The sequence below is a fragment of the Gossypium hirsutum genome, chromosome A06 (assembly GCF_007990345.1).
Source record: "Gossypium hirsutum isolate 1008001.06 chromosome A06, Gossypium_hirsutum_v2.1, whole genome shotgun sequence".
Classification (NCBI taxonomy): Eukaryota; Viridiplantae; Streptophyta; class Magnoliopsida; order Malvales; family Malvaceae; genus Gossypium; species Gossypium hirsutum.
In genome coordinates this window covers 2682899-2744044 of record NC_053429.1, presented here as the reverse complement: position 1 = coordinate 2744044, position 61146 = coordinate 2682899, and the positions used below count along the sequence as shown (strand labels likewise).

The window sequence follows — 61146 nt, the reverse complement described above, 5'->3', positions numbered from 1 at the left end:
GAATTAGAAAAAAAACATAAATACCAAAATGAATTTAATCATCAACTTTAAGTGTCAAAAATTATATTATTCTAAATTAAAACATAATCTGTATCTTACACTTACACTCGAGTTGGAGTAATATATAGGGAATATAAGCCTTCTAATCCTATCATCTTCAAGGGTTTTGTTTTTGTTTCATTTTGCCTTTTGTCTTTTTTTAATCCCTCTCAGAATAGTTTTTTTGTTTTTGGTATTTAATTTGGTCCCATAAGGACTTTGTTTCTTTTTGACTTAGCCAAAGGCAAGTTGAATGCTAGAACCTGGTCTGAAATTGGCTCTGTACTCTATTTGTTTTTACTTATAAAACTAGTCTCACATCATATATATATATATAAACATACATACCTTCTTATGTATGGACCTCCATTTCCTATTAACTCAAGGGTGTGCACTCAGGCAGTCCATATCATAAGGTTTCATTGTTCATGACATTACAATCAGCATTTATTAGCTTAATTTCTTTCATTTTGCCTTTGGTTGTTCTATCAGTCACACATGATTTTATAGTAGAAACGGATGAAATTTTTTATAGAAGAAACACTTTGCTTTTTGATTTAATGCGTAAGAAATAATTTACTTAATCTTTGAGCAAAGTGAGCAAAATGCAATTCGACTCTTAATACAAAGACTTCCATGACATTTTTACCCAAAGGCATGCATTTAGGTGGTCCACGTCGTATGGTTCATTGTTTGTAACATTACAATATGCATTTGTGAGTTTCATGGCTTTCATTTTGTCCCCTGGCTGTTCTGTCAATCATGTCTTGATTTAATAGTAGAAATGGATAGAATTTTTAATGAAATAACCACTTTACTTTTTTATTTAACATATTGGGATTAATGTGTTCATTTTTTAAGTAGAGGGAGCAAAATGCAATTCAACTATTAGTACAAGAGTTTCCATGATATTTTACCCAAAGGCATGCATTCAAGTTCATTATTTATAACATTTACAATCTGCATTTGTTAGCTTAATGGCTTTCATTTTGCCCCTTAATTTCTCTATCAGTCACATTATCATTTAATAATAAAAATGAATGAAATTTTTAATAAAAGATTCAGGTTGCTCTTTAAATTAACACACATGAATTGATTTATCTATTTATTTAATAGAAAAAACAAAATAAATTTTAACTTTTAATACAAATACCTCCACAATAATTTTAGCCAAAGTACGTGCAGTCAAACAGTCCATGTAATATGGTTCATTGTTCATAGCATTTACAATATTCATTTGAGAACATTGTGACTTTCATTTTCATTCTTTTCGTTGTCTTTTTATGAAATGATTTGAGGGAGGCCCCAGTAATAACATGATTTCTGTTTATAAAGTAAAAAAAAAGTAAATTAAATCCAAGGTCACTAAACTATTAGTACGTTTATATTTTGGTTACTCAACTTAAAAAAGTTACAAAATAGTCATTACACTAATACACTTAAATGAAATTTTTCAATAGTTTAATGATTATTTTGTAATTTTTTAAAAATGAGTGACCAAAACATAAACCTACAAATAGTTTAGTGACCTTAGAAATAATTTACCCAAAAAAGTGGGAGCATCTTTTACTTGGGGATTTGGTTTATCAGAAAATCAGAAAGGTATGGATTCAGCGTTTCCGGAAAGGAGAATCTATGTTATTTATACTGTTATGGAATTACTTGGATAACAATTTAACCCCCTTTTTTACTCTTTGTTTTGTATTGTTATGTTATGGTTTTGGGGATTGGGGTTTTTCAGATTTTAAACTTTTGTTAGATGGATTGATTTGATAAAATAATAGAATTAAGCTAATTGGGAAAAAAAAATTGAAACCCATTCCATAGATATTTCAATTAGGTGAGTAGGGTTGGCTTTAGATTACATCCATTTGAATTAGTTGAATTTGAATTTTAAAATTTTCAAGTAAGTTTAGTTAGTATCGTTTTAATTTCGAGTCATTTAGATTTGAGGCTTATGTTAGCTGAGTCAAATTTGAATTATTTTGAGTTCAAATTATTTCGATAAGGACGAAGCCCATATTATTTTTTTGGAAAAGCGAGATTGAGTTTAAATTTTATCTTTCTATAATTAATAATACTAATTTTCTTTCCCAAGCGGAATGATTGTATATATTAATAAAAGTAAACAAAGCTTAATATATAATGATTTAAAATATTCATATTTAAATATAATTAAAGGAAAATTGACAACGAAAATTAAATTTTATTTGGAATTTTTATAATATAATTGCAAATAAACTTCAATTTAACAAATAAAAATAAATGTTTGATACATAAAAATTAATTATCAATAATTTTATAAAATACACAAATAGAAATAAAAAATTACAGAGAAATTTTAACTCAAAATTAAATTTAAAAAATTAAAAAAACTATTTCAATTTTTTTTAATTAATATATTTTTTACCTTTTTGAATTTTATTAAAAAAAACAATTTGTAAACCGTATTAAGTAGAACTATTTTAAATTGTAAAAAAATTGTTTTAAACATATTTTTTAAAGTAAATATTAAACATGATTTTAATTTTATTTAAAATAAAAGTGTATTAAATTATCTTAAAAAAAGTGTATAAAAAAATAGTTTTCACAATACACGTGACAAACATGTTTTCTTTTAAATAAATATTAAACATGATTTTATTTTTAATTAAAATTAAATTAATAAAAGTGTATTAAATGCATTGATTTAGAGTGTTAAATTTTCTCATTTTAAACTATCTACATTATCATCTTAGACATTTTAATATAATATATATAATATGTAATATATATATTTATTTGATGGGCTACTTTTTCTTTTATTCCTCAAATAATTTTTAAAAATTAGTAAATATTTTTTTTTCTTTTAACATTTTATTATGTCTCTATAGGACATTTATCAATTTCTCGACCTACTTACGAATTTTAAAAAACTTAACTAACAGTGCAATAAATATTTTCTCATTTATGATTATATCTTAGTTTAAATCATTAATTCACTTAAAAAATTATTTTTCAATTTAAAAAAAAATCTAGGTTGAGCTGTATTTTTTAAAAAAAAAGAAAAATTACCGAAAAATAATTATTTTAATAACCACAATTTCACTTTTTAAATAGGTTAAAATATATCATTAATCCCTTTTTTTAATAATTATTTTTTTAACAATTTCATTATAAATAAATTTTAATCATATTGTTTTTAAAAAAAAAAAACAAATGATTAGAACTAGCCATAGCCCCTTCTCAAGTTATAAGTAGGAAGTTAATACACTTCAACGAACTCAATTAAATCCACGTCCTCTTATATTAATAGTAATACCCATACCAATCGAACTAATAATTAACCTGCGCTAAACTTATATATATATTAAAAGACATCGAATTTTAATAGTATTCGGAGAATAAATTGAATTTAAACAAATTGTCCAATGGAATGTATATAATAATTGTACATCATAATTTGGTCTCCCCACCCGTTATTGATTGTTCTTGTAAGACCCAAATTTTGCCCGGGCCCAGACCATAAAACCCAAATAGACCGAGACCAATAAAGAATTAACAGACCATTACAACAAAATTAACCCAAAAACAGACCCAATCCAAATGTCCAATAATGATAAAAACCTTAGAGGCCCGAATGGCCCAAAACTATACTAGTTTTCAGCCAAACAAAAAAAACCCTAGCCTCATGCTTTGTAGCTGCCGCCGCTTCACCTCCCCTCACGCATGCACGCCTCTGACCGGTCGCCACTCGCACGCCTCAGCCTTGGCCACCACGCCCCACGCGTCTGACACTCCCACCTACTCCATTGTGCCCACCACCTGCAACAAGTAGACGCAACAACAAAGAAAAAATAATGTAAAAAAACAAAATAGAGATAAAAGCATTGGTAATCGGGTTATAAAAACCCCAAGCACTGCTCATGTATGGGAAAAAGAATCGAATGTAATGGGGGACTTTTGAAAGAGAGAAAAATAAAAAAGAAAGGGTTATGAACACAGAGATTAATCAAAGAAACGTTTTCAAAAGGTTTCATTTTTTTCATTTCCTATATTTATCATTTATTTTATGTATTTATTTCGAATCTATATACAAATATATAAAAGGAAAGATTTTTACCCGTATTTGGCGTTGGTACCCTGGGCATACGCTTCTCTAGTCCGAAAGCCGGCGGATCTCTAGAGATTCGGTTAAAACTTCGACGGAGGAAGCCAAAGGTTGAAGAATCTTTGTGGTTTTAAGAAGTTTGGAGTTTAGTTTTTGGTTTTTCAAGTCCTAAATCTTGTCTACGTGAAATGGGGGTTCAACGGGGGAAGTTTTGAACTCTCCGACCACAGCGTACGGTGGCGCCGTCGCCGGTGGTCGGCGGTCAGCATGACGGCCGGTAACCGGAGCCCATGGCCGGACATGGGCTGAAAGAGAAGGGAAGGGTGATTTTTGTTTTTTTTGGAAGGAGGGGTTTTGTAAACTAAGTGATGAACCTACAGATTGAAAAGGAAGGAAATTTTTTTTTTTGTTTTAAATCATTCCAAATGACGTCGTTTGGGAGGGTGGGGTCTGTGCACTTTCCCTAAAAGGGAAATTTATGCGTTTAGTCCTCCTCTTTCGCAACCTCGTTCAATTAACCCCCATTTTCTATCTTCTTTTGTTTTTTTTAATTTGGCCCTCAGATCTTGTTTGGTTTTCGTTTTGATCCCTAATTAACTATCCAATATTTATACTTTTATACCCCGAATTGTAATTTGTTTTTGGAAATATCCTAAATCTATTTAATTCATTTATTACCCTTTTTAATGTTTCATTTATATGTTATGTCAAACATTTTATATGTTGTTTATTTACATCTATTCTAACTTATTTTAATGTACTATTTATTCAAATTCTTATTATTTATTTTAACTAACTTTATGTATATATGTCACTTTAATCTATTTTATATGTATTATTTATTTCTTTATTCCTTACCTATTATATATATGTATACATATAGTTTATTTCAAGCTCTTTTATATATTTATAATTCTTTAAAAATTGCTATATATTTATTTCAAATTATTTTATATTTTAAGTTATTGTATATTATGTATTTCGAATAACTCTCTTTATATTACCTTTGAATTATTAACATTATAAAATATATTTATATTGTCTATTTTTAATTCTTTTATGTATTATATATTTTAAACTTCTTATTTATTACTTTTAAATTAAATTGTATATTATTTATTTTAAAATTATTTTATATACCTTATTTTAGACCCATTCTACTTATTCCATATTTTACACTTTTATTCGTATATATATTATCTATTTTAAAATTATTCATATAAATTTTTTTATTTGCTTTGTATAATATAGATTTTAAAATTCTTCTACATTATTTATTTTAAACTCGCTTTATGTATTATTCATTTGAAATTGTTTATCTATTTACTTTAAAATTTATATATATATATATTATCAAATTTTAAATTATTATATCCATTTTAAATTGTTTATTTACTTGTTATTGTATATAATTGATTTTTTATATATTTACTTTTGTTATTTTCGCTCGTATTATTTTTACTCGCATTATCGTAATTGTTATTCCGTCACATCAATTTTTACCCGAATTCGTAAAAAAGGGAAAATTTTGGAAATAAAAGCAATACTCGATACTTGGGATCTTCGAGAGAATTGGGCCCTAACGTGCTGGGTTCTAATTTTCTGTTGAATCTAAATGCTCGAGAATGCTCTTTAATAAAAAACATAAATAAAAACTCATTATCGGGATTTCAATATGTTGTGTCCTAACGCGTTGGATATGACACGTGGTTTTCTCGATATGAGGATTTTTCGAAAGTAAAGGCAATATTCCGTATTTAGAGAATTCGAGAAAATCGTGCCCTAACTTACTGAGCTTAGATTTTTCTCGTTGATTCTAAGTAATCGAATATCCTTTTAAAATTAAAATAAATGAGGTTTAAATAAAGAAATGAAAGGCAAGCTTACTCTCAAAAATACGAGGTGTCGTGTCCTAACTTACTGGATGTAATATCTTGTTACTTCGAGATAAGGAGGCATTTTCCATTTTGGTTTATTTGAGTATTTTTAAAATAACACGATATAAGGAGGGATCATATTTTTAAAATTCTTTTCGAGTTTTTAATTTTCGACACTAAGACACTGATTAATCAACTAGGTACCAATTTTGGGCGTATCGAGGGTGCTAATCCTTCCTCGTGCGTACCGACTCCCGAACCCATTTTTCTAAATTTCGTAGACCAAACTCATTGTTTTAATAAAATTAAATTGTTTATTAAAAACAGCTGCTTTTAAAGGTGACCCGATCACACCTCATCAAAAAAGATTGGTGGTGATTCCCGTTTTCATTCTTTTTTTCAAAATCCAAGTCGACCCCGTTTTCATCCAAAAAATGGTGTCAACAGTTCTAATTTTGTGATTGTATTTTGTTGCATCTAACACCACACATATATTGCGTTAATTTCATTTTTTATCCTTGAATTTAGTAATTATGTTTATTTTGATATTTATATTTTTAGTCCACTTTTATATTTGTACTTAACAGCTTTTTTCTTTTTCATTTTAATCTCTAAATTTGGAATCTGAAGACTTGCATTTGTTAGATTTTTAGATTTATATAATTTTTTAATTTTTAGGTGATAATATGACACTCTAAGATGTTGTCATGTCATAAAAATATACGAAATCTAAGTTCAATTATTAAAGTAAATTAATTACTAAATTTAAATACTAAAATTAAAAAAATATTTATTAAATTAATAAAATATTAATATGTCAAATCATCATATTTTAATAGAAATCAAATTTAAAGACCAAATTAAAAACATATCAAATTTTATGACTAATATAAAATTCAGAAAGTAAAAAATTACTTTTTATCCCTCTTATTTAACTAATGCACTTTTTTTTTTTTGAATTGATGGATTTAATTATAGGAACATAATAACAAGTAGGTGTCCAATAATCATGGTGATGAGGAAAAACCATATATCATGGATGGGATAGGACATGGGGCCTCGTCTCCTTCCATCACAATCTTATTAACCCAATCAACAAGGCATTAGTTTAATTACTCTTCTTCTTTCTTTCCATGAAAAAAATGTTAATCATACCAAATTCTTAACTTAAAATATTTAAATAATTAATATTGAATTTTAGGATTCAATCAATTTCTGGGAATATAATCAGCTTTGGAGGCTGAGTTATAGGGTATCTTTGAGGGATTTCCCTTCTGTTGAAGTAAAAATTGAATAGAGTGTTGATAGCATGAAAGCAATTCAGATTATTCAAAACAATATCTCGATGGACTCAAATCTAGCTTTAGTTAGGCATATACATCAACTATTGGAAAAGATAATACAATGGCATATATAACATGTGCTTGAGGAAGAAAATAAAATTGTGAATTTTCTTGCAAAAATAGATCGCAATTTGAGAACAACCTCCTTTTAAGTGTTTTAGCTTAAAAAAATATTATTCCAACAAAAAAAATATTTAAATATGATAAAGTTAGAATTTTCAACTGTATATTACTACCAATTGAATATATATTTTTTTAATTTTAAAATGTTACCAATTAATTTAGAAAATAATTTTTCAACGGTGAAAATAATCATTATAAAAATTTTAAATTCAAGAATACTAAATTTATGAAAATAAAAAGAAATTAATTCCAAATGTAGAAATAATCATACATATATATATAAAACATATGTTCGGGTGACAACTACAGTATCTCCAATAATACCAACATCATTAAGGTTTAAACAAGTTGTAAATTTAAAGACAAACAGTTTGAATAAATTGAAAGAAGAATGGCAAGCACTCATGCCAATACCCAAGGAGATAAATGAAATCAATTTATTTATTTTAATACCGTACTAGATTTTCAGCTCTCAGTTTCTCAATTTTAGATTTAAACTCACCGTGAATCGACGCCAGTGATCTCTGCCGTGAAGCAAAAGCAACACTGAATTGTTTAATCTCTACTTCCAGATCTTTCCTTCTTTGTACTTCACAGTTCAAGTCCTTCAAAATGTTTTCCTTTTGATCGGTTAGGAACGTTATGTTCTTCGATGATTCGGAGACTGTTTGCAGCAACGAATCTCGTTCTTCTTTTAACTTTTGAAATTCTGTTTCCAAGTTGCCGTATCTTTGTTTTGAGGACTCTGAAGAGTTGTTACTGAGATCTAGTTCTTGTTTAAGTTCACATATTTCTCCCATTAATCTGCTGTTTATTTGTACTTCTTCTTCATGTTTTCTCTGCGAATGTCAAGCTTGGAACTGTTAGAACATAGAAAAGTACCATCAAGAAAATTAAGCAGTAAAAAAATGTCAGATTCGGTACGGTGAGACCTGGAATGTAAACCAATCATTTTAGGTTTTGGGTCAATCAACCTAGATTGGGATTATTTCAAGTTTTAACATTTTACTCATTTTAGGTTGGAATGATTTTGAATTTGGGTTCAGTTACAAACTATTTCAGGCCAAGTCATTTTGAGTTTCAGTCACTTCAAATTATTTTGGTTTACTTGTTCGGTCGTTTCTGGACTGATACTTTTTGGATTTTAAGTTAAATTAGGTTCAGGTTAATTTGGGTTTGGATTAGTGACTTGTGATCAAATCGGGTCATGTTAGATTTGGGTTCGGGTTGGTCAGGCTAGATTTTCGGGTTTTGCACAAAATTATGTTTTAGCAAAGAGGTTCATCGTGCAGAAATATCCAATGCTACCTACCAATCAATAGGAGTTGGAATTTGAAAAATGAAAACAATATTCTTTCTGGAATGATAACTTCATGCAGTTAACTACCCTTTCTAACTTACCTTCTACGCCAATTAATGCATTTGAAAGATTGACAGTTAATCAAGAAAAATAACTGGAATGTAAGCTACATACCAACCTGGAGTTCAACTTTCTCTTTGATGACAAGTTCTAGCTGTGTCTTGAGATTTTGGAGTTCTAGTTTGTAGTTATCATTTGAGCAATCCTGACAATGCAACTCATAAAGTAAGTTAAATTTATGCAGCTGTTCTTATGACCAAATACCATTTATCACATTTAAAGGTATTAATAGAAAACCAAAATTGCAAGAAAAAAATGACTAGGAATGTCAACTCACAGGAGTTATATCTTGGGGTGGAAATGATTGAACTTTTCTTGCGGGTGTCGTTTGGAGTGAATCAAGGTCTGCAATGTAGCCTTTATTCATTTTGAACCAAGTGTCTTCATCAGCTACATTGCTAAAAGAATCTGGAAGAGGACTGAAATCCGGTAACTCTGAATAATTTGATCGCTTGGCAACAAAGGCGTTGTTGCTAGTCTCTTTAAAACAAGGGGTTTTAAAGTCATTGCATTCGTCTTTCGGGCTTTCTTTCATGGAATCCTGCCCTCACCAAACCAAATTCGTTAAATTGCCTTGGTTTCCAAGTAATGTTGCTAGAGTACGCAGATAAGATGCTTGATCTTGTAGGAACCACAAACGGACAGAGTGTACCTGACTAGAACTTCTATCACCATCTGAAACTAGACTACTTAGATTTTCGATCTTCAGCTGTTGGTCTCTAATACGCTGTTCGCGCTCCTTGTGTGATCTTCTTTCCTCTTCCAGTTCCATCTCAAGTTTCTCACGTTCTAGTTCATACTGCAAATTGGAATATAAGTAGACAAAAAATATATTATCTGTATATGCTAATAATTTGTGACACAAGAAGCTAATGCAGGTTGAACAATAAAAAAATTTAATGAACCTTAAGCATGTCGTTCCTCAGCTTTAATATCTCTTGTTCCAGTACTTCAGAACGAGACCCCTGAACAAAGTTAAACAATGTTAGATAGCTTTTTAAGACTATTAATAGTATATGTGACCTGAGCCTGACCTGAAGCTTCCTGCGCAGGTCCTCTATCTCTAACTGTTGCCTTTTCAGTAAGGCTGCATCTGTCAATATCTACAAATAGGTTCACCATGATTAGTTTTATGTCAAATTCATCCCAAATCAAACAAAAATGATGAGAAGCAAAGTGGAATAGTATTCTTGTTTTTTCATATAATAGACTAGAGCTGGAGATCCATAAATTAGACAGTAAAGAGGTCCAATAAAAGAAAGTTGGACAAACCTCATTCACTTGAGCGCAATTAGTAATGCGCTTAGCTCTGCTAGCAAACTGGAGAGTTCCCTTAGTTTCCTCAACGTGAACCTAAACATATGATATCACAATTAAACCAAATGCTCTGTGAACACGCCATAGGCACACACTAAAAGGAAGGCTACCTCTTCTGGTGCTACAGTACATATAATTGAAGTTTTTGCATTTCCACCTAGAGCAGTTTGGAGTATGCGGGTTAATTTACTATCACGATAAGGAATATGTGCCCTGTATTTGTCAATAAGCCATATGGTTAGAAAATGGTTATCCTATCCTACACAAATGAAGTTACTTCACAGATGATAAGAACTATACCTTTGTTTTGCACCGTTACTAAGTTTATTAATTACATTACCAAGAACCATTAAGCTCTTGTTAATATACTTTCCTTCCTTCAAACGTACTCCACCAGCTCCAGTTTTAGCAATTCGCTCAGAACCAGCCAAATCTACCAAATTCTACCAAAGAAATGAAAGAAACATTAACAAGACAAAGTAGAGATTGGATAAAAGAAAAATGGATTTTGAAGTATGATGAGATACAAACCAAAATCGACACGCGTATGGCATCGCTGCTCGAATAATCACCGGAGCCTGTATCAATTCCCTTGCTTTCTATCACCTAGTCATGTAAAAGAAACATAACACATATTCATCCAACTAATAAATAAGAGTAATATTCATGTTCAGCTATATTTTAAAAGAACATACCATTCTGAATATTGTATGAGACCTACTACTTCGTGCATTCATATTTGTCTCACCAAAATGCCTATTAACTGTGGGAAAAGTAACTATTAGAAAAAAATATAGTCATATAAAACTAAGGGTAAAAAAAGCAAGCAATTTAAAGGACCTTCTCCTGACTCTAGGAGCTTTATCACTTGTTCAGCATTGTTCACAATTTCTTCTCTGAGACCCGCAACGAATATCCCTCGCTGAAAAAAAAACAAAAACAAGAAACAACAGTTACTTTATGGTTTATGGATAAGCAATGGCTAAATTCTGCTATTAGTCCCTGTACTTTAACTTGATCAATTTTAATCCCTTTACTTTTTGAAAATTTAAATTTTAATACTGACCCAGTAGCTAAATCCTTTTGGTTAGATTCAATTACTAGTCCTGTACAATACATATAGTTGTAGAGTTAATCCATATCTTCAGATTGGATCATTCTAAATCTCTATACTTTTCAAATTTAGAAATTTCAATTTTGAAGCAAATTAGGGTAGTTAATCCCTTAACTAGATTTTTAGTGAGTAATATATGAAATAACAAACTAACATGATTACATATATGATAATATGTTCGCATCAAATTTTAGGAATAGCAGAACTTGACTTAATGAACTTAACCGTTATCATTTGGTGATGACTAAAATTTATTAATTCGAAAAGTACAATGACTAAAACTAAGAAATTAAATCCACAATTTTGGCAAAGTGCTGGGACTAATCGCAGGTTTTAACCATAAACAATTGAAGCTTTAACGACTTTAATCAATGGCTGACCTCCAAACTCTCATGAATCGGCAATTTCTGATTCTCTACAGCGAAAAGGTCGTTAATTTCTTCATTATAAATTTCCATGTAAGAAACTCGGATGAGAAACTCCCGATCAGAAATCTGAGAATATAATTCAACACCATTCAAAGCTTCAATTTTGAAATATCAAAACCTCAATTTAGAAAAAAAGAAACTAATTGATTTAAATTACCATCTGTATTTTCTGAAACACATCATTAACAGCTCGATGAATAATTCCTGGATCGTTCAATGAACCATTCATAGTATAGGTCTTACCACTACTCGTTTGTCCATACGCAAATGCAGTCCCTATAAACATTTTACTAATCGATCAAAATTTTGAACATATCATCAAAATTAGGGCTGAAAAGAAAAAGGAAAAAAAAGAAGACGAACCGTTAAAGCCATCGACAGCGGCATGAATAACATCCTTGGTAAGAAGCTCATAAACCTTTGAATTTGAACAACTTTCATCGAATACATGATCTACAAACAAACAAACAAAAAACAAAAGAATTAGAGTTAAAAAGGATGGGAAAAAAATAAAAGGGGAGGATTAAGAGGTGAAGAACTGAGATTTACCGAAAGCGTAAGAGAGGCCAGAAATGGGAGTGCCATGGAGCTTGTGAAGAGAGATACGATTATCTTCGATTTTCCAGAAAGTTCCAGAAGGAGATTCTTCAGAGATCGAAGGTCGTACTCTCACAGCTACACAGATCTTCTCAGCCATTGCTTTTTTTTCCTTTTTTTTCTGTTCGTGTTTTAGAACGTTGGGGTTGCAGAGATAAAGAGGCGGGACTTTATGCTTTGGTTAAAAGGAGAATTAAATTTGAATTGATTTGGGTTCATTGGGAAGCCCCTAATGGAAATTTTTCGACCATTTACGTCAGTCTTTGACTGGTGGATTTGGATCCAAAATTAATGGTATTTCTTGGCCCAGAAGTTTTGGGCCTATGTTTTTAACCAGGTTCAGCCCTTTATTTATTTATTTTACTAAATTTAAATTTATAATTTAATTTATTATTTTTAGTTTTAGGTAGAAATTTAATCCTGTTAAAATTATTTTACTAAATTCATATTAATTACGTCATTTTTTAATTATATTCAAATTAATTACGTATTTTTTAATTATATTGCCCCAAAAGGTGAACCAAAATTCCATTTTAACCAAGATCATTTATCATCACATTACAAGCTCTATTAACTCCCTTTCTTATATATGGTCTAATTCTGAGTTTAATCCCTCTACTGTGTTGGAATTTAAAATTTAATCCCTTTGATTTTACATAATTCGATTCTTTACTTTTATAATAATATCATTAGTAAATTCAAAATAATTTACATATCAACTAAATGCTTTAGGCTGTTAAGGAAAAATCTACTCCATCACTTAAATGTTAAAAAGAAATGTTAACAAGACCAAATTATGTCAGAATAAAAAGGATTAAATCACAAATTTCAGTATAATAAAGAGACTAAACCCAGAATTAGACCCATATATAAATATGCAAAGAAGCAATGCCCATGCAAATGGAAGGACTGAAACCTTGGCATTCACTAAGAATGTGAAAAGAATCTGAAACAATGAAAGCATCACAAAGAACAGTCTAGGATTTACAATAAATAATGTACACTATTTCATCATACACCCTTAAAACACTCAAAAACCCAGCACCAATGTATACAGAGATAAAAGATAATCTCCTTTCATGCTCTGGATGGTGGAAACATTTTGGACATTTACCTGCAATTGCACTTCTCCTGAGGCAGGTAGCTTCTGCTCTTAAGTTCCGTGGATTTCGGCAACAAGAAATACAGGAAATCTACAAGTTCACTGGAGGACTTCCCTGTAAGAATCGAAATGGAAGCTATAAGTGTTCATTAGTGTGCAGAGAAATCAGTATGAAAGCAAATGCAATTAATAAAATTTGATCTTTACCTTGAACAAAAGATCATAAGCAATGTGTTCCCAAGGCAATGTTATAGACATTAAGCAACATTTGAGAGGTATCATTTCTTCATCAGAAGATGAAGTGGCAGAAGCCACTGCATAAGCGTTCTTTGCTGCTACAGATGCAACAGAAGCTGCTTTACGAACAATGGAGCCAAGTCCGAAACCCTTTTTTGATATAATGGGTGAAAAAGGACCTGAATCTTCCTTGCTTTGGTCTGATAGAGAAAAGATCAGTGTATGAATGGATACTTGCATGCATCATTCACATGAGTAATGAATTCAACACTGGAAATTTGGGCTTTTACAGTTTTAATAATCTACATAAGCATTGAGAAATAAGAAACAAAGAAGGAACTGAATTTTAGAGGATAGTTTCTAAGATGAATTTCTTACTGACCTACGACACCAGAAACAGCTACTTCAACTTCCCCACGTCCTCCAGGACCTTTCATGTAAAGTCTGTCTTTTTTGCCAGAGGAATGACCCATTGATAGAAGACTTCCAAATCCAGAACTCCCAGCTGGGAAAAAAAGACGGAATGATATGAGATGAGAACTAAATAAGCATGAAGAAGACATTAAGAATAAACTAAAAGCTAAGCTGTTTAGAACCTAAGTTAAGCAGTCTACATGTTTTGCACCCTTTAAACTAGACCAGGCCTACTCGACATTAAATCAACTGCAAGTTTAAAGACTAAATGTGCATGTTTGTCCACAGACCATGATTATTTTTGATAAATGAAAAATATGTTGATTAAAAGGAACCAACAAGGGTGTCAACCCATTGTAAAACTATAGTAAAACAGAATATGTTTAACATATCAATCAATTTCTCACATTCACATTAACACAAGCAGAACATATTTATCAGATCATGAGCTAGATTTTTGCAAAATTCTGAAAGAACAAAAACAGAAGGCAATTCTTGGAAAGATTGATTCCAGGTAGTGTACCATCATATGCATCCCGGACCATTTGATAGCTGACAAATCCAGAAAAAAGTGTGAGCTGCAATAACAATTAGCAGCATGTCATCAGCAAACTGATCTTCAAAGTACGTTTGCATGCATACTACTCCCAAGCAGCTTTTCGCAGAATCAATGGCATCAGCCCATTTGATGCTAACATTATGTTATTTAAAACTTACATATACAAAATTAGTTCATGATGATAAAATATTCCAAGTTGGCATATTAAAATGTAACAAATGTCAGGAAAAACAATTATATATCACTTCCATCATTTTTGTAACATTTTGTTAACATCAAAAACCAAGAAGTTGTAAGTACCTCCTTCAGAAGTGAAGACTCTGGATGATCACGGAATCAATACACATAAATTATCACAAAGCTGAGAAAGGACCCAAACCTTACTATTTTTCGTCTTCATAGAATTAGTATCTACTCTTAATGGTACTTTGTTGCTGGAACTGCTATCATTTGTATCCTTTTCACTAGGAAAAGCTGCCCCATCAAGCGCATTAAGAAGAACACAATAGCAATGTTCTGTTTCTGTCAAGACCTGCATGAGAAGAAAAATGTCAGTGTGATATATTGGAGGTCCTACAATTAACCAAAACATTTTTACTTTCCATAAAATCCAGCAATTTCGTTATTAACAAAGAACAGCACAACAGTATAACCGAGAAAGGATGCAAATGTACAAACCAAGAAGTGACTTTGGTACTTAAACATCTTCAAAAATAGCAAGTTCTAACTTCCTCATTAGCTTATGCTATTAAAATGGGTTGCAAGAGGAAGTCAGTAATACCAGCCAAATTGAAAACCATATACCACTAGAAACTTGCACTTTTGCAAAAAGTACTTAATTAAAAATTTCATCATAAATATATTAATTTGAGAAAAAATAAAAGGATAAATAACACGTGCATTTATGCAACAATCTTATTGGTAACTTTATAAAGAAAGTGAAAGCATTTACCACTGCATCAAAAGTAGAGTCAAAATCATCTATTGCAAAACAGATGTCCGGATAGGCAGGTGTTGTCTCTACTTCCTGTATCCATGCAAGTGAGCATGCCAAAAAATTGAAGAAAATCTCAATGTCACCATGATTTCCTGGAAATAGAAAGGCTTGCCTTTTTTGAGTCCAAATGAAAATTTACTCGACTGGGAGATGCATAAACAGTCTTCACAACCTGCAGGACAGCAGAATGAAAAATTTACAATCAGATAATGCAGCATCCAATGTTGGCAAGGACATTAAGCAATCCTTTCAAGTAACAGGATTTGATTTAACATAAAAAAAAATTCAAGTTCTAGGATTCAAATTGCAAAAATTTACAGGCTATAGCTTATATAGGGAGGATGAATTCAGTAATTCACATAGCATGTTAGAAGCAATAGTTACATGTTTATTCCTACTTTTCTCAACAAATTTGGTCAGTTTTTCTTTTTCTTTTCCTCCATGATGACAGATATTAAGTACAAAAGAACAGTTCCAAAAAGTTAGAGATATAAATATCATCCAAAAGGTTACTGACATCATTAGCTACAATAAAGCAGGAATTACCTTGTAGATAGCAGATAATGGTGTGTCTTGCCCCACTTGATGATTTCTAAGGACATTGTGACTGGAAAAAGGGGAAAGTTAACTCATAGTTCAAGTTTAACCACTAAACTTCAAAATTCAAATTCAAAGACAGGAAAAGTTAGTTCACCAGGGTGAAAGGAGGAAACAAAGAGACATTTTTAAGAGTAATAAGAAACGGAATATATCATTTAAACTTTAGGAAAGCATCCACCATTATGGTTGGAACAACATATACGGCAAAATAACTAAAATATGTATCACATTGTATAGATAAGACACAACACATTGAAGTGAAGAAATTGCCTGCAACTAGCCACTGTTACAGAGTACGAAGTATGGGCAATCATATTCAAATAAAACGAGCGCCGCCAATCCACAACTGATAAACTGTCACCAACTAACTTATCTAACTGTTTCAAAAAAAAGTAAAGACAAATTATACTAAGTTGTAATAAAGGTAACCCAGAATTGGCACCTACAGCATTATACCAAAAAGCTATGAAAGCTAATGAATTGAAATGGAATCAACTTAAACAAGAAAACTTAAATTCAGATTCAAGTTGGTTTTTGACTTTCTTTTACCTCAGGTGCCCACCTGCGTACAAAGTAAGGAGCAACACTTTCCTCACTTTCGTTAAAACAATGCCCCTTCTATAACATCATAAATAGAAACAATTAGCTTAATATTCCAAAAAATAGTTAATTTAAAAAAATAAAGTGATCAAGATTCGATACCCATTTCCGAACGAAAAATATGAGATCATCATCTTGTCGACCTCTCGATTCCTTACCCCTAACGAAATACAAATCGAAGACATCATGCCAAAATTTACCGTCCATTTCAACGTCTGTAGCATCTTCCTCATCCACCGTCGTTTTCCCTAATAAATTCGAGTGTTTTCTAACCACGCTCAGTAACTCAAACCTACCGCAAAACATAAAAATTAGAAACATTGTTAATAAAATTCGAGATCATTGAAGAAATAAAATGAAGAATTAAACCCTAATTTCAATGTCTTTTACCTCGAAGGGGTTTCTTCTCCAATTTGGAGCATCGCTTAAAAACCTTTTTTCCCCTTTTTTTGAAATTTTTTTTCCCTTTAACGTGCCGTCAAATCAAGTTGGCCTTTACTGAAGAATTTTTTCAGCGACGGATTGGGGAATTTAAGGCGACGATTTTAAGGTAGTTCAAAACGGTGGCGGATCCTGATGCTGCACCGTGGCAGTAACTTCCCCTCTGCGTGCTGATGTGTGTGTGTGTGTGAGAGAGAGAGAGAGAGAGAGAGAGCATATTTTCTTTTGTTTAAACCAAAGATAGTTTAAAAACGGTAAAAATGGTGTCGTTTTATTTAATTTTGGATTTTGGTATTCGAAAATTTTATAGTTTTAACTCTCATTTTAGATTTATTTAGGTCGGTTTATTGCAATAAAAATGATTTTTGGAAAATAAATTTTAAAAAACAAATTTTTTGAAAAAATTAATATTTTTTTTGTCATATCTATTCTCTTTTTTGGAAGTTAATTAAACAAACATAATTTTAAATTTTTTTATATTTTAATTATTCAATTGAATTTATTAATACTAATGTAAACATATTAATCATCGTAATATCTATATTGTTTTGGAAAAGTCAATTGCAGTTTTTTTTGCTTCACGGGTTAAGCGAATTTTTATCTTACATTGAAACCGTACATCGCCTAATTCCTAGTTTGATCAACTGATCCAATTCGGTTTCAACATAATTGAATGCATGACAATGTGTGTATTTAAAAAAAAAAACTTAAAACATTCTATCATTGATTTTTTTTAAATTAAAAAAAATAACACATCAAATGTAAAAACATTTACAAAATAACAATTAAATAATCATATTATTAGTTAATTGAGTCATAAATCAATTGGTATGAATATTGTTGTTAATGTAGGATGTGGGTTTAAGTGCTTTGAAGTGCATTATCCTCCTATTTATGAGTTAAGGAGAGGCTATAAGTAGTTTTAGGTATTATGTTAAAAAGAGTCGATATAATCAGATCATATTATCAACATTGAGATGTTTAGCACCAAAATTCGAGTTCCATTTTATGAAAATCGTGTGGATTTATTTGTTATATTAAATTTTTTACTTCGATTGAGTTAAATTATTCAATTTAATACTTACAATGCTTGATATTGATTAGGCTTATTATATTGATCAATTATAACTTCAAAAACAATTATATAATCTTTAACAGTTGCATACATATATTAAACCTCATTTTTCGATTTATAAATTTTAATCTAATCATTATTATTGTATGTATGTTTTGTTATTTACTATCACTATGCTCGTTGATATATCGCTATAAATTAAAAAACATTTACGATGTGAGAAAAAAAAATGTAGGCAACAAATTTTAATAAAAATGATATGATAACATAAAATAGTTTTGGTCGAAATGTTAAAGTTAAATGATTAAAAATTATAATGTTTTAGGTTTAAATCTCATTATATGTAAGAATTTTTTAGATTTTATATAAAAATACAAAATTATCCTAAATATAATATCTATTACTTATTAAAAATGAGGGACAACTTTTGGTAAATTTATTAAGTTGGTGTCCTGATTGAGGGTTACACAAACTCAATAGAATTGTAATATAGTAAGAGATATATTTTAACTAAAAAAAAAGGACTTAGAGGTTATTCTATTAGGAGTCGAATTGTATTTTATCATCTTTACTAAAAAAAAATTAGATAAAATAATCATTATATATTATATCATAGGAAAAACTGATTTTTCTATTAAAAAATTTCATCAATTTTTGCTATTAAAAATTAGTCTTGATACGTCAGTATGAAGTATATGTTGTATGCCATGTATCATTGTATGATTATTCTGACAACCATGTCGATTTTTTTAATGGTACAATTGATGAAATTTTAAATAAAAAAAACTAATTTATTTTTCAATTTCATATTCATAAAGAACAAAAGTAAAAATATACTTCCAAACAACAATATAATCCCACTAAAACATTCACAAATGTAAGAGCAACTCCATCATCATATTTAACTTACCAAATTAAGTAACAAACGAAATATATTTCTTAAAACCCCTTAGTCTTGAAGAAACGGTGCTTTCCCTGCAGTCCTCCTCCTCGTGGTTCCAGCGTCAAGCCTGACGTTTCCGTCACCGTGAATCAACGGCACGTCATTCGCTTCCTCGCCGTCATCTGCCGTGGTTATACGGACGCAAGAACACCGTTCTAACGATGCAAAGAATACAGTCGCCACGCCATTGACGAACCACATGATGACACCGTCGAGCTTTCCACACCCAGACCCAGAAGCAGCTGGTGAGCCGTGAGCGGTGGGTGGTGACGGACGGACCAGCTTGGGTTCGTCGTCGTTTGATCGGAGATTGAAGAAATGTGAGCAGTTAGTGGTAGTAGAGGTAGTGGCTGCCATGACCATGAATTTAGTTGGTAAAATAATTTATGATCAAAAGCCTTGAAGTTGCCGAAGAAAAAAAAGAAGAGAAGAGTGGTTATGGGATTAAAGTTGAGGGTTTGGGTGTCCCTTTTTAAAGTTATAATTATGGTTGTTTGTTTAATTATTACTATAATAAATTTAATTCCACTTATGCCCTATTATTTTTTAATGAAGAGGTGATGTGTATGGTGGTTGACAAGAAATCGAGCTGTGTAAATATTAAATAACTAAATTTATTAATAAGACAATAGACAAAAGTTCACTTTATATTTTTATTATCGAGTTAATAGCAACTAATGGGAAGTAGTTAAAATATTTAATTTTGAAAAGTCGAAAGACTAAATCGAAGAACATTATTAGTTAAATGACCGAAATAGAACCAAATACACAAGTGAGAACTATTCTTATAATTTACACTAACTTTTAATATAAGTATACATATAGAGAAAATTATTTGGTAAACCGATAGTAAATTAAGTTAAAAAAACTTCCCAAACAGAAGTGAAATGCTATTATGTATCGTTAATGAATATTTAAAAATAAAATAAACATGTGACATTTATTGAAATTTACTTGTAAATCTAAAAAACTCCGCTACAGATAGAATAATAACCATGTATATATATATTTAAATAGGAAAGTAGCAACAGAAAAAGAAAAAGAAAATACCGGACCCTACCTATAACAACTCTATTCATATAAATAAATGTAAATAAAGGCCTTTAAATATGTTAATTCCTCCTCCTCCTCCTCCTTTTTTCTTTCACATAACTTCATTCCTTTATATAGCAATGACAATTCCAATTTTTGCTTTTTCTCACCTAATTTTAAATTTTTTAACATTCTATTTACTATTATTTTTAAGTTAATCTATAAACTCTTTTTTTGTCGAGTGGTGTAAAATTCGATAACTCTTAAAAATAATTTCGAATTTAAGACTTATCGATAAAGAGAGTTTTTACCTCTTACTTAGAGGTTTGATTTGATTTGACTTCAAATTTAATCAAAAAAAATATTTTTTCCCTATTTATTTATTTTGTTAGTGCCAATTATACATCTAGACTATAGTGTAACTTTTCATATATGTGTTGACAACTTTGGTCGAAAAGCTTTGAACTTTTTTATGTATTTGAGGATTTTTAATATTAATTTATCATATTGAAAGTGAAAAAATTCAATGAAGCAAAGACTGATTGAAGACTTTCAACGTTATCAAGCTTCCTTAATTAAAAAGAGATCTTTATTCCTAGAATGTCTTTGATATATATTTCCTTATTGAAGACGTACTCGAGCTATTTTTAAGGAGTTTGAAGTTTGCGTTCATTGAAGAATTAACAAGTCCAAATACACTTATTTAATAGAGGGCTTGTTTTACTAATAGCACGAGATAGAAAGCACTTAACTTGCTCGTTGTGAGCAACTTATGTTAGTGCATAATTGTTGTAAACAAAAAGTTCTTTGTGTTCAATTAGTAACTAAACTTTTAAGGGTCAAGTCTTAGTTGGGAGAGTAATATAGTGTATGCATAAGAGTGAAGTCAAAACTTGATAAATGAGTTGAACGTAAATCACATATTGTATCGAAAATTGATAGCAAATTCAAGTACTCTTATTTTTTTTGATCATTTGAATTCTTATTTTCTTAATTATAAACGCTAATTTCATTAAAGAAAAAGCATTACAAGGAGCCTTAGTCCCTAAAAAAATAAATAATTTCAATTCAATCCTTTTCTCTCCTGTGAGAATTTAAAAAAGGGAAGAGAGAGAAAATCTTAGGATAATGCATTTTGGTGAAATTATGTATTTTCGTCATTTGAATCCTTATTAAGCCTACCATAATAAAGAAGAAATACAGGATAATGATGAGACCCATAGGTGAAATGAGGAGTCTAATCATTGTTTACCCCCACTTTGTTTGTAGCCCTATCTTTATTATTTCTATCAAATAGTTAACAACCCTAAACTTATTTATGGAGACGAGAAAGGGAGAGATTAATTGAATTTTATATATGGGGAATTAATTTTTGGTTAGTGAAATTAATTTGGGAATGTAAAACTAAATAGGGAAAGAATTATAATAGTGGTAGTTGTTATGTAATATCATAGAATTAATTGACCAACAACTCAAGCTTTGGACAAAATTTATCATGTGGAACAGTGGGAAGTGCTTTCTTCTGCATGCATGATTAGATAACTAGAAGTTGATAACTACGATAAATGTCATATTTATTTATATAATTAATTTATATATTATTATTTATAATATATTTGTCAAACTCTTAACTTGCTTTTAGAGTTTAAAAAAACTACTGACGGTGTATTAAATGATTTTCATATATATATATTAAATTATGGGATTAAATTGTTAAAAATTAATGTGTTTTAAGTTCAAATCTTATTAAGTGTGATCATTTTAATATATATATTTTAGATTTCGATTATGTAAAAAGATAAAAATGTATTCATAATTATAATTAATTATTTTTTAATTGAGTTGGTATTCAATTAATTCGTGATACCAATTTAATAAAAAAGATATATATTTTAATTATTTAACTCGTATTATGCTTTATATTATTATTTTAATTATTTTCTGATGGTATCCTAAACTTGATATGTAAGATACAGTATAGTACTAATCGTCGGTGGAAGCTTATTGCTTGCTTTTAAGAGTTGATGCTGATATATATATATATATTTATTTATGTGTATGTGTATGTATATGTGTGTGAATCGAAAGATTGTAGGAATGTTGCAGGATATAGACTTGAATGGTCGTCGTTTATTTGGAGGATGTTGATCACCACTCAAACTACCTAGCATTAATTGCCAAGAAGGGATCCTTTGGAAATTTGTAAGAAATTGGTGGGAGAGTAGGGTTCTTCTTTGAATCCTAAATTTTATGTAATTTAAGATTTGAAATTAGGGATGTAAATGAAATATTGATGCTAATAAATTATTCAAGTTCGATTTGAAAAAAATTGTTTTAGATTTGGTAATTATCGAGTTGAGTTAGAGCTATCGATCGAATTGAATTCGAGCTTAGCAATACTCGACTCAAATGGCTCGTGAACCTTATTGAGATTTTAATTTTTAATATATTGTTAAATATTTTATATTATTAAATTATATTATTGCCCTTAATATATATTATTATCCCTAAGTTTAATTATCAAGCTAAGTTCGAATTTGAATATGTACGAGCTTAATCGACCTCAAGTAACTCGATTGTATCTCAAGCTTAAAAATGTATGTTTAATTGAGCTCGAGGTGAGTATGAAGCTTTCATGGTCATGTTCCACTTTCATGGTCACCATTGTATCTACTATAATAAAAATAGTCATAACTTATAGCGATAAGATTAAATCATTTGTCACAAACAAATGGCCGTGGTCTCATATTCTATTTTCATAAACTATATAATACCATTTAAAGGATATGATTACTTTTTATCGAGCTATGATTCCATTACTATAAGTGAAGCTATATATTGCATAAGTCATATAGTCAATGTATCAACTTTTAGTTTACTATTTTGAGATGAATAGGTTTTCAATACAGTCATTCATTTACGTAGTAAATTAATTTATAAATGGATCTCAGATTAATTCAATGGATCTCAGATTAATTCAACTTGATATTGTCCAAGACATTGTTAATCCAAACAACCATATCATGTCTTTATCTTGGGAGTCAATTCACCTTCAATAGTCAAAACAAGCTATCTCCCCATTTGGACTTATAGACGACATAATGATAGTCTTAACTGTAGTCATTTACTCAATATGACTGCATGAACTACAAACTATTTAGATTATTTAATAATATAAATTGTTTTATATATTACAAATACTTCTTGTAATACAACTTAATATAAGGGAAATCTTCGATAATCAGTAATCTAATATTTCCTTAATCATTTACTTTACATGCAAAACTATTAAAGGCATTGTGCATTTCCATGAATAATCAGTTTAACCATCAAATTTGATAAAATTACTATACTTAAAAAGGACATAAAAACCTAACATGAACTTGCTAACTAGAAGTGGTTTGTAAATAGATCTGCTAGTTGATCTTTAGACTTGTAGTAAACTAAAGTTCTCCAATTTTTAGTACTTCCCTTAAGAAAGTAGATAAACCTGATCATGAGTTGGTTTTAGGCTTAAAATTCTACTAAAGTCTAATTCATATTAAAAATGCTAAATTCGAGTTTAATTTGGCCTGTCCGTATTAATTTTTTAAAATTATTTTTATATAAAATTAAATTTAAAAAGTATACATCAAATATACTAAAAATGTTGAAATTAATATTTCCCAACAAATTGAAAATACATTAAAAGGACTTTATATTTAAATAATATTAAGATAGTTGCAACTTAATAAGCAAATGCCTATAAAATAGTAACAAAATTAATAATAAAACTAGAGTTATACAATATTCAAACAATAATAAGAAAATAGTAGCAATATAATAGCGAAATGACAACAAAACAATTGATTCAGGTCGGGTCAAGAGAAAATTCTACTCGAGGGCTAGCCCATTAGAAAAACAAACTTTATTTTTTTGTCTAAACTTATTTTTTAAGCTTATATTTTTGTCCAAAACCTCCTATTTTTTGAGTAAACCTTCAAATTTAGACAGATGACCTGATACATAATCGAGTGTAGAAGTAGAGCTTGAGGATGAAATCATTGTTCTTCCATATGTATATCACACATCATCCTTTCAACCATAAAACTTTATTTGTTACTGCTATTGTTGTTATGAAATCCACTTCTACAGTACTTTCCATAACATCAAGAGCTTGAGTAAGATGTTATTGGGCTGTGGCCCATTTGATACAACATTTGTGATACGTGTAACCTCTAAATCACCTGACAAACAAGGAACAGTCAAAATGGGAAACACCTGGATTACTACATCTCACATTAAATGCCATCAGTTAATTTCATGCATCGAGTACAAAGCACAAAAATTGCAAAAATCTTCACACTGAGATTTTCCTTTAGATTTTTCTCTTACAAAGCAATCAAATCACATTTTCTTTTACCATTTCCATTTGATATGATATCATATATTATATATCTGCTGAAGTCAAGTCTATAAAGTAATTAAAACTTCACCCCTACACATGTCTGAAATTAACTGGTTGATATTGGATTGATATGAAATTATCTGTAAGTCCACCCAAATTCAACCCCCACCAACTCACATAGTATCTTTCTTTCCCTTCTATTTCCTCTATAAATTCATCCATTTTTGTTTCACCTTCAATCATATCACCTCTCAAAATTCTCTCTTCAAACCAAGAAAACAAGAGAAAAAAAGATGTCTAAGCTTTGTTCACTTTTCATAGCTGCGCTTCTTTTTAATTTCATGCAAAGCTATGCTGCTAGGCCTGAGCCAACTTTGTCCTTAACCCAACATGAGGTATGTCTCACCTAATCCAATCCTCAGATTTCTTTGTAGATCTCTTTTACAAGGTTACCTATACATATGTGTGTATTAATATTGGTTTTTGGTTCATGCAGGGAGTTGAGGCAGAGAAAGTTGATGCTGATGAGAACTGTGAAGGAATTGGCAAAGAGGAGTGCTTGATGAGAAGAACCCTTGCTGCTCATGTGGACTATATTTATACCCAGAATCACAAGCCATGAAGTTGAATTGTTATGGTAAAATATTGGTTCAATCGTAGCATCAAAAGCCATAAATAAAATCACATATATTTCCATTAATGTTGGCATATGATTGTATAGATGGCATATATATTTGGTTTTGTTCTTTCTCTTTCTTCTTTTTTCATGCATGTGAACCCCAGATGATCCATTTCTTTGTAGATGCAAACTTAGAAAATGTTTGAAAAATCATTCACTTGGAAAAAAGAAGAGAGAAAAAGAATAACACATAAGCCAAGTTGCCAATGAAGATTCTCTTAAATGGAGATGAAGACAAAGAAAATTGGTTACGCTTAATATTGGTCAAAAAGCTGTGACTAAACAACAATGGAATTAACATAAAAAAATTTATGGCTTTTTTGCAAGACAATTTACACATGTAACGTAAGAATTTTCTTGCAAGTTCCAACACACGCCAGATAATTGGCAACATGCCAACCTGGAGGGTCAAACATGGCTATGACAATTCAACACTCTTTAATAATGTGATAAATGCATGTTTAACAACCATAAGAGAGATGAACATACCATCTTTAAATGGCAAAGAAACAGCCACCATTTTTTTATATGAACTAAAGGGTACAAATTTTTAATAATTTTATACTGTGTCATTTGTTGGAGAATTAGCTTTACGTTATAATTGGATGTGAGTGGGGGACAAGATGAAAGTACATGGTCTTTTCAGGGACCAAAAGTTTCAACATAAAGATCATGTCATTGGATGACCTACAAGGTCACAGCTCTGTCAATGAATGGCAGGTAGGGTTGCACTTGCAAATGCAACTAGTAAATTTCCTACAAGGACCTACCCCACTATCTGGACCGCATAGTACATAGGCACTGATGATTCTCAGAATCATAAATATGGATTACTGTCACAATCACACAAGTCCAAGGTTCAACATTATCAACTTAACAACAACGATCATATTCAGATTCTACAGCCATCGGATGTAATGTTTTAAAGATGACTGCATCAACAACTAAATTGTTCGTGACAACGCAAGCTCTATGTATATGCACAGACGCTTGTATCGACCAGCAAAAGTACAAACTGAAAAAGTAGACTCGACCAACTGGTTATGGATAAATCCCTTCGGTTCATAGGCTGGGGTTAGTAAGATAGGTGTAAAGGGTTCTTTTGATAAGGTGAGAAAACGTTACAATCTAGTAAAATGAAATGTCATTTAGAGATGGCAGAGAGGAAGATTGGGGCAGACTCTAGAAAACAAGTGTGGTGGCAGTGAGTGGTGATGGAAGCAATAAGAGACTGAGAAAGGAGAGCACTAAGATGGTTGTTGTGATTGTAGAAAAAAAGTTACAGGGAAAATTCTAAAGTGCTAAGTTTGCTAAAAGATCAAAAGTCCCGAAATAAAACTTTTAAGCCTCCATTTATAGGCCTTGGAAAGAAATGATTAAAGAACAATTATAATAAAGTGGGAATGAACATGCTAAAATAATGGGTGGTGGAAGTGGGAGAAGTTATTTGAATGTGTGTAATGGAAGGTAAGTTATATGAATAATGGGTATAAGGATGGGTACATGAAAGTTACACCTAGTTAAAATATTTTAGCAAGAAAGGTCTTAAGTGCAAATGCATATTTTGTTTAATGAAGAAATAAGGAGGAAGCAGTTGTATTCCAAAGAAAGGTTAAGAACAAATTTGTATATGAGCTTCCAAACCAAGCTCTCCAAGGCATCCCAATAGTGGAACAACCTAGAAATTCTGCCAACCTTCCAGGGTTGTTCCCAACATGACGTTCCCAAAGGTGCTCTTGTAAGGAACAATATTTCCCGAAGCTACTATTGATAGAACAATTAGTAACCAAAAACAAGCATCTACAATAGGTCATAATGTTAATTAATCTATCATCATATACAATCCATCAGAATCATATTACACGATCAAAAACTTTCCTAGGCAAGAAATGATGCTCATAGGGATATATATCTTTGAAAGGCATTGACTGAAACTGACTGCAATAGGTACAGCAATAAGCAAATCCCATCCTACTCAGAGAAATCACAGTTCATGAAAGTGTGATGTGATTATCAATGGAACAAACTTTTATTCAAAATGGTCAAAGAGTTGGCACAAGTATTGTAAATTTAACTCAGAGCGTAATAGTAGTGTGCATATCCTCTGTAACTTTGATTTCTAAATGACTTAATTTTGTGGAACAACAATTACCATAATTGTGGTATACATACAGCATAAGAATATCGAGTATACATTTGAATAATTCAATAAATTTGGAGGAATTTCAGTATTTTCCTAAAGCTAAAATGACCCTAGTTAATACATTTTATTTGCAGGAGAGACGTATATATACATTGAAGGCAACTTTATTAAGATTTCGTTTTAGTTCCATGAGAAGAGAGAACAAACCTATTCAACCCTGCAAGAGAACCCTGCTACCACCAACGATATGTAAGTAAAGTGAGACACAAATGGTGACAATTATGGAAGACTTTGCACCGACGTATCTGATAACATCAAGTCCTCTTTCCACAACCTCATCACGAACAACATGAATGCTTCTTTTCATACTCTCTAAAAGCTTCCATACCAGAAACTCCATTATGGTTTTTATCGTTCCAAAAGTCACCCTCCCAGTCACATCAACCACAAACTTCCTATTGCTAGGAACTGCCAATGTCGATGAGACCTTATCAAATGAGTTCCCCTTCCCCTCTTTCACTCCTTTTAAAGATGCTTCTTCCTTGGTGTCCTCACTCTGTTCTACAATGGAACAAGTATCCGATCTCGAATTTGTCAGCACCTGATGCGACGTTCTCACCAACGTTTCCACAGCACCATTACAAACAGAAACCAAAATGCCTCTCACATTGTGTTCATGCTTCGGATTGGTCATCCCAGCAAACATTTCATCATAAGTATTAATATCCATCGTCTTGTCAAGATAAACTGCAACAGCCGTGCTTACAAATCTTTGTATACAATCAGCCATTAACTCTTTAGACTTATCATCATAAAGCAAATTAACCCATTTAGGCACATCAGATGACTCACCATCAATTTCACCACCACTTGAATAAAACCCCATAACCAGATTTTTAGCAAAGCTACCAACAACAACAGATACAAAACCAGACCCAGCATTAGAAAAAACCCTATCCAATACCTTATCAGTCAAGCTAGAATTCTCCATAATACCCTTTCCTAATTCACTCTCATTCCTTGATTCTAACTTATACCCTCTCAAAACTCCAATTGTTAAACCCTCATTAACCCTAATAAAAGATTGGGAAAACTCATCTGATCTCACAATCTTTGAAATCTGTTTCAAACTATTAGGAATTTGATCAGATTCAGATTGTAAAAACTCCCTTAAGTCCTTACAGACAATATTAATGGTCTCTGCTGATTCAGAGACCATTTCAGCTAAAGAAACCAAAGCTCCAAACAGCTTTAAAAGTCTCTTCCTTTTCTTCCCCAAAGAAGGTAAATTATACACCTTGTAAACCCCATAACCAGAAACACCACACATAGCTAGCAAAATAAGCCATTTTTTCTTCCTACGTGAAAAAGTCAATGCCTTTTCCACCAATTCCATATCCATTAACACCCCCAAAAATACCCACAGTTACAATAATTTTAAACCCTGGGGCTTTTTCAAATAAGACTAAAAAAAAGCAAATTAACCCCAGAAAAAAAGAAGAAGAGAAATTAAAGATCAGTTGTATAGATAAAAAGGTGAATTTTTTTTTTAGTTTTGGTGTTGAATTACGATAATTACTATTGGATTTGCAGTAGGGATAATGAGAAACGAACCTGGTTGCAGAAATGAAGAAAAAAAATCAAATTGATAAATAAATTACCGAAATTTAGGTCCAGAGAATCTCTTTTCTCTGCTTTGATTTTTCGAAGAAGGCGGGGGGTCTTGTCGTTTATTAGTATAGATAATATCATGTAACAACCCATGCTAAATCTTTCGTGTAAGATTCTGTCATTTTATCTCTCTTACTTAATAAAAAATTAAATTGATCTTTTATGTGTTAAATTTAAGTGAAGATTAGTCATTTGTGTTAAGATTTTCATTTATGTGTAGTGTTAAAAATTAATATGACTAACGGAATAACTCAACAATGACGCGCAACATGTCATCTGTATCTTATGTTAATATACAAAGATTTTTTTAACCGTAAAAATGAATGAAATTTTTAATAAAATAACCAGGTTATTTTTTGATCTCATGTACAAGGACTAATTTATCGATTTTTTATATTCGAATCTTCATTATACCCAAAAAGAGTATAAAGATAAATTTTGAATTTGAGCATGATAAAAGGATCGAAATTATAATTTACCCTTCTTATATTTGAAAGAATTGTTACGTAAATGTTTATATTTGGAAAAATGACATTTTTTACCTTCCAATTTTATAGAAAAGTCATTTTAGACCTCTAATTTTTTCTAATTTTTTAACCCTTAAACTTGTGTTTTTTTGTCAAATCACACAAAAATAAATGGAAAAATTAATGTCATTTAATTTTGCTAATGCACGTGAATGACACATCATCATTTAATTATTTTTTTAAAATTTTAAAAATTAAAAAATTATAAAAAATATTTTTTAAAATATAAATTAATTAAATATTATCATGTAATCCACGTGGCAATTCATGCGTATGCTATGTCAACAAAGTTAACAAACATTAAATTTTTATCCATTTTAATGTGATTTGATAAAAGAATATAAGTTCAAGGACTAAAAAATAAATAAAAAGTTAAAATAACTTTTCTTTTTATAAAGTTAGAGTATCAAAACCTTTATATTTCAAAAAAGGCGGGCTATACTATGTACCAATAACCACTTAGAGGTACGGTGGGAAATGGTCTCCATCAACTATCCAAACGAATAAGGAAAGTTATGAATTCAATTTACGTACTGAATACCTAAGTTCAAGGTTCATCATGCGCAGTTACTCTTGTGGGTCTCTGAGTCTCACTTTATGTAGTTATTATGTGTGTGTTTTAGTCTAGTTTGTTAACTTCAGTTTGGATTGTATCAATTCTTATTTCGATTATGCTATAATGATTTTATTCTACTTCATAATTCCTCAATCAGCCATGCTATATTAATTTGATACTTGTGATTCCTCGGACTTATATTTGTATTTGAACTTTGATTGTATTTATTACACTTTAAAAAAAATTTTAAGTTTCATAATTTAAAAAGTATGAGAACTAAAAACTATCAAACCAGAGAACATGGATCAAATCGATTACTTATACAATGAATAAATATGACCATATTAAAATATAATGATTAAATTAATAATCTACAAAACCACGAAAATTAAGTGAGCTAACAAGGGTATTTCCTACCTTACCTTAACTGATAGTTAAAGATATTACAGAATATAGAGAATTAATTATTAGGCTCGTTTTGATAAATACCTTAAGAAATAAAATAAAAATATGCAAGTGACTAATACAATAACATTAGTTAAAAGTTTTGGAATAGATCATAAGTTTTGTTTGCACCATTTTTATACGAAACCTAACAATCCATCCTTACATAAACAAATTAGATAATGTATTTTATTAGAATTAAGAGATGGAAGTAAGTTAAAGACTTCATCTTTCACAACAATTTTTTATTCAATTATTAGTTCATTAAAGTTCAGATGATGTAAACAACAAGTCATATCCTATGCAGGGTAAAATTTATTATAGAAGTACTCGTAATAGGAATTAGATTGTATTTTATCTTTTTTTTATTAAAAAAATAGATAAGTTAATTATTGTATGTTGGATTAAATAACAAATTAATCATTTTTGTTAAAATTTTTAAAATTGATTTGATTGATGAAATAACTAGACAGTTACACGTGGTTGCCACATGTACCTCATGCTGGTGTACAAGTAGGAGTGAGCAAAACTTGATTCGAATCGAAAAAAATCAAAAAACAATTTGAATTTCAAGTTAATTGAATTGAGTTATTCAATTTTTTGAGTCAACTCGAATAAGTAATTCGAGTTTTGAGTTTAAGTTGAATTTTAAAATTTGAATAATTCGAATGACAGATTGATATAAATATCCATTTGGTCCCTGCCAATTTTGAAAATGAACAAATTGATTTCTCACTCAACAAAAATTAAAATAATTTTTAAAATTTAAAAATATTCAAAAAATCCAAATTTTATATTTTTTAAAAAAATTTAAAAAAATCTAAAGAATATATAAAAAAGTTAAAAACTTAAAAAAACTTTAAAATAATAATTTTAAGGCCTAAATAAGTTAATCAATGATTCAAATTTATCAAACTAAAATATCTTAATTTGACATTTTAATTTTTTAATTTACCCCGAACAATCTCACTCACCCTTATGTATAAGACCATTTTCAACCGTAAAAATTGATAAATTTTTTAATAAACTAGTTTATTCTTTGATCTAACTAACAATTACTAATTTCCTCATTTTTTGAGTAGAAGATGTAAATTGCAATCCAACTCTTAGTACCAAGATCTGTATGACAGTTTACCAATCCACTATAAATATTTAAAAAAAAAATCAAAATTGAATCTCATTAATCATGTTATCAAAAAATTCCATAAAATTTAGCAAAAAAAATAAAAAATACATATATCCTATATCTATAGGGCAAAGTGGCAAACCTCATGTTGTAAGAAGGAAACTTTTTAAATACAGATTTTCTGTACAAAATCAAGGAAAACCGAGACAAAATATCACTCTATTTATCACTTTGATTGATCACTCACCTTCAGCACCTGCCACCGTTGCCCCTGCATAAACGTTGCTGTCGGTTTCTGTACTCGGCCCGACCAGTGGATCTTATTGCTAACTGAATCATATCACAGACTTAAGTTTTAGAAGTTTCAAATCCTTTTGAAACCATCTTTGATTTTGTGGGGGTGATACTATAATCGACATCCTCGAGATCGCTGAAAGAAATATCTTCTTCGTTCTCCACACAGATCGTCGCTCCACCATAACCACCGTATTCGGAATCATCATCTTCTGGCCAATCAATATCATCATCTTCAAAAGTTGGAATTGTTATTTTTGAGGATGCCTTATCCTCAGTGCTAGACACCGGATGTTCCTCGATAACAGACTTATCTATGACTGGCATCTCGGTACTTTCGAGCGGATGCTTTTCCTCATAATCTGTTGTGATACTGGATGTGGGTTCAGAAGTATAGGTCCTAGGTGATGTGGTCTCGAAGGCAAAATAACAGGATGAGGAAGGAATAAGATCATTTTGCAAAGTACTAGAGCTACCTCCTATGTGGGAAGGGCTTCTTCCGTACCAATCGGTTTCTCGCTTCGTTTGCTTTTGTAGCTCCTTCATCCACAATGTTCTGGCTTCCATTACCTGCCGGAAATAGATTAGCCAACTAGAGAATTAATCGATAATATTGTCTACATATGCTTGATAAAGAAAAGGACATAAAAAGTGGAGAAAGACTCTAGATCAGATCTCTTCTAAAACAATACTATCAGAAAAAGTACCTGGAGGCCTTTACTAGGAAACAAATTGCATCTTGCCCCCTCTACTAAAAGAAATAGACAAATTAGTCACTGTAAGTTGGATAAAAAGCAAACTAGTTTTTCTGTTAAAAGTTCCATATATTTTTAATGTTAAAAATTGATCCCTATATGTCAAAATGAGATACATGTGGCACGGCACGTGTAACTGTCAGGTCATGCTGTCAGCCAAGCCAGTTTTAATGGTAGAAATGAATGAAAATTTAACTGAAAGGATCAATTTGTCCATTTTTTAAGTAAAGGGGGCAAAATGCAAACTAACTCCTAGTACAGGGCATTCATTTTACTTCTGTCCAATACCATCACTTTTACAAAACAATATGAAATGCTATTGAACCGAGCTTCTCATCCCTAGCAGCCATGGCATAAAGAGAATCAAGAATCATCCAAGTCTACTCCTTTCAGGTCATACGTAAAAAAACTTAAGCAAAAATTAATGCAGAAACCAAGGAAAACCAATTTTGAAAATGGACTCCTAACCGTAATTTTCTTGAATGGATGGAGAGAATAATTTAAAAAGAAGAAAACAAGTACAGGAAGAAACTCTTGTCCGACATATTCAGCACACTGAAACCAAGCAAAGAAGGTTGCGGTTGATACGGACACACAAATGTGCTACAGACTTTCCAGTCGTTGTAAACACATGAAGTGATGAACTCTATATATTACCTATCATGTAAATGGAAATGATAATTGTGAACCCAGGGGAGAAGATTAGCTAGAGTGCAGGTGCAAAAGGTGGATTTCTTGTTTGAATGCCGAGAATGCAAAGGAATCTGATATCAATTGACTATCAGACTTTGCAATATTTCTGTAAAAGTACTACAGTGGCTCCTGTAGTAAAAGTCAATTTGCATTTTGCCCCTTCTACTCACAAAATGGGCAAATTAATCCTTATACCTTAGATCAAAGAGCAATTTGGTCATTTTGTTAAAAATTCCATCCATTCATACAGTTAAAATTTGGTTTGTGTACTTCAGCATGACATACATTTGGCACACCACATATCACTGTTTGGTTGTTCCATCATGCACACCAGTTCTTAACAGTACAAATAGATGAAATTTTTAAAAGAAATAACTAATTTACTCTTTAATTTAATGTACAAAGACTAATTTGCCAATTTTTTAGTAGAGGGGGCAAAATGCAATCTGGCTCCTAGTACAGGGCCATCTATGGTACTTTTACCCAATAATTCTTGTTCCAATATTTACAGATATAATACAAATAGTTAATTTAAATACACCAACAGAAGAAAAATAAAACAATGAAAAAGGAAGAGTGATGGATAAGGGGCCAAAAGAACCAAAATGTAAGTAAAAACGATAATTTGGTGCCCGATGATATCGATTCTATGAAAAGCAACTGACCTGAGGTGTAGATAGAACCTCTGCGTCATGCTTGTTAAGTCTTGAATGTAGAAGAACAAAATAAACTTTCCAAAAGTAACCATCATTGATATGGCAAGGGCAAAGTTCGAATCTAAGAGCTGCTAGTCAGGGAGCAAGATATTCAATGGCCATAGTATGCTCTTGTTGTGCAACCGACATGTCAAAATCTAAAACAAGGAAAACAATAGAGGAAAATCAGATAAGCGCGCAAACTCTGATTGCGATTTGTGTGAATTGATTCTTCGTAAGACACAAAAACAATAAAAAATGAAATCTCAGAAATTATGATCAAAATTGAAGTTTATAAATCAAAAGTACCTAGCCAAAGAAGCAAAGAATACATGAAAAACCATACAGATCGAGCAAGGTGCAACGATAATATAAAGCTTGAAAATTTAAGCAAAGAAGGTGGCACTTGATCGAATTTCACAAACATTGGAAATAAGTTTTCAGCCCAATCACTTAAATTTCATTACTTCTGAGCAGATTAATTACATTTACTTTCAATGATACTGAAATCCTTTATTTAATGACCTTCAATGCATCAACAATAGAAATATTTAGCTTACATAATGGCCTAGGAAAATAAAGGTGGCATCAATCTGGCATTTTAACATAAAGGTGTAGAACCCTAAAACCATCCCGTATTTAATTGAAATTCAAACAAAATTAACAATTTTTGGTGATGCGTTGAGCTCTTGAGCCTAAAAAAAACAGAAAATCAATAGAAAAATTGCATATCAGAGTATGGAATGGGGTCAAATTAATCAGGAAATTACCATCTAAGTCCTCATCGGGATCAAGAGGGAAATCCAACCACGTTTCTGGATGATGCGCGATGTTCCTCGCAAATGTCAACACCTCATCCGTTAACCCAACCGCATTGAACACCTGATCCACCTCCTCATCTTCATTTTCACTTTCCCTCCCGTTTTCTTCCTCATTTTCCCCGGATCCAAACGGAAAATCCTCCGCCGCCGCCATCTTCAACAACCTTCCCCCAATCTCAGCCCCCTCAAACGCCACAGAACCAGACGGTTCAACTCGATTCAAATTAGAGAACGACACATCATCTAATCGGCGATCGGATTGCGTCCGAGGAGAAGGAGGAGGAGCAAGAAAGGAAGCGACTCCCCAGAGTTGACGCGTTAGGGTTTGTTTGAGCTCGGTTAGGTCTTCTTTGACACCACGCGATTGAAGCTCAGCTATTTGTTGAGGGGACAATGAATGTTGTTGTAGCGACTGGGTTTCTTCGGGTTCAAGGCTTTGCCTAAGAGGAAGGGAGGATGATTGAGACTGGTGCGTTGCAACGTCGTTTTCTTCATCTATTGAAGAAGCTGATTCATTATCATCTTCTTCGTTAAGAAGAAGCGAGTTCGCTAGTGACCGAGCTAACCATGACATGCTTCTTTATTATCTCTTCTTCCCTTCTTCCTTTTCTAAACTTTTTTGAATTTCATTAGAGTGGAGCAATCAATTATATATGGTTGAATCTTTTCGTTTTGACTTTGATTTTTTTGTTTGACTTTACTATAATTGTGAATTCAACGTAGAGAAAATAATTTCTGAAAAATGATTTATTTTTCTGAGAAATGATTTACTGAAAATATTTTTTGGTGTTTGAATGAAGATGTATAAAATATTTTCTGTTGTTTGGCAGATTTTCTGAAAATATTTTCTGTAAAAGTTATTTTTATATATATTAATAAATATATATACATATTAATAAATTTTTATATTTTAAATCGTTTTTACAAATATTGCAATGATTTATTTATAAATAAATAAATTAAATTAAATATATAATAATACTCAATTATTAAGCTACAACATTAACCTTCATAAATTGAAAACAATCAAAGTCAGATAAATTATTTGTAATTGTGTTAAAAAAAAAGAAAAACAAGGATTGAATAATTATAAATTAGCTTCCAAACCACAATTAATACTAGAAATTAATAATATTATCCAAATGCATAATTAGTAGCACACCACATAATAACAACATTGTCCAAGTGCATAACTAAATATTACACCACATAAAAGTATTAATATCTTCAACCTTGAGAAAATTTTTGAAGCCAAATTTTTTTATGCTTCTTATTTTTAACTAAAAAAGCTTTGGCCTCGGATTCATGACTCACTAGATAATCAAACACATAACACAAGAAGTCATCATGAAATCCTTCTTCCTCCATCGACATCACTTGTTCGTAAAGCTGTGGTGTCTTATCCGCAGTAAATTGTTTCAAAGCATTAGCAATTTTGCCAAGTTGTTCACCCACAAATTTAACTTGTTCATCAACGACACTTTCTTGAACATTTTTTCTTTTACGTTTGGATGTGCCAGATGAAGATATATTTGTTCTTACCTCTTTATCCTCTTCATTGTAGCAATCTGGAGGCACTGAATCTTGGTTACCATCATCCAAATCTATGTCAGCAAATGTTCTGGCAAAACTCCCTGTTGTCATATCTTTGCCAACAACTAAAGCCATTTCATGATAACGATCACTGCTTTTATTCAAAAATGGTTCATACTTCTTGTGTGCCTGTTGGATATTATACACAATTAGAATAACAAGTATAAAACAATTGAAATATACTTAACATATATATACATATATTACCATCACTGCTGCATCATATGTCGCTCTATCATATTTGATCATTTTCATGTTAACATCCTATCCAAAACCACTTTCACCTCGAATTTTGCATATAATTTGTCATTGGGCTTTTACAGTCCTCAAATGATTTTCTACATGCTTAGCATCGCATTGGACTTGGAATCTTTCAGAAATAGCTTCAACAACTCGTTTAATAGAAACTATTTTGAAAGTATTAGAAGGCTTATTTCCTTTCTGGGCCTCCTCTGTTAGAATTTCAAGAAAAACATGTTCCATCGGTTTTGTCCACCTGAATTGCTTGGAGTCCCTTCTTTGTTGCCCTTACCCATTCTACATTAATAATTGTCATTGTCAATCATTTCGATATCCAACAAGCTTAAAACATAATAAATGCAATATCTAACAAGCTTAACATAATCAATATCTAACAAATTCAAGACATAATAATTTCAAAATCCAACAAACTAAAATTTTAATATCATTATCTAACAAACATTAACAAAAAAAGAACAATTTTAATACTAAAACATACATAACATAGAAACAACAAACCTAAGACCTAAACCTACCTAATATTTCTAGCCATATAATCAGTCCACATAGTTTGTGCAATTTCGTCTCTCTTAGCAGACCATTCTCTTTCTTCTTCTCTTTCTTCTCGCTCCGTAAGAGTTGTTATTATCAAATCAGACTCAAACTCCTCGTATAATCCTTGATTAAGTAAATCATTAGGATCAACTCCCATGATATGATTATGAATGATACAACAAGCCAAAACTATATCTACTTGAGTTTGAAAATCCCAAAATGGTTCAGCATCTAATACACAAAACCATTTCTTCAAAATCCCAAAAACACGTTCAATAGTGATTCTCAATGATGAATGTCGAAGATTAAAGAGTTCCTTTGCATTTTCAGGCCCCTGAGCACTAAACTCTTTTAAATGATATCGGACACCACGATATGGGGTAATAAATCCATTTCGGATGCCATATCCAGCATCAGCAAGATAATATTTGCCTACAATTTTACAAAACATAATTAATACTAATAAATTATGAGCTTATTAGAACTATTTGGTATTTAATGATAATTATTACCTTCTGGAATTCTTAATCCTCTTGGGCGTGAAAGTGCATCACTTAAAATACGAGAATCATGTGCACTACCTTCCGAACCAGCTAGAACATAGGAAAATTTCAAATCAAATGTAATTGCAGCCAATACATTTTATGTCGTCCCCCATTTACGGCTACGAAATCTTCCTTCAATACTAGGTGGAATGGATGCACGAACATGAGTTCCATCTAATGCTCCAATACAATCTTTAAAATAAGGATAAAACCTTCGATTGTTTCTGATTTCACTAGGAGTTGACTCATCAGGTGATCTAATAACTAGTTTATACAATTTCAAAATAGCTCTCAATACAATCCTAAAGTAACGGGGAACTGTCTCAGTTGATCTATAATATCTAGATCCAATCACTCGAAACCTTACATTATGACTAATTATATGTAAAAATATCAGTACTTGCTCCCTAATATTCACAGATTTAGTTTATTGTAATAAATTATTCCTACTAAGAATATCACACAAATTAAAAAAGGCAATCGGTCTCATCCATATCATATTAATACAATGTTGGTCACCACTATATAAAATACTATTAATATAATTTTCTCTTTCATAATCTTGATTCACACGAGGGTGAGAAGTAATCTCCTTCCTAGTTTTTAATTTTTAATCCAAAGAGCCTCAAAAGCTAAAACTGAAGCCACGACTGCAGCAATTACATTTTGATGTTGACTACGATCCATCTACACAAAACAATGCCACACAAATATTTGATCACTACAAAAAAGGTGCAAGCTTTTCATAAGATCACATATATGAATAAAGCTACCATGACTAAAGTGCATACATACATATACGAAAATTGATATCTAATACACTAGTAGCTCATGAAGATATCCAAAAGTCAAGACTTTAAATATATATATTTATTAAAATAATTATAACGACTGAAATTATTTTTTATTAATTAAAAAAGTTGAAAAAAAAACCTTTAATAATGTCGAATTTTTATTAAATCTATGTTAGTATAGATTATTTTAGGTTAAATTATGGTTACTATTTATTATATTTAAATTTATGAATTAAGAATTAATATTTATATTTTAATTTGATATTATTTTATTATATTATTTTAATTACAGCAAATGATGTATTGTAGTATCCTACCAAATGATATTTTATTCGTAGTTTATTAAATTTCATTATATTGTAGTATCCATCTATCCCAATTCAAAAAACATAGGTCAACATTGGCAAAGGTATAAAATATTGACAGAAAAACACACAAGTGGTATGGAGAAAAGTCAAATTTGTTGAACATCAGTGTCATTTTCTAAGGTGGTCCAATAGAGTTTCGTTCTCTCACGTGGAGAAAATAAGGTTTGTTAAGTCACAATAAAGTATAATATAAACAGGCATGCAATTTCTCGCATAACCAAAGTGATAAAGAGTTAAAACTTCAGTTGCTCATACAAATGCAAAGAGAATTGAAGGATGTCGTCAACGTTATATCTACCTGCTCTTGCTTGAACCAGGAAGCTTTATTAGTGATTCAATGCCAGCTACATGAATAAAATCATAAGTACGTGGGTATGTTGAGAAAGGTTCACACCTGCAAACAGCAATTGAGCTCATCAGGTAACCACAAGTGTTTTCCCTATAAGACTAAGCACATCACAACACAGTATATAGTTTTCAAAGTTAAACACTGCACAGTACAAAACCATTGCTACAATTGAATAATCCCACAAATAAAGAGGAATCAAGAAGACAAGCAACCACAACAATCATTTAAGGAAAAGGTTAAGGATTACACAAGTATCTAGTTTGAAAGTTAAACACTGCACAGTACAAAACCATTGCTACAATTGAATAATTGCACATCCAACTAAATTACCTAAATCCAAGCAAGTACAGTTTTCAAAGCAGGTTCGATCAAACAGGGAATAAGCAGTAGAAGTTTGCTTTGGGCAGAAAGGAGTCAACATGGTATTTCCATGGGGAAGATTGTCACAGATAGTAGATGACAAAACAAAGGCTATTTCGTATATAAAGAAATAGTGGATCAAGGCTCAAGGTAAGTACCTAGGTTGAAGGTGGTGACTGCTTGCTCGATGCGAATGAATAGCCTACTTTCTTTCGTACCCAAGAGAATGGGAATTTTCCAACTGACCTTCAGAGATGGGAATCAACTTGCCTGCTTCTACGCGTTTTCCTTAAGCGCTAGTTTTGCTTTCACTGGATTCTAGAAAGGTAGTTAGTACTTTGACCCCAGGAGAGGCAACTCAATAGGAGTTGCTATAGAATCCGAATCTGGCTTTGCTGCTTTCAAGCTTGACTTTCTTCTTTCTGGCGTGACTGCTTCTTGTACTTCAAATCTTACCAAAATAAAACCCCTGAAAATCCCCCCTAAAAAATGGTAACTAAAAAAGAGAATCCATTGGATTTGAGAAAGGGTAGAGCTTTACCTTAAGCCAAGACCCGAAAAAAAAAGCTTTATGCAGGAAGAGGAAAATGCCTGCGAAAGAGGGAGAGAGAGATTGCATGAGAAAGAGAGAAAGAGAAGGAGAAAGGAAACAAAATACCAGCAGCAAGAGAACAGAAATTGAACAGCAGCAAGAGAAGGGGCCTTACTTAGATGAAGGAGAAGCACGGGAAAATGTCTTACAGAAATTGAAATGGTAAGACATTTTCCCAAAATGTAAGGGATTTTACGCATGATTTGAAAAAATTTTTCCAAATGGAAAAGGTTTTCAGGCTACCAAACACTGGAAAATGAGGAAAATATTTTCTGTAAAATGAAATACAACCAAACAAACACACCCTAAATCCCCTTCTCTTGCTGCTGTTCAATTTCAGTTCTCTTGCTGCTAGTATTTTGTTTCCTTTCTCCTTCTCTTTCTCTCTTTCTCATGCAATCTCTCTCTCTCTTTCGCAATCATTTTCCTCTTCCTACATAAAGCTTTTTTTTTCGGGTCTTGGCTTAAGGTAAAACTCTACCATTTCTCAAATCCAATGGATTCTCTTTTTTAGTTACCATTTTTTGGGGGGGGATTTTTAGGGGTTTTATTTTGGTAAGATTTGAAGTACAAGAAGCAGTCACGCCAGAAAAAAAAAGTTAAGCTTGAAAGCAGCAAAGCCAGATTCGGATTCTATAGGAGCTCCTATTGAGTTGCCTCTCGTGGGGTCAAAGAACTAACTGCCTTTCTAGAATCCAGTGAAAGTAGAACTAGCGCTTAAGGAAAATGCGTAGAAGCAGGCAAGTTGATTCCCATCTCTGAAGGTCAGTTGGAAAATTCTCATTCTCCTGGGTACGAAAGAAAGTAGGCTATTCATTCGCATCGAGCAAGCAGTCGCCATCTTCAACCTAGGTACTTACCTTGAGCCTTGATCCCTATTTCTTTATATACGAAATAGCCTTTGTTTTGTCATCTACTATCCGTGACAATCTTCCCCATGGAAATACCATGTTGACACCTTTCTGCCCAAAGCAAACTTCTACTGCTTATTCCCTGTTTGATCGAACCTACTTTGAAAACTGTACTTGTTTGGATTTAGGTAATTTAGTTGGATGTGCAATTATTCAATTGTAGCAATGGTTTTGTATTGTGCAGTGTTTAACTTTCAAACTAGATCTTGTGTAATCCTTAACCTTCTCCTTAAATGATTGTTGTGGTTACTTGTCTTCTTGATTCATCTTTATTTGTGGGATTATTCAATTGTAGCAATGGTTTTGTACTGTGCAGTGTTTAACTTTGAAAACTATATACTGTGCTGTGATGTGCTTAGTCTTATAGGGAAAACACTTGTGGTTACCTGATGAGCTCAATTGCTGTTTGCAGGTGTGAACCTTTCTCAACATACCCACATACTTATGATTTTATTCATGTAGCTGGCATTGAATCACTAATAAAGCTTCCTGGTTCAAGCAAGAGCAGGTAGATATAACATTGACGACATCATTCAATTCTCTTTGCATTTGTATGAGCAACTGAAGTTTCTACTCTTTATCACTTTGGTTATGCAAGAAATTGCATGCCTGTTTATATTATACTTTATTGTGACTTAACAAACCTTATTTTCTCCACGTGAGAGAACAAAACTCCATTGGACCACCTTAGAAAATGACACTGATGTTCAACAAATTTGACTCTTCTCCATACCACTTGTGTGTTTTTCTGTCAATATTTTTTACCTTTGCCAATGTTGACCTGTGTTTTTTGAATTGGGATAGATGGATACTACAATATAATGAAATTTAATAAACTACGAATAAAATACATTTGGTAGGATACTACAATACATCATTTGCTGTAATTAAAATAATATAATAAAATAATATCAAATTAAAATATAAATATTAATTCTTAATTCATAAATTTAAATATAATAAATAAATAGTAACCATAATTTAACCTAAAATAATCTATACTAACATAGATTTAATAAAAATTCGACGTTATTAAAGGTTTTTTTTTTCAACTTTTTTAATTAATAAAAAATAATTTCAGTCGTTATAATTATTTTAATAAATATATATCTTTAAAGTCTTGACTTTTGGATATCTTCATGAGCTACTAGTGTATTAGATATCAATTTTCATATATGTATGTATGCACTTTAGTCATGGTAGCTTTATTCATATATGTGATCTTATGAAAAGCTTGCACCTTTTTTGTAGTGATCAAATATTTGTGTCGTATTGTTTTGTGTAGATGGATCATAGTCAACATCAAAATGTAATTGCTGCAGTCGTGGCTTCAGTTTTAGCTTTTGGGGCTCTTTAGATTAAAAAAATTAAAAACTAGGATGGAAATTACTTCTCACCCTCATTTGAATCGAGATTATGAAAAAAAAATTATATTAATAGTATTTTATATAGTGGTGACCAATATTGTATTAATATGATAAGGATGAGACCGATTGCCTTTTTTAATTTGTGTGATATTCTTAGTAGGAATAATTTATTACAATCAACTAAATCTGTGAATATAAGGGAGCAAGTACTGATATTTTTGCATATAATTAGTCATAATGTAAGGTTTCGAATGATTGGATCTAAATATTATAGATCAACTGAGACAGTTCACCGTTACTTTAGGATTGTATTGAGAGCTATTTTGAAATTGTATAAACTAGTTATTAGATCACCTGATGAGTCAACTCCTAGTGAAATCAGAAACAATCGAAGGTTTTATCCTTATTTTAAAGATTGTATTGGAGCATTAGATGGAACTCATGTTCGTGCATCCGTTCCACCTAGCATTGAAGGAAGATTTCGTAACCGTAAAGGGGGGACAACACAAAATGTATTCACTGCCATTACATTTGATTTGAAATTTTCCTATGTTCTAGCTGGTTCGGAAGGTAGTGCACATGATTCTCGTATTTTAAGTGATGCACTTTCACGCCCAAGAGGATTAAGAATTCCAAAAGGTAATAATTATCATTAAATACCAAATAGTTCTAATAAGCTCATAATTTATTAGTATTAATTATGTTTTGTGAAATTGTAGGCAAATATTATCTTGTTGATGCTGGATATGGCATGCGAAATGGATTTATTACCCCATATCGTGGTGTCCGATATCATTTAAAAGAGTTTTGTGCTCAAGGGCCTGAAAATACAAAGGAACTCTTTAATCTTCGACATTCATCATTGCGAATCACTATTGAATGTGTTTTGGGGATTTTGAAGAAACGGTTTCGTGTATTAGTTGCTGAACCATTTTGGAATTTTCAAACTCAAGTAGATATAGTTTTGGTTTGTTGTATCATTCATAATCATATCATGGGAGTTGATCTTAATGATTTACTTAATCAAGGATTATATGAGGAGTCTGAGTCTGATTTGATAATACCAACTCTTACGGAGCGAGAAGAAAGAGAAGAAGCAAGAGAATGGTCTGCTAAGAGAGACGAAATTGCACAAACTATGTGGACTGATTATATGGCTAGAAATATTAGGTAGGCTTAGGTCTTAGGTTTGTTGTTTCTATGTTATGTATGTTTTAGTATTAAAATTGTTCTTTTTTTGTTAATGTTTGTTGGATAATGATATTAAAATTTTAGTTTGTTGGATTTTGAAATTATTATGTCTTGAATTTGTCAGATATTGATTATGTTAAGCTTGTTAGATATTGCATTTATTATGTTTTAAGCTTGTTGGATATCGAAATGATTGACAATGACAATTATTAATGTAGAATGGGTAAGGGCAACAAAGAAGGGACCTCCAAGAAATTCAGGCGGACAAAACCGATGGAACATGTTTTTCTTGAAATTCTAGCAGAGGAGGCCCAAAAAGGAAATAAGCCTTCTAATACTTTCAAAACAGTTTCTATTAAACGAGTTGTTGAAGCTATTTCTGAAAGATTCCAAGTCCAATGCGATGCAAAGCATGTGGAAAATCATTTGAGGACTGTAAAAGCCCAATGGCAAATTATATGCAAAATTCGAGGTGAAAGTGGTTTTGGATGGGATGATAACATGAAAATGATCACATGTGATAGAGCGACATATGATGCAGCAGTGATGGTAATATATGTATATATATGTTAAGTATATTTCAATTGTTTTATACTTGTTATTCTAATTGTGTATAATATCCAACAGGCACACAAGAAGTATGAACCGTTTTTGAATAAAAGCATTGATCATTATGATGAAATGGCTTTGGTTGTTGGCAAAGATATGGCAACAGGGAGTTTTGCCAGAACATTTGCTGACATAGATTTGGATGATGGTAACCAAGATTTAGTGCCTCTAGACTGCTACAATGAAGAGGATGAAGAGGTAAGAACAAATGTATCTTCATCTGGCACATCTAAACGTAAAAGAAAAAATGTTCAAGAAAGTGTCGTTGATGAACAAGTTAAACTTGTGGGTGAACAACTTGGCAAAATTGCTAATGCTTTGGAACAATTTACCGCGGATAAGACACCACAGCTTTACGAACAAGTGATGTCGATGGAGGAAGAAGGATTTCATGATGACTTCTTGTGTTCTGTGTTTGATTATTTAGTGAGTCATGAATCCGAGGCCAAAGCTTTTTTAGTTAAAAATAAGAAGCATAAAAAAATTTGGCTTCAAAAATTTTCTCAAGGTTGAAGATATTGATACTTTTATGTGGTGTAATATTTAGTTATGCACTTGGACAATGTTGTTATTATGTGGCGTACTACTAATTATGCATTTGGATAATATTATTAATTTCTAGTATTAATTGTGGTTTGGAAGCTAATTTATAATTATTCAATCCTTGTTTTTTTATTTTTTTTACACAATTACAAATAATTTATCTGACTTTGGTTGTTTTCAATTTATGAAGGTTAATGTTGTAGCTTAATAATTGAGTATTTATTATATATTTAATTTAATTTATTTATTTATAAATAAATCATTGCAATATATGTGAAAACAATTTAAAATATAAAAATTTATTAATATGTATATAAATTTATTAATATATGTAAAAATAACTTTTACGGAAAATATTTTCAGGAAATCTGTCAAACAACAGAAAATATTTTTCACAACTTCATCCAAACACTAGAAAATATTTTCAGTAAATCATTTTCCAGAAATCATTTTCCGGGAAAACATTTTACTGGCAAACAAACAGACCCTTAATTTTTAAAAAGATAAACATCCAACTAATAAATCATAATTTAAACTTCGATAGATGAGTGTCCAAAATTTATAGTTTCTCCTATAAATGGGTTATTGATCTAATCACGAGAGAAAGTTTACTTTATTTTAAGATAAGATTAAATGCTATTTATTTTTATTATCAGAGTTTATCTTGGAGTATGCTAATCGAATAGACTGTCATAGTAAGCTTATAAATAGGCAGCTAATACATATGTGAAGATGCATTGGTTAAGAGAATGCTATGCTGATTTAATTAAGTTTATCTTTGTTATTTTCCATTGTACTTTCGCATTAGATTAATAGGAATTCTTTGCAAGAGATTGAACCTTTGTAAGTCAGATATTCTGATCGCAATAAGTGATTGAATCATTTGTGGAATGAAATTATTTACTGAACAACTACATTAACAAATGATTATGTGTAAATTTCTCTTTTTTTTGTGTGTGTTTTGATTTTGTTGTTTGTTCAATCTCTTGTCTGAACACGTATTTAGACAAACAATTTGATTTAAGAGGCAAAGTAACTAATTTTTTCACCTACTTTTAAAGATCGCTTACGAAGAAGTATGATAAACTGAAAGAAAGTATATATTAATTAATAAGTAACGAAACAAGAATTAGATTTAGGATGACATATAATACCGGAATTAGGCCCATTGCAACCTTATAATATTGGCAACATGGAGGGTGACAATGTTGTTATGGTGAAAAAAATGACCAACAATGAGGAAAATTGGACTTGGGGGCGAATTGGAGAGATTGCTAAAACTTTCAACACTTGCATATATTGGCATTATACCCCTAAATGAAATTGTGGGAATGATATGTGTATATGGGAAAGCTTTTACCTTCGCAGCTTACAAATGTCTAGCATCAACTCAATGGCAAACGAAAAATAAGAAGATAGATTTGTAGGGGTGTATATTTTTCAGTTCTAATCGAATTAATTTGATTAGTCGGTTGGCCACCAAATCTGATTCGATTGAGGTCGATTAAAAGTTTTTAAAATTTTTTATTATCCTTTAATTCAGTTTGAAATCGGATAATTAATCAAGATTAATAATAATATATTATAGATAATTCCAATACATTATATAAACTCAAAATATAAAAATAAATGGATTTATAAATATTGGGCTTAAAAATATATTATGAAAACTAAATATATTTAGGAAAAATTTAAAATTAAACTAAAAATTTTAATATTGGCCACATAATGATAACATTAAATTCGTTTAAGTTAAATTAGGTTATTTCCAAAATTTTATACAGTAAACATATTATAATATGTGTAACGTAAGACCGTCACTTTATTATTTTCACATAATATTAACAAAAAAACAACCCTCTCATTTTAGCTAACAAATTTAATCGCTACCTAAGTCGTAACCAAAATTTCAAATTTCATAACATATAAATTTCATTTTGGTATTTGGTATGTAAAGCCCAAAATCTGCCCGGGGCCCGAAACTCGGAAGCCCAAAATCCAAACGCAGCATGCCTAGGGCGCGCCGCTCCAGCCTCTGCCCAACCCCTCGCACGCCTCTGCTCCGCGCCAGCCTCCACGACGCCCATACCGTCTGACACCCCCACCACTGTCGGCCACGGTCACCTGCAAAGCCAAGAAGCAGGCGCAACAACAAAGAAAAATAATGTAAAAAAGGAAAAATAATTCGGTTATAAAAACCGAAAATCTCACTATTATGAAGGGGGATTCTTTTTCGTTGTAAAGAGAGATACATCAAAAATCAAATACAGAACTAAGATTGGAAAAAGGTTATTTTTCTTTTAAAAAATTTGTTCTCTTCGTTCTCTTTTTCATGGTTTTTGTTTTTGTTTTCTTTTCTTTTATTTCAAATCTATTTAAAAGTAATAAAAAAAAAAGAAAAAAAGAAGGTTACCTGAATCGGCCCCTAGGCCCGCCGTCGATGGTGAGTCGCCGTCGCCGGATGTGGGTTCAAGGAGGGGCCGAAGTTCTTCTCATTCCCCTCGTCTCTTCGTTCCATGGCCTCATCCCATGAGCGCGTTTCAAGGCGCCGATAGGAGCCTTCTTCGCATAGCTCCGATCACCGGACAGCAAAGGCATGGCGGCGGCAGGGTTTTCAATCTTGGAACCCTAGCAGAGGAGGGGGTTTCCCTTTATTTTTTCTTTTTTCTTGCGTTCTGCAAGAAAATGAAATTGCAGAAAGAGTTTTGTTTTTTTTTTGCTTTTATGATGATTAAACGGCGCCGTTTGAAGGCTTGGAGGACTGTGCATCATTGCCCTGATGGGTATTTTTCACCTTTGGTCCCTCCATTTCTGCGGCACATTCAATACAGTTTTATGTCGCTTAATTTTGGCCGTATAATTTTGCACCTGTTTTAATTTGGTCCTGTGCAGACCGATGCGCATAAGGGACGGGAAATATTGCACAATCAATCCCTCATGTCCTCAGCGCAATTAATTTAGGTCCCCCTAGCCACCTGTTTCATGTATTTGCAGTTTAAGACCCGTTTTTTTTATTTCGTTTCAACCACATCCTTAATATGTTTAACCTTTTTTATATATGCTATTTTATCATTGTTTGTTTTAAGCCTTTATATTTATTATTTATTTGAAATTGTTTTGCATTAAAATTTTTCATATATTTTATAAAAACTGTTTCTTTTATTGTTTAAGATTTTCTTTTGTATATTGTTTTATCTTAAACTATTTTAGATTGACTAGTATTTATCTCAAGTTTTTATTTTATTCTGTTTATTTATTTGGTTTAAATTCATATATTATCATCTTATATATTATTATCTATATTAAATATTTTAATATTCATAATTTCAAATTGTTCATACATTTTTATAATATATATTTACGTACATACTTTTCATTTATTATAAATATATACTTTTTATATTTTATATTTCATATCTTTATATACATAGATATACATAAATACATACATCTTAATTCATATATATGTAGATATACGTACTTATACATACTTAAATATATTTTTCATATTTCATAATTCTTATATACTTACATATATTTATGCATATTTTACATCATATACATACTTATATATATTCTTTATATTCTTAAAAATGCTTTTTGTATATTTCACATATTTTATAATTCACATACATATATTTTATATTATCACGATTTGTAAATATATATAAACACATATTTACATTTTTATTTTTATAATACTTACCGATTTTTTATATATGTATATATTTATCTATGTTTTCATATTCTATAATTTATATGCATTTCTTATTTTATGGCTTAAAATTATATATGCATATACATTTTTACATAATTGTATTTATTGTCATCATTGTTATTTGTTGTTTGTTTATTTATTCATGTACACTTGTGCTTTTTCTAAAATGTTAGTTCTATTTATTTATTTGTATGCTTTGTAATCGCCTCGTCATTTCATTTTGCCTATTGTACTGTTGTTACTCATTTTACTTTGCTCACCTTGTCGTAGTCGTTATTGTCTTGTCAAGCATTGACACTAAACATCAAAAAGAAAAATTTTCTAAATGAGGCAATATTTCGCGTTTGGAAAATCGAGAAAATGTGCCCTAACGTGCTGGGTTTCGATTTCTCGTTCGACTAAATAGCCAAATATCCTCTTAAAGCTTCAAAGTATGGCTTCAATAAACTATAAGGTGATCTTGGTTTCGATGGTATAGAGTATCGTGTCCTAACATGCTGGATGTGATATTCCTTCGGAACAAGAGAATCTTATATTTCAATTCACGTTATCAGAGTTTCTTTTAAGGATCGTATTTTTAAAACTCTTCAAATTTTCAATTTTCGACACTAAGACACTGATTAATCAACTAGGTACCAATTTTGGGCGTATCGAGGGTGCTAATCCTTCCTCGTGCGTAACCGACTCCCGAACCCATTTTTCTGAATTTCGTAGACAAAAAATCGTTGTTTTAATAAAATCTAAATCGTTTATTAAAAACAACCATTTTACGAGGTGACCCGATCACACCTCATGAAAAAAGATTGGTGGCGACTCCCATTTTTCGTTTTATTTTCAAAATCCGAGTTGACCCCGTTTTCATCCAAAAAATGGTGTCAACATGGTATATTGGCAACGCCCTTTCTTTATTCCATAAGCAGCCTTAAAAATTTGACACGTGTCTCTTTTTTTACAATATTTATTTTTTTAATACATTGTTATATCTTTATAGTACACTTGTCAACCCATGACCTTACTTGTGGAGTCTAAAAATTTCACTGACAACGTACCAAATAATTTATCTACTATTAGATGTAGTAGTTGATAGATTGTTGAAGTTATTATAATTTTGCATAGGTTAAAATATGATATAAGTCCATATACTTTTTATAAATTTGAAATTTAGTTCTTATACTTTTGTTTTTAAAAATTTAATCCTTTTACATTTCAAAATTTAAGTCCAACCGTTAACATTGTTAAAATTATTTATTTATGGTCGTTTTCAACCGACCATTCAACATTGCTTTTCCAGTAGGATAAGATTTAGTCTTCCATCTCATAAACTAACTTTTTTTTATTAATTTTATAAAAGGAAAGATTTAAAATAAGTTTTTTTATTGATTTAATCAGTTTTTAGTTAATTCAAAAGTTGAGTGGTTTAATAACACTAAATTATAATACAATCATGATGTGTGTGAAAAAAGAATATAAAAAACAAATAACGCTTTGGTTAACACTGTAAGTTCAAGTTCTTGATTTATTTGTATAAATTTTATATAACACTTTTATAGTGATATTTATTAAATTATAAAAAAATATTTTTAGTCATTTTCGAATTAAATTGATCTCTAATTAACTTGTAACATTAATTTATATAAATATACTGATGTGATATTAATTTTCAATTCAACCAATTTTATATACCAAAGTAGTACATTATTTTTTACCACTAAAATTTTATTTCGAGCTTATTTGGGGTTGGTTCAATTTTTTTTTCATTTGATTTTATAGATTTTATGAAGTTTCAACCAAAATTTTTTCAACACTTGCCTTCCTAGTTTAGACAAGATAGATTTTTGCAACTTGCAGGATGGTCCTTGCTAATTCATATGGGACACGTTCATGCTATTTGGCTCTCACTATCCATCACCTTGGAATTTAGCCTTAATTGCTTGTTCACATGGGATTTCTACGTGCCCCCCATGTTATTTACGTACCACTATAAGCTACCTATGCTTTTCGTTATTGAATTATCATGATCTAAGATTCAACCCTTTGTCGTTTCACATAAGCACGAGAACCATTTTGATCCATCGGTTTTGTTAGACCTACACCAGAACACCAGAACATGACACATGATAAGCTATTGAACAGTCCACGGATGACTCTTCGCATGGAATGGTCCATAAGCAACCTTTCGTATGGAATGGTCCGCAGACGACCCTTCATAGACCTTGTCTTAGTTGATCTATAGAGCCCACCATGCACCCTAGCTAAGACCACCAAACCACATAGAACACTTCATGGCTACAACTAATCTACAATAACTTTGCCACTCGACCAATTTGCATAACTATACAAAACATTATACTATCGGCTACGTGACACTGTAGGACAAAAGATAATCCCTTGAGTGCATGAGGGACCAAGTATCGAGTTTAACTTTTAAGGAGTGTGAGAAACAAGAATGCATGCATTCATGACAACAAAAAGGGGAAACCCAAGGATCTCATCAAGTCTTTGAAACTTGAAACTAATCATTCTATTTTTGTTTCTATGTAGTCATCATCTCCTACAACATATTTTTAAAGCATCTTGGAAATTGAATATCATTCTAAAAACAACATGATCATCACGTGTAGGTTGATTGATGTTGAAGAAACTATGTTTTAACTCTCATTTCTTCCATTTTTTATGTATAGTTCGATGTTGGAGACTTCGAGATATCATCTGATTGACTGATTGACTGATAATGCATAAAATCCGAGCATTGAATGTAAATACAACACATTTTAACTAAGAAGCTCTATAATTACAAGTGACACAATTGCTAAAAGGAATCCCTTCTGAGCTTTTTCATTTGTATGAGTTTTACACTTGCATTTTCTCTTCATGTAGATTGGAACAACAACAAAGCAACCATTGACATAAAACTAGATTGAATCACAGACCTTGTTGGAGAATTATTGGAAATTTATCAACAGAAAACTTGAGCTTACATACAAGAGATTTTGAATTTTGGTAAACTAACACAACTTTTCAGTAAGTTCAAAACCCCCCTCATTATGTTGCTACCTCATGTGAAAACAATTTATATAGTGAAAATTCATTAGTATACACAAGAGAGTAAAGGGTACCTCGGAAAACCCCGATTGATTCCATTCCAAGTTCTTCAAACCCGGAAAAGCTTGTCACCCTCCACTTGTCATGGAAGTCATGTGTATATCGACAAGCTGCAAATTTTTTCCCTTCATTGAATTGTTCTTGTAAGCTTACACTTGGAAATGAAGATTGTAGTTGTGTAATTGAGACTGCATAGTTTCAACAACTCGGCTGATCGTTGCTTCAATACAGGATTGCAACCACTTTGTATAACTAAAAGGAGCTTTGCGGCGAGACCTGCATCGACAGCAAGTGAAGCACATTCCTCTGGTGCAAACTTACAAATGGACCACAATATCGATAACGCGAGCTGAGTACAGTTTTCCGAAGCTTTCATTAATAGTTTCACCACATTTGGTATAGTACTCGGACAATCTTTCAAAGCCAATCTTCCTTCAGGTGTACTTGACAAAAGCTCCAATATATGAAGGACTAATTCCAAACATTCATTGTTCATACCAGGTATCAACTCAACTAATTGAGGAACTGCACCAACATTGACAAATGAGTTCCTAACAGGTTCATGCGAACAAATGGTTTTAAGCAAATTCAAACCAGCTACTACACCATTTGGATGCTTCTTGTCTTTCACTAGCCTTAACAATCCGACTAAAAGACTCAAACTTGCAACATTTTGGGAAGCAAAATCAGTCCCTTCTATCAACATTCCAATCAATCTAGTACAATTTATCTTAGTCTCAATAGACCCTTCATTTAGAATATCCACCATTAAAGATATTTTAGCTGGTTGCAACAAATCAGACATGGAATTCAAGTCAAGGTTCAAGTAAACAAGTACACCAATTACCTCACAACCAACAGCATGAGTTGTAAAAGGCCCTAACAAAGATGAAATCAAACCAATACCTCCATTTTCAACAACAGTCTTCTTAGCCGTCCCATGAACTTGAACCACTTGTCTAAGCTCTTTTAAAGCTTGAACTCTAGCTTGACCCTTGATTTTCTTCAAATTCTCCAAAATCTCTTTAACCCTTCCTTGTACATCCTCTGACCTTTTCTTCATAGCCAAATACTTTTGAGAAAACCAACTATGAATCAACTGTTGGAGTGTCTTGTTTGGTGTCATTGAATCATCCCAAAGCTCTTGCATAGTGGTAGGACAAGTACAATGACCTAAAGAGAACCATTTAAGAATATTGGATCTCTCATAAGTTTGACCAGTACAAAGGGTAACAGGATCATGCATTGGTTCTAAAGAAATTGGACATATGAACACCATTGGTACATCCATAGGTTCAAGCTCTTCAATCATTAGCTTTAGATCCAATTTCTCTGAACCAAAACCAGTGGCTATTACACCACAACCACCACCACCACCACCACCTAAAACACCATCTTTAACAGCTGTTTCTAGATCTAGAACTTGACTATCAACTTCCCTTCTACTAGATGGTTGATACATTGGCATTTTGAAATACCCTTTTTGCAAATACAACACTACAAACAAACAAAGACCCTTTTTTTTCACACAAAAAGAAAGATAATGAAGAAGGGAAGGAAGGGTTTTTATTTTTTTTATTTTATAACACACCTTTTGTGTTTCATTGAATGGCAATCAAAGGGGACATTTTGTCTTCCCCATTCTTTTGCTTTTCATTGTTGCTTTGCTTTATCTAATGTCTTTCTCTGGTCAAAAGGGCAGCTTCCTCTTCCTTGTTCTTCACCACTAATCCCATCATCATCATCAAAAGAATGACGGTAAAAAACAAAAAAAAAAACCCAATCTTTCTTCACTATTACAACTCAACTTCCTCTTTAAGATTCTTAAAAAAAAAAGTGATAAAATCATTCAAAACCCCATGCCCAGATCAGCTAAAAGGAAAAGGGGAAAAATAGACAAAGAGGTAAAAGAACAATCAAAGGTAAAACAAAGACATCAAATTTGTTGATGAACAGAGGGTAGGAAATGAAATTTTGGGGGGGATTAAAAGGAAATTGGGTGAATTTAACAATGCTTTAGTTGTTGAAAGGAGAAAGAGATTTTTTCTTTTTTATAAAAGAAAAAGAAATTCAAAGCAAATAGCACAGTCTTCCTTACAGCTCTTCTTTTTGGGGCAAGTCAGGTTACTAAAATTTTTAAAAATTTTATTTAATAATGGTTAATTTTTATAAAAGGTCCCTCTATTATGTATGGTTAACAAATTTAATCCATTTATTATAGTTTAATAAATTTTTAGTCTATTTACTTTTATGTTAATTTGATCTTATATATTTGACTTGGTTTATCTTTTAAATATGTATATATACTTTAGAGTTTTGTTTTTAGAATTGGATTAGACTAATCGAATATATTGATTGGATCAAAAATTGGTCAATATATCGATTTGGAATAAGGGATTAAACACATTGAACCGAGTTAAAAACAGGTTGAATTGAGTTTTTTTATTTTTAAATTTTTAATAATTTATTCAATTAAATCAGACAAAAATAATATAACTATAAACATATTTTCGATCAACTAAAATGCATAATCAAATAAATACAAAACACAACGAATAAAGAATCAGACAAAAAAAAACCTATATATGATATACGCATAGAGTGAGACGGAGAACCACTTGCCACAAAATTTTAAAAAAGAACATCAAATTATATTATAAAATTAATAAAAAAAAGTTTTAAAATATACATTTTGAAATATAGATAATTACAAATAATCAAAAAATAAAAAGGAAATGATTTAATCAACAAAAAAATTATAATACAAGGACCGTTTGCAAAATTAGACCAATATAAAATTTTATTGGAAAAAGGGAGGGTAACCGGCGATTGACGGGCTGTGAAGCAGTGGATTTTAGCCCTTGGTGACTGTGCATCACACGTGCATTGATCTCTTTAGTGACCGCTACATCCCATTTTTATGAGGTTTTATTATTATTTATATATTTTTGCCTTGAATTTTGTAAAAAAAGAAAAAGTTTTTTTGAATTAAAAAAAAAAGGGGAAAATTGTTAAGGGAGGGGATAATTTAGAATCCAAGACGCAACCTCAGTCAGTCTCGTGGTCAAAAAGGGGAAAATGATGTTGCCAAGCAACAGAAATATTTAATAATTTTCAAAAATAGGGGAAATTAAATAAAGAAAGCAAACAAAACTAACCCCACTTCTCATTCTCACGTCATGTCCCCCACTTTTTTTTTTAAATAATTAAATTTTTTACTTCATATTTTTTTGATATCAAATAGTCATATCGAGTCTTGATTAAATGGGAATAAAATTTTATCTAAATTTTTTTATTTTTTATTCATAATTTTAAAATAAGAAATTCGATAAATTATTATATGGATCCTTTTCACTATATCATTTACAGTTTTTTTAATTATTTAATGACATTTTAATAATTTTTGTTCACGTCGTTGACATATAAATTTGATGATTTTTTTTACTCTGAACACTAAATCTTAAATCTCAAACTCCGAATCATACACCCTAAATCTCAAACCTTGAACTTGAAAGTTTTAATTCGGGTTTGGGGTTCTAAGTTCATTGTTCGAGTTTGAGGTAAAAAAATAAAAATTATACATTAATGACATGGAAAATTTTGTTAAAATATTATTAAATAATCAGGAAATTGACTATGAATGATGTGATGAGATGTTTCATAAAATAATTTCTCACAAAATCCTTTTTGAAAGGTACTTAACGTTTGAACTAATAGAGAGTTTCTATTTTTATGCATAAACTTTGACTCGATGTGCAAGTTAATACATGAACTTTGATTTGATGTAATTATACACATGAAAGTTGATATGTGACTCATATGTATATATGAAAATTTGATTTTGATTCAGTTTGTGCACATTTTAAAAAATGAACATATACATTTATTTTCATATCGGATTCATATAATTTTTTGTATATACAATATATTGACGTAAAATTGTATTAATTCGATAATGTTGTTAGTGCTTTGTGAAAATTGAATCAAATCAAATTTTCATATATAAAATCGCTCAAAAGTATTGTTCATATTTGACATTGCACATGATATCAAGGTTCATTTATAATTTTAATAGGCATAATAAATATTTTGGCCCTCAAACTTTTCAAAAAAAAAAGTCGTTTTAAACCCTCCATTTAATTTTTTTTCCACTTTTAGCCCTTAAATTTGTGTTTTTTGTCAAATCACCCTATAACTTTGTTGATATTGCATACACGTGGATTGCCACTATAACACATAAACATTTAATTAATTTTTAAAAAGTATAAAAGATTAAAAAAAATATATTTTAAAAAATTTAAAATAAATTTAATAATTTTTTATTTTTAAAATATTTTTATATATTTTAAAATTTTAAATTAAAAAAATTAATTAAATGATGAGATATCATTCAAATAGTAATCCACGTGTATTCAATATCAACAAAGTTAAAAAAAAAACATTAACATTTCTATTTATTTTGGGATGACATGACAAAAAAATAAGTTTAAGGGTAAAAAATGAAAAATTAAAAAGAAAGCTAAAATGATTTCTTTTTATTTATAAAAATCAGAGGACCAAATAACTCATTATGCCATTTTAGTATTTATCAATTTTCATAATTCATCAAATATAACTTTAGTTGACCAATCAAACCATTATGTTTTGTTTTAATTACGTTACAGTCCTTTTCAAAATATTTTGAGCACCCATTCTAATTATTCTGTTTTTAAATATGAATTTTGATTTTTTAAAAAAAAAAACAGTTGAGCAACCATTCAAAATCTTTTGATTTTTTAAAAAAATTTTACTTTATTTATTTAAAAAATGAGTAATTTAATCATTATATATTAGATTAAAGAGTAAATTAATTATTTCTATTAAAAATTTTACTCATTTTTACCGTGTCACGCATACCTCATTTGATGTACAATAACCAACAATCAACAGTAAAAATGGATATAATTTTTAATAAAAAGATCCAATTTATTTTTTTATCTAGTATACAATGATTAATTTGTAAATGAATAATATATATGTTTAGGTTCGTGTCTATCTTTTTTCTTTTTGAATTTCAATTAAAAGTATGATTTTTTATTTTAATATTATTATTATAGTATTATAAATTTTTTTATAACATATTATAAAATGGAAATGCAGATCTAGTCGGGTCAAATTGAGACCTTAACTTGACTCGTATTTTAACCGAACTTATTTTTTAATTTATTTTTTGAATTTTTTCTAATAACTCAATAATTTAATTTCGATTTTCAATTTTTAAATTTTTTTTATAAATTCAAATATATCTAAACCAATTATGGCCCTTTTCTAGTTATTAAATAAAAGTATTTAGGACATTTATTCAAATAAAAATGTATTTGAATTTCAAATTTATTTGAATGAAAATTAAATTTCAAAATTCACAAACATGAGCATTTATTTCTGTTGTAAGAATATTAAAAACGAAACTTAATACTACTTTTTTTAAAAAAAAAAATTACTGGTCAAACTTGAAATTCAAAGGAGCGGAGTGCACGTTTGATTGGGCCCAGAAATGAAATCCAACAATCGATCTAATCCTAATGTACACGTGCCACATAAAATTATAATTATGTTTATTTTAATTACCCAAATAATATAGTTCATCTGCATGAGTTTATATTTGATGGATAGGTGTCATCATATATAGGCGAATTCATATTTATGATATACATATTAACCTAAAAATATAGTACGTTATATTTAGAAATTACCTTATAAATAAAAATTTGACTTTTATAAAAAAATTTACTCACAAAAACACGTAAAAAATTAATATTTCGGGATGTATTTAAATTTACGAAATTAATTATAAATTATTGCTGACATAGAGTAATGTAATAAATAGTAACTTTTATAATTTTTAATTAAAAAATGGTTCTAACCTTAAGCTTTTATGTTTTGCGGGTCTTTGGTTTTGACCTCTTCGATTAGCGCTCTTTGCTTTGCGTTCGCTTAGTTCCTCGTAGCCACGTGGCTATGGGAATTGTGAATATCCGTCACTTTATGGATGGTTTTTAAATTAAGTTAAAATATGTAATAGGTGTCTATACTATTCATAAATTTAGAATTTAGTCTTTATGTTTTTATTTTTAAGAATTTAGTCCTTTTACTTTTCGGATTTCAAAATTTAAGTCTAATTGTTAATATTGTTAAATTTGTTGGTGTGATATTTTGAAATAAAAAAAAATCACTTGATAGTAATGTAACTAAAAAATGACGTTCTTTAAATCTGAATTTAACAAAATATTTTTAACAGTGTTAAGAGTTGGACTTAAATTTTGAAATTTAAAAATAAAGAGACTAAACTCCTAAAAATAAAAATATAGGGATTAAATTTCAAAATCATGAACTTCCTAAAGCTTGTTTAAACAAGTGAGCTAGGTTTGTTGTTTTGAATGCAAGTTTGTAAGACTTTTAGAACTTCAACGATCAAATTTTGATTTTGATGATTTATGGACCATTTAGACATACTTAAAATATGTTGTAAAACTTAAATAAACTAGAAGAAACTACTCCATCTTCGTCCACGGCGTTCTCCTTAGGAATCCACATGTTAACAACCTCTTTTATCCTTTTAGAATGAATCATTCTCAAGATTTTCAGAACTAGATCAATAGCCGAACTGATCAGATCATTGGTTTATCGGTTTGAGTGGTTTGATTTATGTCTAATTTGATTAAATAAATCATTAAAAATTTATAAAACATACAAAAATATTAAAAATCCAATTCAATCTGTTCAACTATCTAGTTCAATCAGCTTTTTCTTCTTTTTTCAAATCGATACTCTAATTAATTACAAATCTAACTAACAGATCCAACCTAGTTCAAACATCCTTGCTTCACTCCACATGCCCAAAGGTACAACCTTTGAAGCACCATTTTGGAAGCTATGGAACATCCCCTAATATAGACTTAGTGGATCTATCCTTCAATACGACATTAATGGCTCTAGGTATCACTAAACTAGTATTAATATCAACACAAACTTTTGCATAAGCTAATATGTTTTACCCTACTATAACACCATCCACATCGAGTGGATTACCAAATGCACTCAAATTATAGCTTAGCCCTAAATTTGTATAGAGCTCTAAGAGAACATCCCTCAAATTTATCCATACAAGCAACTTACGTAAATTAAACACTAAATTTTTCATACTTGGTTCTCATTTGTGAACGATAATCAACTTATTTTGGATATGTTGAGGATCTTGATTCAAAACTCAATCTCTAGACCAACAAGTATTGAATGTAATAATAAGACACATTATACTCACTCTTAAGGGAGAACACATGTTCAAACTCTTATAAACGATATTACTAGAAGGGACAATCATAAACCTCGAACATAGATTAAAAAAACTTTAGGCCACCAAAGAGAACTACCGTACCTTCTCCCTTGCACTGAGTTCTAATTGAAAACCCTTAACTCACTATTTATCACTTTTAGATGAATGAATATATGACATAGAAATAAATAATTGAAATATAACATAAAATATAATATAAAAAATAGAATAATAACACGAATATGCAGGAACTTTTAAAATTGGGATTGAAAATTGAAATATGTAAATTAGAAAGTTAGAAATTGAGATTTAATTTATGGAGAAATTATTTAATGCATTATCAATGAAATTTTATTTAAAAAAATAAAGATGATATTAAAATTATTTATACTTTGTAATGCTATACATTATTTAATAAATAATTATTATTTAATTTTGATTAATTAAAATTTCTTTTACACTCATTTACGAAATTAAATAAATAATTACTAGTTAATTTAATCGTGGTATTCTTCTTGGATTAAGGGTGGCTCATTCCGGACCTTTAGAAATAATGCGCAAAGCCCAAGTGCCCAATGCCTAGCTTGCTATTCTCCTTTGCAAATGGGTTAAATTAGACTTATACTAAAAAGCCTTAAACTGGAAAATTTATCTTCAAACTTGTTCATTTGCATCTAATTGGTCTCTAAGTGTTTTACTGGATTTAGTTGGTCCTGAATTTGTATTTCATAAATCAGATTGGTACCTCCTACTAACATTGATGGTTTGTATTGACGTGGTATTGTTAGCCAATCCGGTGGTGCCACGTGGTAGTCTCTCAGTATGTCACGTGCAAACATAAATTAAAAAAAAATTAAATATATATAAATTAATTAAAAAAGTATAGTTTTTGTTTTATATAAAGAAAGAACCTAGACAACCAGTTGTCCAAATACAAATAGATATGTATAAATTTATAAAAGTTGACATGTTATCCTTTTGTTAGCATTTAACGACTTGTGACAAAAAAAAGTCTAATAATTAAGTGATTATTTTGTAACTTTTCATAATTGATTGACCAAAAAAGAAATGTATTAATATGTGGGTGACTACTAATTTAGTTTACCCTAAAAATAAATAAAGAAAAAGAAAGTGTATATATATGCGTGTGTATGGCTTGTCGAGTTTTTAATTATAAATCTTGCTAATAGGGATGTTCATACAAAAAAATGTAAACCCTAATTTGATTGGATTGAATATTAATAATCAAGCCTTTAATTGATATCTTTTTCAAGTTTAATTGGTGGATCCTTACCTTTATATATAATGTGAGTAGAGAAAGATTGAAAGGACAAAGAAGAGACACATTGTCCTTTTCCTAAGGTCTAAGTCACTTTCCAAGATATGGTTGCAAAATCTTCCTGAGAAAAGGTATGAAAATATTAACAACATATATTTGGATTAAGTTTAAATTTTGGAGTCATTACTGTTAAGAGGGTTTTATTTAAATATCGCTCAAATAAAATTAAGTTCAGATTATAAAACGGATACGATCATTTGTGATTATACCAAAAAAATGTATATATATATAAATCGAAAAAATATTATCCGAAGTTTAAAATTTATGGTTAAGATTAAAATCACAAAAATAATTCATCCATTATTAAAAACTGAAGTAACAGTGTATATACATGAATTCTTGAGTTTTTCAGAGTAAATTTTGTTAGCACTATGTATCATGATTCATATAAATAAAGAAAATCAAGTTGCACAATAATATATATATATGTTGGGTGGGGTTCTTGAATTCTCCACCATGAATTTTGTTAACAAGGATGCTGATATAAAAACTATAAGTGTAAGTGTTGAATATTAATGT

At 30.6% G+C, this 61146-nt stretch overlaps 9 protein-coding genes and 2 long non-coding RNA genes across 17 annotated transcripts; 2 read left to right on the top strand and 9 right to left on the bottom strand.

The window, feature by feature from the left end:
- Positions 1–3432: 3432 nt before the first annotated feature.
- Positions 3433–4643, bottom strand: LOC107930569 (uncharacterized). Its single transcript, XR_001693038.2, has 2 exons — positions 4142–4643; positions 3433–3843 (listed from the first exon to the last, which is right to left on the bottom strand). It is a non-coding gene; the product is annotated as an uncharacterized lncRNA (long non-coding RNA).
- Positions 4644–7728: 3085 nt separating this feature from the next.
- LOC107930541 (kinesin-like protein KIN-7N) lies at positions 7729–12527 on the bottom strand. 3 transcript variants are annotated; one of them, XM_041114847.1, is made up of 17 exons: positions 12301–12515; positions 12115–12204; positions 11995–12027; positions 11909–11911; positions 11704–11817; positions 11050–11131; positions 10905–10972; positions 10741–10815; positions 10510–10652; positions 10320–10422; positions 10165–10245; positions 9927–9995; positions 9798–9857; positions 9545–9691; positions 9170–9433; positions 8951–9037; positions 7729–8311 (listed from the first exon to the last, which is right to left on the bottom strand). In XM_041114847.1, the coding sequence occupies exons 1-17, from the start codon at positions 12334–12336 to the stop codon at positions 7919–7921; spliced, it is 1848 nt and encodes a 615-aa protein (XP_040970781.1). In that variant the 5' UTR covers positions 12337–12515; the 3' UTR covers positions 7729–7918. The 3 variants fall into 3 exon arrangements, with proteins under 3 accessions (XP_040970781.1, XP_016717697.2, XP_016717698.2); XM_016862208.2 differs by having other exon boundaries at positions 11909–12027; positions 12301–12527; XM_016862209.2 differs by having other exon boundaries at positions 8947–9037; positions 11909–12027; positions 12301–12524.
- A 722-nt stretch (positions 12528–13249) lies between these two features.
- Positions 13250–17535, bottom strand: LOC107930614 (uncharacterized protein KIAA0930 homolog). Of its 3 annotated transcripts, XM_016862286.2 has the most exons (12): positions 17248–17535; positions 16960–17149; positions 16807–16875; positions 16528–16634; positions 16204–16264; positions 15770–15829; positions 15613–15687; positions 15040–15192; positions 14625–14679; positions 14070–14192; positions 13658–13887; positions 13250–13565 (listed from the first exon to the last, which is right to left on the bottom strand). In XM_016862286.2, the coding sequence occupies exons 1-12, from the start codon at positions 17277–17279 to the stop codon at positions 13542–13544; spliced, it is 1179 nt and encodes a 392-aa protein (XP_016717775.2). In that variant the 5' UTR covers positions 17280–17535; the 3' UTR covers positions 13250–13541. The 3 variants fall into 3 exon arrangements, with proteins under 3 accessions (XP_016717775.2, XP_016717776.2, XP_040970782.1); XM_016862287.2 differs by lacking the exon at positions 16528–16634 and having other exon boundaries at positions 16820–16875; positions 17248–17521; XM_041114848.1 differs by lacking the exons at positions 16528–16634; positions 17248–17535 and having other exon boundaries at positions 16960–17101.
- Positions 17536–19138: 1603 nt separating this feature from the next.
- LOC107930565 (uncharacterized) lies at positions 19139–19849 on the bottom strand. The gene has a single exon (XM_016862230.2). It carries the CDS (start codon positions 19677–19679, stop codon positions 19323–19325), a length of 357 nt encoding a protein of 118 aa, XP_016717719.1. The 5' UTR covers positions 19680–19849; the 3' UTR covers positions 19139–19322.
- Positions 19850–24949: 5100 nt separating this feature from the next.
- Positions 24950–25373, top strand: LOC107930566 (phytosulfokines). Its single transcript, XM_016862231.2, has 2 exons — positions 24950–25130; positions 25232–25373. The coding sequence occupies exons 1-2, from the start codon at positions 25029–25031 to the stop codon at positions 25355–25357; spliced, it is 228 nt and encodes a 75-aa protein (XP_016717720.1). The 5' UTR covers positions 24950–25028; the 3' UTR covers positions 25358–25373.
- A 2130-nt stretch (positions 25374–27503) lies between these two features.
- On the bottom strand, positions 27504–29319 carry LOC107930624 (protein PHLOEM PROTEIN 2-LIKE A10). Its single transcript, XM_016862297.2, has one exon. It carries the CDS (start codon positions 28957–28959, stop codon positions 27769–27771), a length of 1191 nt encoding a protein of 396 aa, XP_016717786.1. The 5' UTR covers positions 28960–29319; the 3' UTR covers positions 27504–27768.
- A 2611-nt stretch (positions 29320–31930) lies between these two features.
- Positions 31931–35762, bottom strand: LOC107930525 (uncharacterized). Of its 3 annotated transcripts, none has more exons than XM_016862195.2 (4): positions 35089–35762; positions 34289–34476; positions 32883–32926; positions 31931–32745 (listed from the first exon to the last, which is right to left on the bottom strand). In XM_016862195.2, exons 1-2 carry the CDS (start codon positions 35711–35713, stop codon positions 34415–34417), a joined length of 687 nt encoding a protein of 228 aa, XP_016717684.1. In that variant the 5' UTR covers positions 35714–35762; the 3' UTR covers positions 31931–32745; positions 32883–32926; positions 34289–34414. The 3 variants fall into 3 exon arrangements, with proteins under 3 accessions (XP_016717684.1, XP_016717683.1, XP_016717682.1); XM_016862194.2 differs by having other exon boundaries at positions 32883–32923; XM_016862193.2 differs by lacking the exon at positions 32883–32926.
- Positions 32230–32742, bottom strand: LOC107930526 (uncharacterized). Its single transcript, XM_016862196.2, has one exon. The coding sequence runs from the start codon at positions 32740–32742 to the stop codon at positions 32230–32232; it is 513 nt and encodes a 170-aa protein (XP_016717685.1).
- Positions 35763–43767: 8005 nt separating the features above from the next.
- Positions 43768–45364, top strand: LOC121230690 (uncharacterized). Its single transcript, XM_041115905.1, has 4 exons — positions 43768–43983; positions 44223–44476; positions 44750–44811; positions 45347–45364. The coding sequence occupies exons 1-4, from the start codon at positions 43808–43810 to the stop codon at positions 45362–45364; spliced, it is 510 nt and encodes a 169-aa protein (XP_040971839.1). The 5' UTR covers positions 43768–43807.
- A 1596-nt stretch (positions 45365–46960) lies between these two features.
- LOC121230296 (uncharacterized) lies at positions 46961–47823 on the bottom strand. Its single transcript, XR_005928248.1, has 2 exons — positions 47570–47823; positions 46961–47280 (listed from the first exon to the last, which is right to left on the bottom strand). It is a non-coding gene; the product is annotated as an uncharacterized lncRNA (long non-coding RNA).
- A 3861-nt stretch (positions 47824–51684) lies between these two features.
- On the bottom strand, positions 51685–54067 carry LOC107930608 (U-box domain-containing protein 31). Its single transcript, XM_016862283.2, has one exon. It carries the CDS (start codon positions 53442–53444, stop codon positions 52104–52106), a length of 1341 nt encoding a protein of 446 aa, XP_016717772.1. The 5' UTR covers positions 53445–54067; the 3' UTR covers positions 51685–52103.
- Positions 54068–61146: the final 7079 nt, after the last annotated feature.

Coding starts and splice junctions, on each gene's coding strand:
- LOC107930525 (XM_016862195.2), bottom strand. CDS start 35,713: ATGTCATGGTTAGCTCGGTCACTAGCGAACTCGCTTCTTCTTAACGAA. Junction 34,477..35,088: donor TCCCGATGAGGACTTAGATG/GTAATTTCCTGA, acceptor TCCTTGTTTTAG/ATTTTGACATGTCGGTTGCA.
- LOC107930614 (XM_016862286.2), bottom strand. CDS start 17,279: ATGCTCCAAATTGGAGAAGAAACCCCTTCGAG. Junction 16,265..16,527: donor GTAACAGTGGCTAGTTGCAG/GCAATTTCTTCA, acceptor CCCTTTTTCCAG/TCACAATGTCCTTAGAAATC. Junction 15,193..15,612: donor ACTCTACTTTTGATGCAGTG/GTAAATGCTTTC, acceptor CTTCTCATGCAG/GTCTTGACAGAAACAGAACA.
- LOC107930541 (XM_016862208.2), bottom strand. CDS start 12,448: ATGGCTGAGAAGATCTGTGTAGCTGTGAGAGTACGACCTTCGATCTCT. Junction 10,973..11,049: donor GCTCCTAGAGTCAGGAGAAG/GTCCTTTAAATT, acceptor CTTTTCCCACAG/TTAATAGGCATTTTGGTGAG. Junction 8,312..8,950: donor AAGAGAAAGTTGAACTCCAG/GTTGGTATGTAG, acceptor TGACATTCGCAG/AGAAAACATGAAGAAGAAGT.
- LOC121230690 (XM_041115905.1), top strand. CDS start 43,808: ATGGGAGTTGATCTTAATGATTTACTTAATCAAGGATTATATGAGGAG. Junction 43,984..44,222: donor TATATGGCTAGAAATATTAG/GTAGGCTTAGGT, acceptor TTATTAATGTAG/AATGGGTAAGGGCAACAAAG. Junction 44,477..44,749: donor AATTATATGCAAAATTCGAG/GTGAAAGTGGTT, acceptor TTGCTGACATAG/ATTTGGATGATGGTAACCAA.
- LOC107930624 (XM_016862297.2), bottom strand. CDS start 28,959: ATGGATATGGAATTGGTGGAAAAGGCATTGACTTTTTCACGTAGGAAG.
- LOC107930566 (XM_016862231.2), top strand. CDS start 25,029: ATGTCTAAGCTTTGTTCACTTTTCATAGCTGCGCTTCTTTTTAATTTC. Junction 25,131..25,231: donor TGTCCTTAACCCAACATGAG/GTATGTCTCACC, acceptor TGGTTCATGCAG/GGAGTTGAGGCAGAGAAAGT.
- LOC107930526 (XM_016862196.2), bottom strand. CDS start 32,742: ATGGAAGCCAGAACATTGTGGATGAAGGAGCTACAAAAGCAAACGAAG.
- LOC107930608 (XM_016862283.2), bottom strand. CDS start 53,444: ATGCCAATGTATCAACCATCTAGTAGAAGGGAAGTTGATAGTCAAGTT.
- LOC107930565 (XM_016862230.2), bottom strand. CDS start 19,679: ATGGTCATGGCAGCCACTACCTCTACTACCACTAACTGCTCACATTTC.